A 72,089-nucleotide genomic window follows, 5' to 3' on the forward strand; every position below is an offset into this window, starting at 1 on the left:
TCTTCATTTGGAAAGTGAGGGGAAAGCATTGACTATTGGTCTCTCCCAGGCTGCTGCCAGTCATGTGATTGGCTTTGTGTGAGATGAAAGCTCCTTACTGTACCAATCAATGGCAGAGGAGAAGTGTACAGCCCTGGTATGATTATGCCCCTCCCCCGAGGAACACACCTTTTTATAATAAATTGTGGTTGTTCATTTTATTATTCATTAGTTATGTTTTAATTTCACAACTATTGACGCCACTTTAGGACCCCCCATAGCAGATATAATGCCACAGGGCAGCCTTCCTGTACAAAATCATGTATATAAATGCCTAGCAGGGGGCGTGTACGTTTGCCGCTGGCAAGCTGCTACCGCTGTGATTATTCACATCAGAAGCCGATCAGAGGGTGCTAAGCAGTGGATGTCTTCCAGCACCCACCAATCATCGGGCAGAGACACAGATCGGAGATCTGCCTATATGAACAAGGCAGAGCTCCCTTCTGACAGGTGGGAAGTGACGGATCGTGTGTCCCTGCAAAGCCAGGATTTAGATCCATCACTTCTCTTAGGAAACGCAGCACACAGAGTACACAGAACACATTGTTAGACACACAAGTAACCCTCAGATCCCCCTAGATGTGTAACCCTTCCCAGCCAGTGCCATTAGTACAGTGACAGTGTATAGTATGAGCCCTGATCACTGTATTGGTGTCACTGCTTCCCACAAACTGTCAAAAGTGGCAGTTAGTGTCAGATTGCCCGCAGTTCCGCTATAAGTCACTGACTGCCACCATACTAGTGTAAAAAAATACAATAAATACAAATTCCAGTATATACACCATTGTTTGCAGATGCTATAAGTTTTGCATGAACCAATCAATGTACAGTTATTGGGACTTTTTTTTAACCATAGATATGTAGCAGAATACATTTTGGACTAAATTTATGAATATATTAGATTTTTTAAATGTTTTTTTTTATTGGATACTTTTTTTTTAATGCTTTTGTTTATAGCGCAAACAATAAAAAACACAGTGGTGATCAAATGCCACCAAAAGAAAGCTCTATTTGTGGGAAAAAAATGACATAAATTCAATTTTTGTACAACATTGCATGACCGCGTAATTGTCAGCTAAAGTAATGCAGTGCCTTATCGCAAAAAATGGCCTGGCCAGGACGGGGGGTAAATCTTCTGGAGGACAAGGGGGTAATTCATGTAAAGATCTTAGAATTGTCCTGCTGTGATATTTATTATCATTTATGATGTGCTATGGATTCGGTGCCCTTCACCTGTACGACCCCCACATGGAGAAGACAAAGAACGAGGCAGGTCCACACATCACCTGATGATCCTGATGATTCTGATGATCCTGATGATCCTGATGATTCTGATGATCCTGGTTCCGCATCGACTGACTCCTGGACTTCTCTACCTGGAAATTGAAGCAGAAACATAAAGGATAGGTCCACCTTTTATAACATATTTCATGCTACACCCATATTCAGGGAGTAATATGTTGTGAAATCCCTGCCCCCGCTCCTTTCCATCCCCCATTAGCTGGTATGATACTATGATATTACTTTGCAGGAGGATTTTTTTTTTATTTTGAAAGCAGTCAACAAATACATTACAATGCATGGTTGAAAAATGTGTGAAGTGTAACTCTCACAAATCTACATGAGCTACTTTGGCGCCTTTGTGTCACCCTTAGGGCAGCTCTTTGAAATCAATGGGCTGCCATATACATGTAACAAATAACACGCACACCCGAAAACGGAGTGAATTCACACTCAATACACCGAGGGGCAACTGCAGATTCATTGTTTAAACAAATGTTAAAACTCCTAACTTGTTCCTCCCATCACATGAAACACTAAACCGCGATCAAGTCAGAAATAACTCTGCAATCAAACCCATGAAGCTTACAATGGGGAAGATTCACTAACACTGGAAACCAGAGTACACTTTAGTATGTACAATCAGCCCCACCCCTGAGGAATCTTTTACCTGATAATCGGAGTGATATCAGCAGTGACTGCAGAGTGGCACATGTCAACAGCAACACCATGAGCAGTGCAGGAACCAGACAACCACAGCGGGGTGCTCCATGGACCACATGCTTTCTTCTTGATGATGTGATGACCTCATGCTGAGAGCTGAACGTTTTAGGAATATCTCTGGACGATGCCGGGGCCACATTGTCATACTCAGAAGACTCCAGGACCACATGCTCATAAATGGGTGATGCAGGGACCACATTCAGAAAGCTGGATCCAGGGTCTGCACCCTCCCTATCAGATTCTGGAAAAACACAGAGTACATAAAGATGAAGGATGGTTGGAGGAAGAACGATGAACAGGAGAGACACTCCAGGAGATTAGAGTCTAGAAGTGTTGATGCCAATAAAATCATTAAATTAAGATCTGTAGGTGCAGGTGACAAGTTTCAGGAACTCAGAACTGCCCCATTCTTCAGGGATGTGTAGATTCGGACACGTCATTTGGTTTGAATGAGGGATTGGTAAGGACATGTTGATTAGGTAAATACAATTATGTTGAATAAATATGTTTGTATAAATAGTTGGGTGTGGCAGAGTAATTTTGTTGGCCGAGGATTTCTGGCATGAATGAGGGTGATTAATGAGGATATACTGTATGGGTTGTGTAAGGGTGGTCTGAGAGAGGCAATGTTTAGGTTGGGTGAGGATATTTGGGTTTGGTGAGAGTGTTGGGTAGGATGAACAGATTGGGGTTGAGGTAGTATGTTTATAATAGAGGAAGGTGTTTGGTCCGGGTAAAATGTTTGGGTTGGGTGATGGGTTAGGAATGAGCGAGGGGACTAGGTTGGCTGAGAGATTCGGCTTGGTAATGGTCTTTTGATTGATTGCAAGGGTAATGAGAAAGTTTGGGTTGGTGATGATGTGGGGGATGGATAGATCAGACGTGATTGGGATGAGTGAGGGTGGGGGGACGCTTAAGGATATTTGAGTTTGACATTCATTATCATTATCATCATTATCCTCTTCAGAGCATCTGCCCTGCCAAGGCCAGTTATAGATTGGGGCAGTTGCCGTTTGTTTCTGCTGTTGGTATACTGGTGAGGGGACACACTGGACACATTGGCTGCCATTGTGCTATATGCTGGGTGTCCAGTGCACCCCTGTGCCTTCAAGGAGAGGTGGGCTCCCTCCAGGCATACCTGCCCTCAGTCTATCCATTATTATATATGTGCTTCTACTATGGAGGCTCTCACAATTATAGAGTTAGGACTGCATAAAATACTGGGGTACCGTGAAGAGGTTCTGCAGCTTACACATGTATTTGCAAATGTGTGCAAACTAAACCCCTGTTTTTAATGCAATCTCTCAGACAGAACAATCCGGTTGGTTGCAGGCTGGTTGGTAAGTTGAGCTGGGATTTTTTTCTCTGTTTGTTGTTTGATATAAATACTGAAGGATGTTCCTGACACTCATTAGAACTGAAGATGATGGTTGGAGAAGCTGTGAAATGTCTTCATTATTACAGAACATGTCCAGCTGAATGGGTCTAACTAGTACTGGTGATGATCGGTGTTCTCACTCCCCATCTCCTCTGTCACCTTCCTTGGTCTATTCGTACTTTGACATCTACATCTCTCCAAACACTAATACCATGAATTGTATAATAATCTGCCTGAGGAAGAACAGAGCTGACTGTGTGTGTGCCAGTGATATGTTCAGGCAATGGCCACCAATAGAAGTGTCTTATGGACAGTTGGTGATATGGAGGGTGATGATCATGGTGAAGTGTTCTGGAAATGACCACCAATAGAAGCGTCCTATAGACAGTTGGTGATACAGAGGGTGATGATCATGGTGATGTATTCTGGAAATGACCACCAATAGAAGTGTCTTATGGACAGTTGTTGATCGGAGGGTGATGGTTATGGTGATATTTTCAGGCAATGACCACTGATAGAAGTGTTTTATGGACAGTTGGTGATAGGGAGGGTAATGTTCATGGTGATGTATTCTGACAATGACCACCAACAGAAAAGTCTAATGGATTGTTGGTGATATGGGGGGTGATGATCATGGTGATGTATTCTGGAAACGACCACCAATAGAAGTGTCTTATGGACAGTTGGTGATACAGAGGGTGATGATCATGATGATATAATCTGGCAATAACCACCAATATAAGAGTCTTATGGACAGTTGGTGATAAGGAGGGTGATGGCCATGGTGATGTATTCTGGCAATAACCACCAATAGAAGAGTCTTATTGACAGTTGGTGATATGGGGGGTGATGGTCATGATGAAGTTTTCTGACAATGATTACCGGTAGGAGAGTCTTATGGACAGTTGGTGATACGGAGGGGGATGGTCATGGTGATGGAGGGATGGATTCTGGTACATATCTGCACATTTATAAATAGCTCCTTAGCACTTCTACATTCTGTGACGGTTCGGAGATTAGATGTAATTGATAAAAAGACGCTGACAGTTGTGGCACAACAGAGAAATGAGATGGACAATCACTATTTGGAGGCACAACCACACAAAATTACATTTGTCTCTTTGGTCAGAAAAGAGACACAAAGATAATTGTAGACATTCCTACACTCACACTGCACAGGCAGACTGCTGATATGAGCCTCAGTTGCTTTATAAATGTTCTCAGTTTGTTCTCTCCCAACCCTCCCCAGGTTACCTGCTTTCTGAGCGCTCCTCCAGGCAGACTTGGTGTCCTCCTCCATGTTGTCTCTGCTCTCATATGATGTTCTGTGCTCTCTCCAGCTGGAGGGGAAGAGGTAATGAGACCTGAGAGCTCCTGTGTGGTCAGCCATGTACGGGGACAGAACAAGAGTGTGACGTCTATTAGAGATGATGGGGCTGATTTTCTAAATAAGGAAAGGAAATAAAGAAATACTGGAGGATCACATGAGAGTGCCAACACAACCCCCGCATCTCTCTAGCAGATGTACAGAGATGTCCAATGTGTACGGAGCGGTCCTAGTTTTCCGTTTGGGTAGAATATCCAAATAATGCTGCTTGCATTTCATGCATGAAGGTAAAAAACCTTCTCTGTGCAGCAGCCCCCCCAGCACCCCCTAATACTCACCTAAGCCCCCTCTCGATCCAGCAATGTGCACTGGATTCTCAGCTATCCCTCTCCTCAATCACAGCCAGCGAGCCAATGAGGAGAAAGAGAGGACGGGACCAAGCCATGGCTCTGTGTGTGAATGGACACATGTAGTAGAGGGTGCCCCCATAGAAAGCTGCTGGCTGTGGAGGCACCCAACAGGAGGGAGGAGCAAGTAGCGCCAGTGGGGGGACCTGAGATAAGGACACTCTCTTCCCTGACGAGCACCCAATCAGTGCTCATTACACTGCAAGGTCTCTTTCCTCCCTGCTAGTTCCCGGGTGCAGTGCTGGAGACAGGAGGGGGCGAGGAGCACATATTAAATATTAAAAGTTTAAGTTGCCATAAAACCCCTTTTGTTTTCAAAAGCCCCAGACATTCCTGAAAGCACCTCAGATTTAATTACGATTTTAGTTAAGAAAAAAATTATTTTTATCTGGACAAGTATATTGTCATGGGAGACAACTTGGGACACGGATTTAGTCCCTGGACAAGTAGTTTTTTTCAAAAATGTCCACACCCCTGAAGGACTAAATTCTATCTTATACAGTATATAGAAGGACATATATCATATAAAGAAGTGGATGGCAGTATATGGGAGTCATTATATAAACATTCCAGTATATGGAGGATACGTGGAAAAATACAAAAACGTGAAATGACTTGTTATGGGTTGTGGCACCCTGTGCTGACATGACAGGGCCATTTACACTGATTAGAGGAACCTGGACATGTATTCCACTGATTATGACCAGAAGGCACCTGGACCCTTGCTGAATGGTCTCTTGGCGTTGTCATCCTTCTAGTGCTGGCATTGGGGAGCATACACATGTAGGCAGGTGGAAGTGAGAGTTTCCCTTTATTTCTAGTCACCCCCCTTAGTAGGTGGGCTGGTAGCTATTGCCCGGCTATATTTATATTTAGTTGGAAGAGTTCAATTCTCTTTCTTTGGATGCCTGCAGCAGTAGAGAAAAATGCCTGGCCAGAGTGAGAGCGCCCCCCCAACCCTAGAACTTGGGTTAGAGTCCTATGGCCTGGGATGGACTCCCAATGGGACACTGAGTGGGTAGACCACAGCACCCCTCCTGCAATCCAGTGTATAGTGGGACTGTTTCTAATTCACATTTTTAACTTTACCCCAGGATATGGAACTGTTTATTGATGTCCTGCATCTAATACCATCTTTGAATAGTTAATGGAACACCCCCTGTATTCTGCCAATGTAGGGACTGTTACACATTTGTAGCACCCTCCTAGGTAGATAGGGGGAGCTAGAGTTCTAACTTTCAGTTAGAAGGGCTGAGTAGCAGTCCCGGTGTACTAGTCAGAGGGGTCAAATTTCAGTCAGGAACGAGGCTCTGCAGATCAGCTCTCTGGGAGGGAGACTTTGGAGAAAGTTCTAGAAGCAGTGGGAGGGAGTGAGGAGTGGCTGGTTTGCACTCTCAAGGGATCCTGGTCAATCCTCAACAGGAGGCTTGGCTTAATACCAAGACAGTCCCTAAGAGGAAATGAGCATGCTCAGCTAGAGGAGCAGGAGAGGAGAGAGTTTAGGTGAAATATGAAGAGTTTAGGCTGGAGAGCGGAACCCTGGGAGGGAACCCAATGGAGAGGAGCTCACCTCCAGGCAGGGATGTTGTAAAGGAGGAAAACTCAGCAGCTTGTTGACTCCAGAGAGAGGACCACCTGTGCAGCGGGGAAGGAGCCGGAGCCACCAACCCATCAGTTCACAGACAGAGGACTGAGTGAATAGACCTGCACCCCCTGGGCCAGACAGGGGAAGGTGCACTTCAGTGGGAAGCTGGTTAAGCTTACTGTTGTTCATTTAAAATGAGAGTCATTGGATCCCCTGACCAGGGATTCCTTCAGGCAGTCATATTAGGAGAATCTGGGGTCTGGGGTGGTACTACAGGAGATGCTGGCTAACTCTCCAAGAAGAACATTTTTGTCTAAAGATTTGTACATAGTTCCAGGACGTTGTCCTCAGTTACTAAACTCTTGGGCATCCCATACAGCCCTTACCCTATCCATGTTCAATTCCAAAAAAACAAAATCCCTAAAAAACAAGCTCAAGGACTGTTTGCTGTCTCCTGGATGCAAGTCTGAGTGAAGGAAATGCCTGTTGCCTGGCTGTGCAGGACTATAAAGGGAACCAAAACTTCAGCAACTCCTAAGGGGGTAGTGCTACAAATTTAAATACTTTTAAAAGTATTAAGCAATGGACCAACTTGTTTTGTTCTTGACTCAGTTGGGGACCAGTATCAGGGTCATGTACCATATGTAGTTACTGTCCTGCAGGGTGTGTGAAGAAGAACAAATTCAGTAGAGTGGGGTCCTGGTAATTGTGAAGTGTTTGATGCAACCTGGTCGGTCTCAGAGCTGTTGGTGGTTGGACAGGTGGTGGTCGGAGAAACAGAGCCAACCCCCTGGCAGTGAGAGATGGCCCCATCAGGTTGCACGCACCAGGTGACATGGGCCCTGAGTGTTTGAATGGACTTTGGAAGCTGTGTCCTGGACCATGAGAGTATCACAGGCCTGTGTAAATGTGAGCTCTAAGTGAGAAGGGGCTAAGTAGTGGCTACCAGGGGATGAGAAAAGGCTGTATGTGGCCTGTGGCATTAGCGCACCTCTAAAAGTGAGAGATTGGCAGAAGGAAAGTTCATGGGCCCGAGGCTCTGTGTTATGGGTGGCCCACTCTCCTGCATATGGCCCCCTCATGTGTATGGTATACAGGGTGGTCCCACCCACATACAGCTCTATGCTCAATCCCACCAGCATTTTCCGGGAGTCACGGCATCAAAAATCCTAAACTTAGAAGAAGACCTGATGAAGATATCACTGCTGGTGAGGGAGCTGGTGAACTCCACTGTCACAGTATAGCCTGTAGTTCCTGTCAGTGTAATTCTCACCTCCTTGCTGCAGTACTTCTTCTAGACCTGATGACTTTCCCATGTGCTGCCGGCTTCTGTACTCACCTATGGGCACCACCTGCTATTCTGTGGGTTTATATTTCCTTTCCCTTCTATCACTTCCTGGCCCACCTACCAATTTGTTTTCCTACATAAGACATGCTCAGTAGAGCCCGCACTACCTGAGCAATTCCCTGTTTTCCTTGGGATGCTAGTTTGCCTGACATTACTTGTATTCAGTGTCAGACTTCCCTTGTACCATTTCTAGCTTTGTGCACCATTATTGGTTGCCTTCTGCCTACCCTGACCTTGACTTGTTTCCTCGTTTTCCCTTCAGTCTCCTGCAGTTGTACTCTGCACATGCTGGGGGTCTCTGCATCCTTAGCTGGGCGTACCTGGGGGTTGCAACCTGGCTCCAGCTTGCTGCAGGTCCATCCCCACCATCAGGGGCCCTGGTGAAGAAGCAGGCTGGGCCTTAGACTCGAGTTGACGTTCTACAAAGGCTCACAACCACAGAAACCTGACAGCCACATCTCTGGAATGGAGGGGAGTATAGTTCCACTTCAACAACCCACTGTAATGTTTTGATTCCCCTGAGTGTATATAAGGAAAGCTGAATTCTCTGTTGACGGCATGAAGGCCGCTATTTAAAAAGGGAGACGGGTATTGAATTTTGGGGGGACCCCACACAGTTATTTTTGTGTGGGCTTCTCCTTGACATCCATACATATTGGCATTAAAATGGAAATTATTTCAAGAATCTTTTCCCCTGGTATTTGGTTTCAAATTCAAGTTTGCAATTTTCAGATTTTTTGGCCGTGTTCACCAAACCTGCCCTCAAACTGTATCCAGGCAGATACACCCATCACTATTCCCCTCTCCTCCCCTCCTATTGCCTCTCTACTCCCCATTCCTTTCCTCCTTCCCCCATATCCCTCCCCTCTGTGTCATGGCCTACCCATACTTTCCCCATCTTATCCCTTTCCCTAATTTTTCCTTCATTACTCTTTGGTCTTCACACCTCCCCTCTCCTATTCCCTCCCCCATTCCTCTCTTATCTCCACCCCCTTCCTCTGGAGACACACAGAATATATATAATTCTCCTATATTTTACCATTAAACTATCACCTTTGCAGTCTGACCAGAGATGTAAAATTTATGAAAATTTTGAACCATGTTAAAAAGAAACACATTATTTTCCAGAAAAAAAAGTTAAAATGTTTGGAAAAATTGAAGAAAAAAATTCAGTGTGGAGTAGTTTTATAAATTGAAAGACATTTTGTCACACTGGGAAGTTGAAATGTGATGGATATAAAAGTACGGCTTCTTCAGTGAATAAACTAAACTTGCTTTTTAAAATTTGTGATGATCCAGAAGCAGCATGTCAGGGCTCCGGGTATGACCAGAGGTGTGTGGACTGACACAGGGAAACGCAGGCTTCAGGTATAGAGTAAGCAAGACAATTTATTAAAGACTAAACAACACAAACGCAGTGAAAGGTAAACATAACACAGTGCAAACAACCCAACCTCCAACAGATAACCATATATACAAATCAAACGTAGTCGGGCAGGTCGCGTCGGTAGCAAACGGGCAAACAGGGTACCAGGAGGGAGCGGAAGAGTGGTCAGGAATAGCCGAGGTCAGGACAGGCAGAGTTCGTTCAGAGTCAGGTCAAAGCAGAGTCAGGATCAAGCAGAGTCAGGATCAGGCAGGAAGCAGACAGGATGCAGGTACAGGGGCTCATGGGAAACATACACCAAGGCCCTGACTGCAGGCCTGGCCATTCCTTAAATACACCTCCTGCAATCAGCTTCAGGTGATGGCTTGATTGCAGGAGTGAGCTTCTGGCTGCTGAGAGCACCCACTAGCCAGCCCTGGTACTGCAGCCCACACGGCAGGTGAGTCCCACCACCAGTTGTGAATCCATTCCTGACACAGCAGAAATAGTGTTTCTGGAAGGATTTGTCTGAAGGGAAAAGCTCCTCCCACTTTCATTATGATTCTCATCATTTCATTCTATCAAGTATTTCTAATGTCTTCTGGCATGCCGGGATGTGTTTTGTCATCCTTGTAGCATTTGGAAAAGAACATTTCTTCTCACAAAATTTTCACATTGCAGCTTTGCTCTCAGCAGACACTGCACTGTGGAAATGTTTCCAAACTCTAGATGTTGGTGTCACCATTTTACTGAGAGGAGGAAAGGAAAAAAAAGCAACTTACTGAGCAGACGATAGGGAGCCATTATGCAGTGATGGTGGAGAACATTAATAGGAATCATTTAAAGGTTAAAAAGATAAACACATTTGTCAGATGAATGTACCCTCCTACCTGTCAATGAAGGCCTGAAAGGAGGACAGAAACTATCATCTACTCTTTCCCAACAATCACCCAACTGTGGGAGATACAAGACGGTGCCCATGAGAAAACTAAACTGGAGCTTTTCCTCTGCAGTGCCCACTAGTGGCAGAAATGCACATTTATCTTGTTTTAGAACTGTATAGAGAAGTACAGTGTTACTTGGATTGTATTCCAGGACTTGTGTGTCTTCAGCTGAGAGAACTTTCAAAATTTGAAACCTTTACATAAACTCTCAGAAATATTTTATTAAGGTCTTTATGTAGTTTGAATATCATGTCAGAGATATATTATTAATCATTGTAAAATAATATATTTCACACTCCTTTTTTTCCAGGAAAACAAAACTGGGATTTGGAAAAAAAAAGAAAAAAAAGCTTTTTTCTCCCAACTTTTCCATCTTTTCAATGCCTTCCCATCTGTAAGTCTGACATGTTCTTAGTGTGCAACCAGGCTTTGGCTTTTGCATGGGGTATGAGTTATTACACCTTTCAGAATGTTGAAGACTGAAATACATACATTTGTCTCTGAGGTTAGGGGAGACTTTACTCCTTGTTTGTGCTAATCTGGGATGTAGACACACCATCTGGTGTCCAGTGGGGAACACACAGGATCTAAATGACCCCCATAAGGAGGATATACAGAATACACATTTGGCCTCCCTTTGACACTTTATTACAGTCTGTCATAGCAGGTTTGCTACTATTTGTAACATTTTTATGAATACATGATTCAGGCATATTCAGTCTTGGTTGGATTACAACACAATCCATCCATTCTTCTCACTTTCCCTTCTCTAACCTCCTGTCCTTTCCTTCCCTGAACTCTTCTTTCCTCTCCTTTCCTTTCTTCAATCCTTATTTCACTTCTCCTTCTCTAACCTCCTCTCTTGAACAGAGGCGTATTTACCAGAAGGCAAACAAGGCATTTGCCAAGGGTGGCATTTTTTAGGGGAGAAGCATTGCCCCCTGGAAGAAAGGACATATGCAGCGTGGGGACCAGGTCGGATCTGAGAGAGGCTACTGGCTACTTGATGGTGTATGAAGAGCCCGACTGTCATTCACAGGGATGTCCAGAGCTGTAAAGGTCTCTCTGCTGCGTAACCTACTATGAACACTCTTTGCCCAGAAGAGACATCTGAGGACGGTGCAAGAAAAGTCTCCTCATCCTTTAATGTCACAAGACACAGTACATCAGTACACACATATTGGTACCAAACGTTTTATTATCTGAGAAATACAGAAATCAACACAAAACAGAAAATACAACTATGACTCCATCTGTACTTTATATACAATTCAGGATTATTGTACAGAGAACAAAACATTCACACAATGCCTTTCCCACAGATAAAGTTCAGTTCAGTATAACAGATCTCCAGTGTCAGACGTGATCCCAGCTTGGCACAGCTTCCAATCCCTTCGGTGATATTTCTAGATAGGAGATGAATGGTAGAGAATGTACACAGTGATTGAGGATGAGCAGTAAGAAGATGGAGGTACAGAGGAGACCATGGAGTAAAACACGTACAGAGACCTCTACATATGTAGTTGGGTTGGTGCACACACCGGCTGTCACACTCCAGTGTCTGGTGATGAGGAACCATAGAGGACACTGCATAGATATAACACGTCCAGTCCTATATAAGTGAATGGGGTCAAGGGGGGTATCAGAGGGGTCACTCGGGCCCATGAGGGACCCACTGAGAGAAGGGAGAGAGTGAGAATTGTCTTAGAATCTATAAGAGATTGGTCAGCATGGGGTGTCAGAGAAGATCTGTCATAGCCGTGGGCTGCTGATTAATGACACCACTTATTTGTACTTATTCATAGAATTCTCAATGGCTGTCAGAGTTCTGTAGAGGGAAATGAACTGTCCTGTCACCCATTCAGAGTGTGAGCCAATCATTGTGGAGGCAGAGAACCCCAACCCTGTGATACTTACTCTAGGCTTCCATCTGTCCATTTTCCTGTCCACACTCCACCTTGGATGTTATAATGGGATATTCCAACCCAGAACTCCTTTCCTGTGATGGTCACCAGTCTCTGGAGAACACAATACACAGCAGATTATTCCCATCATCTACCTGGATGTCTCCTAAGTAGTACCAGCTTCTCCCCACCCCCCATCCCATCGGTGACCCCGACACTGACCTGTATAGTCTTCTCCTTCACAAGGGCAAGTTTGGAATCACGTTCTGCACAGTATTTGATGCTCTCTGAATGGGATTTCTTCTTCTCAGAGAAGAAATAACACATATTATTGGTGGGGATCCAAAGATCTGGACATCTAGGAGACCGTCCTGTAATATAGAATAATAGAGACAGTCAGTAATGATGGAGAGACAGCCGGACACAGGAGAGACCGTCCTGTAATATGGAATAATAGAGACAGTCAGTAATGATGAAGAGACAGCCGGACACAGGAGAGACCATCCCATAATATGGAATAATAGAGACAGTCAGTAATGATGGAGAGACAGCCGGACACAGGAGAGACAGTCCTGTAATATGGAATAATAGAGACAGTCAGTAATGATGGAGAGACAGCCGGACACAGGAGAGACCGTCCTGTAATATGGAATAATAGAGACAGTCAGTAATGATGGAGAGACAGCCGGACACAGGAGAGACCGTCCTGTAATATGGAATAATAGAGACAGTCAGTAATGATGGAGAGACAGCCGGACACAGGAGAGACAGTCCTGTAATATGGAATAATAGAGACAGTCAGTAATGATGGAGAGACAGCCGGACACAGGAGAGACCATCCTGTAATATGGAATAATAGAGACAGTCAGTAATGATGAAGAGACATCCGGACACAGGAGAGACCGTCCTGTAATATGGAATAATAGAGACAGTCAGTAATGATGGAGAGACAGCCGGACACAGGAGAGACCGTCCTGTAATATGGAATAATAGAGACAGTCAGTAATGATGGAGAGACAGCCGGACACAGGAGAGACCATCCCGTAATATGGAATAATAGAGACAGTCAGTAATGATGAAGAGACATCCGGACACAGGAGAGACCGTCCTGTAATATGGAATAATAGAGACAGTCAGTAATGATGGAGAGACAGCCGGACACAGGAGAGACAGTCCTGTAATATGGAATAATAGAGACAGTCAGTAATGATGAAGAGACATCCGGACACAGGAGAGACCGTCCTGTAATATGGAATAATAGAGACAGTCAGTAATGATGGAGAGACAGCCGGACACAGGAGAGACAGTCCTGTAATATGGAATAATAGAGACAGTCAGTAATGATGAAGAGACATCCGGACACAGGAGAGACCGTCCTGTAATATGGAATAATAGAGACAGTCAGTAATGATGGAGAGACAGCCGGACACAGGAGAGACCGTCCTGTAATATGGAATAATAGAGACAGTCAGTAATGATGGAGAGACAGCCGGACACAGGAGAGACCATCCCGTAATATGGAATAATAGAGACAGTCAGTAATGATGAAGAGACATCCGGACACAGGAGAGACCGTCCTGTAATATGGAATAATAGAGACAGTCAGTAATGATGGAGAGACAGCCGGACACAGGAGAGACAGTCCTGTAATATGGAATAATAGAGACAGTCAGTAATGATGAAGAGACATCCGGACACAGGAGAGACCGTCCTGTAATATGGAATAATAGAGACAGTCAGTAATGATGGAGAGACAGCCGGACACAGGAGAGACCGTCCTGTAATATGGAATAATAGAGACAGTCAGTAATGATGGAGAGACAGCCGGACACAGGAGAGACCATCCCGTAATATGGAATAATAGAGACAGTCAGTAATGATGAAGAGACATCCGGACACAGGAGAGACCGTCCTGTAATATGGAATAATAGAGACAGTCAGTAATGATGGAGAGACAGCCGGACACAGGAGAGACAGTCCTGTAATATGGAATAATAGAGACAGTCAGTAATGATGAAGAGACATCCGGACACAGGAGAGACCGTCCTGTAATATGGAATAATAGAGACAGTCAGTAATGATGGAGAGACAGCCGGACACAGGAGAGACAGTCCTGTAATATGGAATAATAGAGACAGTCAGTAATGATGAAGAGACATCCGGACACAGGAGAGACCGTCCTGTAATATGGAATAATAGAGACAGTCAGTAATGATGGAGAGACAGCCGGACACAGGAGAGACCGTCCTGTAATATGGAATAATAGAGACAGTCAGTAATGATGGAGAGACAGCCGGACACAGGAGAGACCATCCCGTAATATGGAATAATAGAGACAGTCAGTAATGATGAAGAGACATCCGGACACAGGAGAGACCGTCCTGTAATATGGAATAATAGAGACAGTCAGTAATGATGGAGAGACAGCCGGACACAGGAGAGACAGTCCTGTAATATGGAATAATAGAGACAGTCAGTAATGATGAAGAGACATCCGGACACAGGAGAGACCGTCCTGTAATATGGAATAATAGAGACAGTCAGTAATGATGGAGAGACAGCCGGACACAGGAGAGACCATCCCGTAATATGGAATAATAGAGACAGTCAGTAATGATGAAGAGACATCCGGACACAGGAGAGACCGTCCTGTAATATGGAATAATAGAGACAGTCAGTAATGATGGAGAGACAGCCGGACACAGGAGAGACAGTCCTGTAATATGGAATAATAGAGACAGTCAGTAATGATGAAGAGACATCCGGACACAGGAGAGACCGTCCTGTAATATGGAATAATAGAGACAGTCAGTAATGATGGAGAGACAGCCGGACACAGGAGAATCCAGCTGTCAGAAGCACACATTGAGAAGACAAGGAAAGGACTCATGTCTGCACATTACCTGATTGCCCATTTGATTCTGATGTTCCTGATTCTTTACTGTCTGATTTCAGGCCATTTCCTTCTGGAAATTGAAGCAGAGACTTAATCCAACCCATCTCCATGCTGAATTACACATTGACACAGAGGGGTCCAGCATCCCAGCTACAGTCTCCTGGCATTGGACTGCTCAGCACTTCTATAATATGCATTTCCTTATACACAGAGACATTGTCAGTACTCACTTGTGGCCACCACAGATATGACGGTAATCAGAATGAGACAGACGGTGATCAGCACACCAACCAGAAGCTTCACATGTCTTCCATCCCAAACTGAAAAAGATAATTGTTATTAGTATTATTAACCACTTGCCTACCGGGCACTTATACCCCCTTCTTTACCAGGCCAATTTTCAGCTTTCAGCGCTGCCGCACTTTGATTGACAATTGCGCGGTCATGCAACATAGTACCCATATAAAATTTTGATCATTTGTTTCTCACAAATAGAGCTTTCTTTTGGTGGTATTTAATCGCCGCTGGGAGCTTTACTTTTTGCGCTATAAATAAAAAAGTGCAAAAAATTAAAAAAAAAAAAAAGTTTCTTTGTTTCTATTATAAAATTTTTCAAACAGGTATTTTTTCTCCTTCACTGATGTGCGTTGATGAGGCAGCACTGATGGGCACTGATAGGCGGCACTGATGGGCACTGATAGGCAGCACTAAAGGGCACTGATAAGCAGTACTAATGAGGCGGCACGGATAGGCGGCACTGATAGACAGCACTAATGAGGTGTCACGGATAGGCGGCACTAATATGCAGCACTGATAGGCGGCACTGATAGGTGACACTGATGACGGGTACTGATAGACGGCACTGACTGGCATCACTGCTGGGCACTGACTGGCGGCACTGACTGGCACAACCCCTGGGCACTGACTGGTGGCACTGACTGGCAGCACTGCTGGGCTGCACTGGTGGGTGGGCACAGGTGGGTGGCACTGGTGGACACAGGTGGGTGGGCACAGGTGGGTGGCACTGCTGGGCACAGGTAGGTGGCACTTTTGGGCACAGGTGTGTGACACTGCAGAGTGGCACAGGTGGGTGCACTGCTGGGCACAGGTGGGTGCACTGCTGGGCGGAGCTAGTGGGCGCACTGCTGGGCACAGGTGGGCGGAACTTGCGGGTGGCACTGCTGGGCACCGATCATCAGGGCACTGATCATCAGTGCCCTGATGATCGGTGCCGATCCCCGCTCTGACAACTGCCGATTCTCGGCAGTACTTTCCTCACGATCTGACAGCGTGAGGAAAGTGCAGCCGAGAACCGGCATTGCATTTCCCGGTGATCAGCGTGTCATTGGACACTGCTGATCACGTGGTAAAAGGCCGCTGTGATTGGCCTTTTACCACATCACGTGATCAGCTGTGTCCGTAGGGGCGCGCAGGAGAGCGCGTTCTGGGAGGACGTCATATGACGTCCACTCAGAACTGGCCGGCTGCAGTGAAGCCGTCATTCGGCTATCTGCGGTCGGCTACTAGTTAATCAAGACTTATAGAGAACCAACAAGTCACAGAATAGAAGGAATACAAGTCAAGATGAGGGTTAGGAGGATCCTGCTCCTGAGATCTTACCATCTAAAAGGGAGGGGCTAGTGATACAAAATGATAATAGCAGTGTGGAGATGAGATGATGAAGAGAGTAAACATTCACAACCCTATCCATTCCAAAAACCCCAATTCATTCCAAAAACTTGATCCAATTCAAAGACCCAAACCATTTCAAGAACCCAATCCATTAAAAAAAACGCAATCCATTCAAAAAACCCAACTCATTCCAAAAACTGAATCCATTCCATAAACTCAATCCATTCCCAAAACCCAATCCAATTCAAAATATCAATCCAATTCAAAATATCAATCCAATTCAAAAACCCAATCCATTCCAACAACTCATCAAAATCAAAAATTCAGTTATTCCAAAAACTAAATCCAATCCAAAGACCCAATTCAAACCCAATCTAATCCAAAAATTCAATCCATTCCAAAAACTCAATCCAATTAAAAAAACCCAAACCATTCCAAAAATCCAATCCTTTCCAAAAACTTGATCCATTGCAAAAACTTAATCTAATTCAAAAACCCAAACCACTCCAAAAACTCAACCCATTCCAAGACCCCAAACCATTCCAAATCCCAATCCATTCTAAAAACTCAATCCATTCCAAAAACCCATACTATTCAAAAACCCAATTCAATATAAACCTCAATTCAATTCCAAAAACCCAATCCAGTCAAAAAAAGCAATCCACTCCAAAAATCCAATCCAAATCAAAAACTCAATCCAGTAAAAAAAATCCTTTCCAAAAACTCAATATATTCCAAACAATTAATCCAATTCAAATACCCAAACCATTCCAAAAACCCAATCCATTCAAAAAATGCAATACATTCCAAAAATCCAATCCATACCAAAAATTACATCCAATTCAAAAACTCAATCCAATTAAAAGAATCCATTCCCAAAGCTCAATCCAATCTAAAGACACAAATCATTCCAAAAACCCAATCCAGTTCTAAACTCCAGTTAATTCCCAAATCCCAATCTAATCCAAATGCCCAATCCATTCCACAAACTCCATCCAATCCAAAAACTTAATCCAATTCAAAAACCCAAGCCATTCCAGAAACTTAATCCATTTCAAAACCAAATCCATTCACATAAGCCAATTCAAAAACAGAACCTTGTGTAGGGAATGTCTCTCTGGTCAAATATGTCAGTTTTCCTCTTGTGTGGGGAATGTCTCTTTGGTCAGATAGGTCAGTTGTCACCTTGTGTGGGGAATGTCTCTTTGGTCAGATAGGTCAGTTGTCACCTTGTGTGGGGAATGTAACTTTGGTCAGATAGGTCAGTTGTCACCTTGTGTGGGGAATGTCTCTTTGGTCAGATAGGTCAGTTGTCACCTTGTGTGGGAACTGCCAGTTGCCATCTTGTGTGGGGAATGTCTCTTTGGTCAGATAGGCCAGTTGTCACCTTGTGTGGGGAATGTCAGTTGTCCTTTTGTGTGGGGAATGTGTCTTTGGTCAGATAGGTCAGTTGTCACCTTGTGTGGGGAATGTAACTTTGGTCAGATAGGTCAGTTGTCACCTTGTGTGGGGAATGTCTCTCTGGTCTGATATGTCATTTGTCACCTTGTGTGGGTGAAGGTCTCTTTGGTCTGATATGCCAGTTGTTGCATTGTGTGGTGGAGGTCTCTCCGGTCCATATAGAGGAGGTCTCTCTATCTTCTATGTCTGTAGACTTACCTTGTGTAAATAAAAGTTTCTTTGCTTTGATATGTCCATTTCCTGTAGACTCGCGGAGCATCTGAACATCTTCATATGCTTGGGAAAGAGAGAAGACATATACAGTGCGGTGAATAGGGGACATTATATATAATGCTATCGAAATCCTCATCCTTAAGGAGAAGACCCCTGTATACTAAGCAACTGTAGGGATCTCTGTATACAGTACTCTCATATTCCATTGTAGTCTTCTGTTGGGGGGTTATGAGAAGTGGCCCTCCCCAAGCAGGGTATGGTGCTAAACCTGTATGCAAATAATAGAATCAGAACCTTCACTAAGTGGAAGATTGGGTTTGATAATAAAGTTGGCACTGCCTCCACCCAGGACAGGGCCTCCACCCAGGACAGGGCCTCCACCCAGGACAGGGCCTCCACCTAAGACAGGGCCTCCACCTACGACAGAACCTCCACCCAGGACAGGGCCTCCACCCAGGACAGGGCCTCCACCCATGAAAGGGCCTCCACACATGACAGGGCCTCCACACATGACAGGGCCTCCACTTATGACAGGGCCTCCACCCAGGACAGGGCCTCCACCCAGGACAGGGCCTCTACCTACGACAGAGTCAGTTCATACTAACTTGGAATAAACCTGTTTTAGGAAAGAAAAGGCAAATTCCCAGGGCTGTACGTACTATGAGGCACTCATGAGACTATAATATATATATAAAGGTGCAGCACTAATAAAATTAATAACCAAGTAAAATCAATGATTCAATAAGAGCAAATAATTCAATAAGAGCAATTAATAATAAAAATATATAAAAGGTTCCACTGTATATTCAATAAATAAGATAAAAGGTGACTCTGGTGCTCTGGTAACTCTGGACCCGGTAACAGTGCAATAGTGGTGAAGGTAATGCGCACTCACCGGACGCGCATGTAAAATGCGCCTTATATAATTAATCCAGATGTCATAAGATAAGGAAGGGTGAGGAACTGGAAGGTCTTCCCTCTAAGGGACGGTGGGTCATCAAACAGGATACTATGGGATTGATACAGGTGGTCCTCGTCCTCAAGGGCTCCCCTTTTCAAAAACCTGATGTTGCTCCCTGGGTATGTGGATATCCACTATAGGTATGGTGATCTGTCCTGAAGCAATGGGTCTGCGAATTTAGAGAGCTCCTCTGCTGCCACTTCCACCAATGTCTCCTCTCCACTTCCTCCTGAAGCAGCGCCAAGCAAACTGGACAGGACAGTGTGAGTACTTCTACATTCTCTGGGCCAGAGAAGGGAGAAGGCAGTGAGGTGCCATACCTAACTAGTTCTCTTAACTGCAGATCTTGGAATCCCTTGCCCAGGGACACCCTAAGTACAGCCGGGTAAAAGAAGGATTCATCTGGGGTCTGAGGAGGTACACCAAAGGGGACTTAGTGCTCCTTAAAGAGACAATTGCTGATTTTTGTCCACGTTTTGTACAGTGTTGTTGCTAAGAAGTTTGTCCTCAGGTTTTACAGTTCCTTGGGCATCCCATGTACCCCTGGACCCCGTCCAAGTTGTCACCCCTCAATAAAAACATCAAAAACAAGCTCAAGGAACGTTTCACTGACTCAGTAAGTAAATGTGGAAAATGCGCGTTACCTGGCTGTGCAGCGCTTAGGGGGACTAAAAAAAGGGGGTTAGCCCTACCCATGATATGACATCACACAACATATTTAATACACGGGCTCTGAAGGTCATCCCTACGCTGACAACATTCATCTCATTGGCTGATTCTCTTCCAAAAATGTATGATTTGTTACTATGTGTCATAATTTAGACTTTGCTCCAACTGTACAATGGATGTGAATAACAGGTCCATCATTTTAGGTGATGACATCATTCTTACCGTGTGTGGTCTTGGTGGTGGTTGTGTTCTCCTTCTGTGCTGACTTCTTGGGTTTATTGATGGCCGTGTACAGTAAACTGATATCTTTTGCCTGTGGAGAGACTAAGATCATGTGACACATAAATCCCCTACACAGGCTATGACATCACGCCGTTATACTGAGCCAGGATCACGTGACATATAAATCCCCCACACAGGCTATGACATCACACCCTATACTGAGCAGGGATCACGTGACACATAAATCCCCCACACAGGCTATGACATCACACCCTCATACTGAGCCGGGATCACGTGACACATAAATCCCCCACACAGGCTATGACATCACACCCTCATACTGAGCCGGGATCACGTGACACATAAATCCCCCACACAGGCTATGACATCACACCCTATACTGAGCCGGGATCACGTGACATATAAATCCCCCACACAGGCTATGACATCACACCCTGTACTGAGCCGGGATCACGTGACATATAAATCCCCCACACAGGCTATGACATCACACCCTTATACTGAGGCGGGATCACGTGACATATAAATCCCCCACACAGGCTATGACATCACACCCTATACTGAGCCGGGATCACGTGACATACAAATCCCCCACACAGGCTATGACATCACACCCTGTACTGAGCCGGGATCACGTGACATATAAATCCCCCACACAGGCTATGACATCACACCCTTATACTGAGGCGGGATCACGTGACATATAAATCCCCCACACAGGCTATGACATCACACCCTATACTGAGCCGGGATCACGTGACATATAAATCCCCCACACAGGTTATGACATCACACCCTGTACTGAGCCGGGATCACGTGACATATAAATCCCCCACACAGGCTATGACATCACACCCTGATACTGAGCCGGGATCACGTGACATATAAATCCCCCACACAGGCTATGACATCACACCCTTATACTGAGCCGGGATCACGTGACATATAAATCCCCCACACATTCTATGACATCACACCCTTATACTGAGCCGGGATCACGTGACATATAAATCCCCCACACAGGCTATGACATCACACCCTGATACTGAGCCGGGATCACGTGACATATAAATCCCCCACACAGGCTATGACATCACACCCTTATACTGAGCCGGGATCACGTGACATAAATCCCCTACACAGGCTATGACATCACACCCTATACTGAGCCGGGATCACGTGACATAAATCCCCCACACAGGCTATGACATCACGCCGTTACACTAAGCCGGGATCACGTGACATATAAATCCCCCACACAGGCTATGACATCACACCCTATACTGAGCCGGGATCACGTGACATATAAATCCTCCACACAGGCTATGACATCACACCCTCATACTGAGCCAAGATCACGTGACATATAAATCCTCCACACAGGCTATGACATCAAACCCTATACTGAGCCGGGATCACGTGACACATAAATCCCCCACACAAGCTATGACATCACACCCCCATACTGAGCCGGGATCACGTGACATATAAATCCTCCGCACAGGCTATGACATCACACCCTCATACTAAGCAAGGATCACGTGACACATAAATCCCCCACACAGGCTATGACATCACACCCTCATACTAAGCCAGGATCACGTGACACATAAATCCCCCACACAGGCTATGACATCACACCCCCATACTGAGCCGGGATCACGTGACACATAAATCCCCCACACAGGCTATGACATCACACCCCCATAATGAGCCGGGATCACATGACACATAAATCCCCCACACAGGCTATGACATCACACCCTTATACTGAGCGGGGATCACATGACACAAATCCCCCACACAGGCTATGACATCACACCCTTATACTGAGCTGCTGCCTCAATAAACCTGTTTTAGGAAAGAAAAGGCAAATTCCCAGGGCTGTACGTACTATGAGGCACTCATGAGACTATAATATATATATAAAGGTGCAGCACTAATAAAATTAATAACCAAGTAAAATCAATGATTCAATAAGAGCAAATAATTCAATAAGAGCAATTAATAATAAAAATATATAAAAGGTTCCACTGTATATTCAATAAATAAGATAAAAGGTGACTCTGGTGCTCTGGTAACTCTGGACCCGGTAACAGTGCAATAGTGGTGAAGGTAATGCGCACTCACCGGACGCGCATGTAAAATGCGCCTTATATAATTAATCCAGATGTCATAAGATAAGGAAGGGTGAGGAACTGGAAGGTCTTCCCTCTAAGGGACGGTGGGTCATCAAACAGGATACTATGGGATTGATACAGGTGGTCCTCGTCCTCAAGGGCTCCCCTTTTCAAAAACCTGATGTTGCTCCCTGGGTATGTGGATATCCACTATAGGTATGGTGATCTGTCCTGAAGCAATGGGTCTGCGAATTTAGAGAGCTCCTCTGCTGCCACTTCCACCAATGTCTCCTCTCCACTTCCTCCTGAAGCAGCGCCAAGCAAACTGGACAGGACAGTGTGAGTACTTCTACATTCTCTGGGCCAGAGAAGGGAGAAGGCAGTGAGGTGCCATACCTAACTAGTTCTCTTAACTGCAGATCTTGGAATCCCTTGCCCAGGGACACCCTAAGTACAGCCGGGTAAAAGAAGGATTCATCTGGGGTCTGAGGAGGTACACCAAAGGGGACTTAGTGCTCCTTAAAGAGACAATTGCTGATTTTTGTCCACGTTTTGTACAGTGTTGTTGCTAAGAAGTTTGTCCTCAGGTTTTACAGTTCCTTGGGCATCCCATGTACCCCTGGACCCCGTCCAAGTTGTCACCCCTCAATAAAAACATCAAAAACAAGCTCAAGGAACGTTTCACTGACTCAGTAAGTAAATGTGGAAAATGCGCGTTACCTGGCTGTGCAGCGCTTAGGGGGACTAAAAAAAGGGGGTTAGCCCTACCCATGATATGACATCACACAACATATTTAATACACGGGCTCTGAAGGTCATCCCTACGCTGACAACATTCATCTCATTGGCTGATTCTCTTCCAAAAATGTATGATTTGTTACTATGTGTCATAATTTAGACTTTGCTCCAACTGTACAATGGATGTGAATAACAGGTCCATCATTTTAGGTGATGACATCATTCTTACCGTGTGTGGTCTTGGTGGTGGTTGTGTTCTCCTTCTGTGCTGACTTCTTGGGTTTATTGATGGCCGTGTACAGTAAACTGATATCTTTTGCCTGTGGAGAGACTAAGATCATGTGACACATAAATCCCCTACACAGGCTATGACATCACGCCGTTATACTGAGCCAGGATCACGTGACATATAAATCCCCCACACAGGCTATGACATCACACCCTATACTGAGCAGGGATCACGTGACACATAAATCCCCCACACAGGCTATGACATCACACCCTCATACTGAGCCGGGATCACGTGACACATAAATCCCCCACACAGGCTATGACATCACACCCTCATACTGAGCCGGGATCACGTGACACATAAATCCCCCACACAGGCTATGACATCACACCCTATACTGAGCCGGGATCACGTGACATATAAATCCCCCACACAGGCTATGACATCACACCCTGTACTGAGCCGGGATCACGTGACATATAAATCCCCCACACAGGCTATGACATCACACCCTTATACTGAGGCGGGATCACGTGACATATAAATCCCCCACACAGGCTATGACATCACACCCTATACTGAGCCGGGATCACGTGACATACAAATCCCCCACACAGGCTATGACATCACACCCTGTACTGAGCCGGGATCACGTGACATATAAATCCCCCACACAGGCTATGACATCACACCCTTATACTGAGGCGGGATCACGTGACATATAAATCCCCCACACAGGCTATGACATCACACCCTATACTGAGCCGGGATCACGTGACATATAAATCCCCCACACAGGTTATGACATCACACCCTGTACTGAGCCGGGATCACGTGACATATAAATCCCCCACACAGGCTATGACATCACACCCTGATACTGAGCCGGGATCACGTGACATATAAATCCCCCACACAGGCTATGACATCACACCCTTATACTGAGCCGGGATCACGTGACATATAAATCCCCCACACATTCTATGACATCACACCCTTATACTGAGCCGGGATCACGTGACATATAAATCCCCCACACAGGCTATGACATCACACCCTGATACTGAGCCGGGATCACGTGACATATAAATCCCCCACACAGGCTATGACATCACACCCTTATACTGAGCCGGGATCACGTGACATAAATCCCCTACACAGGCTATGACATCACACCCTATACTGAGCCGGGATCACGTGACATAAATCCCCCACACAGGCTATGACATCACGCCGTTACACTAAGCCGGGATCACGTGACATATAAATCCCCCACACAGGCTATGACATCACACCCTATACTGAGCCGGGATCACGTGACATATAAATCCTCCACACAGGCTATGACATCACACCCTCATACTGAGCCAAGATCACGTGACATATAAATCCTCCACACAGGCTATGACATCAAACCCTATACTGAGCCGGGATCACGTGACACATAAATCCCCCACACAAGCTATGACATCACACCCCCATACTGAGCCGGGATCACGTGACATATAAATCCTCCGCACAGGCTATGACATCACACCCTCATACTAAGCAAGGATCACGTGACACATAAATCCCCCACACAGGCTATGACATCACACCCTCATACTAAGCCAGGATCACGTGACACATAAATCCCCCACACAGGCTATGACATCACACCCCCATACTGAGCCGGGATCACGTGACACATAAATCCCCCACACAGGCTATGACATCACACCCCCATAATGAGCCGGGATCACATGACACATAAATCCCCCACACAGGCTATGACATCACACCCTTATACTGAGCGGGGATCACATGACACAAATCCCCCACACAGGCTATGACATCACACCCTTATACTGAGCTGCCTGCTCAGGCCCCAGAACTTCCCTTTTTAGCCCCCAAACACTGCTATCCATGTGTGATTTGTATCCATATTGCCATCCTTTCCTTAGGAAGGGAAGAGGAAGCGCAGATCCTTTATGATGTACAAATGTATCTCTATGGTAACATCATCCGGATATGACGGAATAGATCGAATAGATCGAATAGAATAGACAGAAGAGATCTCTGGGATATATAGATTAAGGTACAGCATAGGAAAGAGGTGGAGCCTGATATGGGAAATCCATTTTTTTTGGTTTTGTAAAATTTGGATATCTGCTTGGAAGCGTGATCTATATACCACGGACCTGCAGACACAACCATCTGAACTGAGGAAAAGCTACGTCACCGGAGCAGAATAGAGGGACTCCTAATCTACCATCAATCTGCATTCTTTTGGACATCCGGCGCTCCTTCTTACCTGTTATTCCAAGTCTATGTGTGGAAACGGTCTTAAGGCCGAACCAGAAAGGCAGCAGCCCAATCCCTAAGAGGGTATACCACCAGTACCCACCATTAGGCACAACCGACTGGAGGGACATCTCCCTACCCACACACTCAACCAGCGACTGTTCCAGCCAGTCCAGTGCTGTCTTCAGCACAAACAGAATAGAATAGAATTGAATAAAACAGAATATAAAAGAATAGCATATAAAAGAATGACATAAAGGAATAGAATAAAATAGAATAGAAAATGTAATAATAAAATAGAACAATGGTTATTCATAGAATAGTACTTCGCATGGTTGCCTCCTGTGCTCTGCCTTATGTTCTGTCTATAACCTGATTGATGCTTTGTGTACTTTTTTCCTGTAATGTGTTTGCACCTTTCAATAAACTTTGATGGAGAAAAAAAAATAAAATAGAACAAAATAGAAAAAATAGAATAGCTTACAACAGAATAGAATATAAAAGAATAGAATAGAATACAAAAAATAGAATAGCTTAGAATAGAAAATAAAAGAATAGAATAGAACATAGAATAGAATAGCTTAAAATAGAATAGAATTGAAAATAGAATAGAAAATAATAGAATAGAAGAACAACATAATAGCTTAGAACAGAATAGAAAATAAAAGAACAGAATAGAAAAAATAGAATAGCACAGAATAGAATATAAAAGAATAGAATAGAAAAAATAGATTTTTAAATATAATAGAATATAAAAGAATAGAATAGAAAATAAAAGAATATAATAGAAGAAAATAGAATAGCTTAACATAGAAAATCATAGAACAAATATAGCCACTTCGGAAAGTTCGAATTTCAAATGTCAATATATACGAAACAAATCCCAAAAACAAAACAAATGTTTCTTTTATGCACACCTTCATCTTCCAGTGAGGACACCTGTCCTGGTGACAAATGTCTGAGGAATTCTCTCACTTTGTAGAGATGTCCTCTCACTTCCTGTTGTGTATGTCAGACAGGAAATGAGGGGACATTTTCCCAAAGATGGCAATGATAGAGGCTCCAATCCTCCAGTCTCTACAAAGAAGGAATGCTTTGCCTGGCGTGCCACCAGAAGAAGGTGAATGTTGTGCGGTTGGAGGTGTTCAGCCCTCAACCTTCATTTGATGGTACTATTTCTCATTCTATGGAAGCTCTACCTTCCTCCATCTTCACAGGTTTCTTGTTCTTGTCTGCTTCCTTCTTCTGTTTGTTCACCAAGGCGTATGTGACTGAGGGGACATCTGGCTGTGGAGAGACTGAGATACCAACACACAATGAGGAACCATTGGAGATATCACACACACAGCGATCGTATAACCCAAACCGGCACAAAATAGCTCAAATGTTGAACATCTCCTTTCTGTTGGGTCATTGGAAATTACAGCTCCAAAGGTTCAGCTACCTCAACAACCACCAAGTGATGAACCCCAAAGTGTCTCCACCCAACAGTGCCCATTTCCTCCATCTCTACCAGTGCCCAACAGTCGGGGCAGCAGCTGGCTTAGTTGTTAGCAGTATCTGCCTGGAAGGTCGTTTATTGGCCTGGCTGATGAAATTTGAAATGTAGGGTTAAGAGTAGACAATGTGACGAAGAAATGGATCAGAAGGCCATTATGTTGTTTTTACAAAATGTTAGATTTCCCTGATCCTCTGACCCCAGGGTGCCCGGCCTGATCTCGGCCCAGAGAGATAATACAATAAGATATATGCCCATTTGATTTCCATCCTAAATTTGGCACCACCAGCTTATGCCTCCCGCTGGGCAGCTGACATTGACACCCTGCTAGAGCCTGAGAACTGGTCCAAATTCTGGAAATCTACAAAATCATCTACAGTTACTATAATACATTAGCACCAGAAATGAATTATAAAGGCGTATTCCCCTCCCCCCTAAAGCATGCGCACATCACCCCCATACTCAAAAAGCCCTCCCTGGACCCCACTGACCCAAACAACCTCAGACCCATCTCCCTGCTGCCACTCACCTCCAAGCTCCTTGAGCGCTTAGTCTACGATCGCCTAAGCGCCCACCTAACTGACAACAACCTCCTTGATCCACTACAGTCCGGCTTCCGTCCCCTACACTCCACTGAAACCGCCCTACTCAAATCACCAACGACCTGCTAACCGCCAAAGCCAAGGGCGACTACTTTGTCCTCCTTCTCCTGGACCTCTCCGCGGCCTTTGACACAGTTGACCACCCCCTCCTCCTTAATAAACTGCACTCCCTTGGCATCAGAGACACTGCTCTCTCCTGGTTCTCCTCTTACCTATCCCGACGCTCCTTCAGCGTTTCCTACAACGGTGCCACCTCCCCTTCCCTTCCCCTCTCTGTTGGGGTCCCCCAGGGCTCTGTCCTTGGACCCCTTCTCTTCTCCATCTATACCTCCTCCCTTGGAAAACTCATACAATTCCATGGCTTCAACTACCACCTCTATGCTGATGACACTCAAATTTACCTCTCCACCCCTCACCTCACCCCCACAGTCTCCGCCCGCATCACTCACCTCCTAAACAACATCTCAGACTGGATGTCGCTCCATTTCCTCAAGATTAACCTTTCCAAAACCGAGCTCCTCGTCTTTCCCCCTGCCCCCCCCCATCCTATCCATCACTACCAACAACACCACCATCAATCCCGCCTCGCAAGCCAAAGTCTTTGGCGTCATTCTTGACTCAAATCTCTCCTTCCAACCTCATGTCAAATCACTTACAAACACATGCAGGCTCCACCTCCGCAACATCGCCAAGATACGCTCCTTCGTTACCCCAGACTCCACTAAACTACTCGTACACTCCCTGATTATCTCACGCCTTGACTACTGTAACTCCCTCCTCACCGGCCTACCCCAGTGCAAGCTCTCCCCGCTTCAGACCATCCTGAACTCAGCGGATAGACTCATCCACCTCACCAGCCGCTCCACCTCTGCCACCCCTCTCTGCCTCTCCCTCCACTGGTGTCACCCCCCTCTGCCAATCCCTCCACTGGCTCCCTATTGCCCAACGCATCGAATTCAAACTTCTAACTCTGACCTACAAAGCCATTCACAACACTGCCCCTACCTACCTCACCAACCTGATCCCCAAGTACCACCCTACCCGTACCCTTCGCTCCTCACAGGACCTCCTTCTATCCTGCTCCCTGGTCTCCTCCTTCTTACGCACGATTGCAATACTTCTCCAGGTCCTCCCCCATCCTCTGGAACTCACTACCCCAATCCATCAGACTGTCACCTTCCCTCCTCACCTTCAGGCGCTCCCTGAAAACCCACCTCTTCAGGGAAGCCTACCCCACCCTCACCTAACAGCCGCTCTCCTTCATTCCTCCTACCACTCCATCCCCCACAGCCACTTCCTCCTGTACCACTACCCCCTCCCTCCTAGATTGTAAGCTTGAAACAGTAGGGCCCTCTTACCCCTCGTACGTTGTTTGTTATTGTTGTTGTATTGTGCCATGTATTGTCCCCCCTATTGTACAGCGCTGAGCAAACCCTTTGGCGCTATATAAACTCCATGTAATAATAATAATAAAGTATTAAGCAGATGGTACTTAGTTCCAGCCAGAATACCTAAAATATTGCCTTCATACCCTTCAAACTGTTTTAGGGGTCGCCCTGACGAAGGAGCCCATATGCATACACTGTATAGTAGGCCTGTCCAGAAGTCTCCTTATTTTGGACTGAAGTATTTGGTAGGCTTTCGTTCCTATTGGACACCCAAATTCCACCTGATCCGGCCACAGCACTACTCAGCAATCATCCCCAAGATCTGAAGTCTGCACAATTCAAACTCCTCCCACTGCTACTAATCGGACCATTGCTAGATCTTGGAAAAAATCCACCTTGTGCATCCTTGAGGTGAAATATAGAGTAACTCAATGCATGAGACACAGCAACATTGAGGCTACATTGCTGGATCTTGTCCCAAAACACCTGAAATTCTGGCAACCATGGGTAGACCATTACCTGCCATCCAACTTTGATCAATCCTTGGTGGAACCCTAGCTGCTCCAAGAGGAGTCTGCATGCTTTTCTTGCCTGTTGAGGTGTTGTTTGCCTGTGAGAGACTCCAAACATTCACTTCCCATTCTACCCATTCTCTTATTTTTCTCTTCCTTCTCCCAGCTTTCCTCTTCTTCTACATTTTAATTTTCCTGTTGCATTTGCCTTTTGCAATAAGATATGTTATCATTCACTCTGAGTAGGGCACCTTGGAGCTTTGGGTGCCTCACCTTGCCTGTATGACAGGGAGCTGACAGGGAACTCAGGAGTGTCTTAATAGCTATCATTTGCTCTGAGATATTGCTTATACAGTAAAACCATTTAATCGGTGCTAATACAAAGCACTGACACTGTACTAAAGGCGCTGGACAGGAAGGGGTTAGCATCCGGGGCAATCAAAGGGTTAACTGTGTGCTGTGTTACTAGGGAGACATGCTGTGCAGAGAGATACAAAGCAGCATGTCCTTGCTGATGGGATAGACCTATGTTATTTACACATAGGTCTCTCCCCTGTCGGCTTTCCCTGACAATCTCCGGGGAGTTTCTGGCCGGGACCCAGTGATTGACATCCCCAGCCGCCAATGGTGGTGCAGGTAGGGTGACACATGCGCGTGCATTCCCTATCCAGAAATTAAAATCACGTATGTATACATGATTTTGAGCAGCCCTGACACCCTGTAACAGTATTTTTGCTATAGGGCGGTGGGCAAGCGGTTAAACATCTCCACAACTTTATCCCTGACCTGTCTGGTGTGTTCTTTGGCCTTCATGGTGCTTTTTTTTTTTTACTAATGTTCTCTAACAAATCTCTGAGGGCTTCACAGAACATCTGGATTTATACTGAGATCACATGACACATAGGGGGACTCTATTTACTAATTAGGTGACTTCTGAAGGCAATTGGTTCCACTAGATTTTAGTTAGGGGGATCAGAGTAAAAGGGGTTGAATACAAATGCACACCATGGTTTTCACAGATTTATTTATAAAATATGTTGAAAACCATTTCTCATTTTGCTTCCACTTTACAATTATGTGCCACTTTGTGTCGGTCCATCACATCCAATCCCAATAAATGCATTGTAACATGTCAACATGGGGGGATACATTGTAACATGACAACATGGGGGGATACATTGTAACATGACAACATGGGGGGATACATTGTAACATGACAACATGGGGGATACATTGTAACATGACAACATGGGGGGATACATTGTAACATCACAACATGGGGGGGGATACATTGTAACATGACAACATGGGGGATACATTGTAACATGACAACATGGGGGGAATATATTGTAACCTGACAACATGGGGCACATTTCATGGCAACAAAATGTAACAAAATTGCCCTTTTTTGGAAGCTCTGTTACAATCTGTACGCTGATGGTTTCTACAATAAAATATTTGAAGAGGAAAATTTCCACCAGGAGCTCTATCTGCACACCATTAGGTATTCTATCCATACTGGGGTGAGAAAAATCTACGGATGAATTTGTTGGCTTTCACACTATTTCATTTTCTTTGACTTTGGTTTAAAGTGGAGAAGATTTTTTGATTACTTCCTGTGATGTCTTTGTGGAGATCTCACTTGTGACGGGACAGGAAGGCACCAAGAGCCATAGGCGTATAGTCAGACATTTCCCCCCTTCGCTGCTCTACTAAAAATGGGTTTTGTTGTTGTCCATGTCCCCAGTGGGAGGTTTTTCAATCAATTCCTGTCCTTACAGGGAGTCAGAAAAAATGTCCCCAGCAAAAACAGAGAAGACTATAAAAGTTGGGCTCTCTGACTCCTTCCCAACCAAAAAAATAGTAATCTGGATGAAGTTGGGCATCTCAGCCTTTATAACTACACCACCAGAAGCCTTCCAGAGAACAGAATAGAAACCTCTGATGACAGGAATATACAGCACAACCAGCTACTCAGGTACATTGCAGCCAAAATCTTTTATAGAGGCGTAACTAGAACCTCCAGGAACCTGGTGCAAGAAAAATGCACTTTCCTCCAGTCCCAGATGCTTTCTATTGGTCCCAGAACTCTTTCCTACAATTCCAGGGCCCTTTCCTCCAGTCCTGGGCCCTTTCTATTGGTCTCAGGGCTCTTTCCTCCAGCCTCAGGGCCCTTTCCTCCAGTCCCAGGGCTCTTTCCTCCAGTCCCAGGGCTCTTTCCTCCAATCCTGAGCCCTTTCTGTTGGTCCCAGGGCTCTTTCCTCCAGTCCCAGGGTCCTTTCCTCCTGTCCCAGGCCCTTTATATTGGTTCCAGGGCCCTTTCCTCTGGACCTGGGGCCCTTCTCTCCTAGCCTGGGGTCTTTCCCACTGATCCCAGGGCCCTTAACACTCATAAAGTTGCACAACAAGTCAAAACACATTCATCTAATTGGTGCATTCGAAATCAATGCGGCTCAAAAAAACATTCCTGCACTATTTTTCTGTGACTTTAGTGCAATTCGAGCGCCATAGACTGCAAAGCTATATCACAAAAGTCACAAGGAAATTGCAAGCAAGTCACATGACTTTGAGGTCACGGCAGTGTGAACCGAGCCTTATCCTAGGTGCCCACATATGTGGTGCAGGAAATGCAGTATTTCTGTGCGTTTCTCGCACCGCATTGCAATGGCGCTGTGTTTGCAAACCACTGTGGGAGTCCATACAAGGTTAACCACACCCCAGATGGATAGAAATGTAGTGCGGTTTGCCTACACTGGGATTGCACCTGATCACATCTGATCACATAGTACAAAATGAACAAACAATCCAAAAAAGGCTCCAAAAACGGTACCTGTGAAATGGTGCGATTTGAGCCTATTCAAAATGAATGGTCTCAAATTGCACCACACTGAAACGCGGGTGAATTGCACAGAAATGTCATGCAGTTCCTGTGCAATTCACATGCGGGTTATAGTGTGAACCAGGCTTACGGTCCCACAGCGAGACCCCTTCTGCCGTCTTGGGTCAACCCCCCATGGTGGCAGAATGCCAAGGCCCAGTGTGACCTTTGTGACCTTGGTAGTTCCATCATTGCTTTATTACCATATTACAACCCATTTCTGTCTTAGTCATTGGGCCATTAGGGCCATAAATAGTCTGCCTATAGCAGAGGTGGAGTGATAGCTCATGGGGCCCCCTACTGCCCCTGGGCCCTCGGGCAGTGCCCGAGTGCTCGAATGGTCAGTCCGCCCCTGGCCTGTAGTATAAAGACCTTCACTTCTCATTCTTTGCATACATCACATCAAAGCAAAGAGCTGGAGCAGAGAACACAACACATCTCAGATCTTCTCCTCTTGGACCTTTGCTTTGATATTGTGGTTGAACAGACTGGAGGGGTGAGTTTTATACTACAGACAGACACACTTCTCGTTATTGATAGATTTTTCTCTGGGGTCTTGGATAAAGAATATCAGTGTTGGTGTGGTGAGGAATTCCAGAACCCAGGTAAGTCTTTGTTGTCTGGAGAACATCAATCCATGAGTCAGGAGACTAATGCAGCTAACGCTCATTCCTGTGCAGCTAATGCACATGTACCAGCACACAGACGAGCTCAGGATAATATCCAGCGTGCACTGAGATGTAGGTGCATTTGTGCATCGGTGGGATCGTCCTCCCAACATTGGCACCAAGCTGCCTATTTAAAGGAGATCCTGCTGAGTTCTAATGGCTGGAAGCTCCTCAGCTCCCGTGTTGCTGCTTTTGCTGACTGACCTTCTGTTCCTGACCTTGCTCTGTGGAATCTGGATTATGACCTTGACTTGCATCTGACTATTCTCTGCCTGATCTCCTGGTACTGACCTTGCCTTGCTACTGGACTTTGCTCTGCCTGCTTCCCTGGTACCAACCACGCCCTGCTTACTGACCATGCTGCTGTCTCACCGTGTATGACCCTGCCTCACCTTGACTACATCCCTGTCTGTGGCATTCACCTGCAATCTAGCTACTGGCACCCATGCTTCTTTGAGCCTTATACTTCTGTCATCACAAGGGAAGCCGTCTCGTCAATTCGGCCTCCAACCAAGGCATGTGGCACCATGAGCAAGAATAAAACCAAGCATTCATGATACCGACCCCAGCCTGCTTACTGACCACACTGCTGTCTCACCATGTAGGACCCTGGCTCACCTTGACTTACTCCCTGGCCATGGCATTCACCTGCAATAAAGCGACCAGAACCCGCGCTTCTCTGTGCCTTGTACCTCTGTCACCACATTCCAGGGCACTCGGACCAGAGCCGTAAGAGAAACCCTTTCGTTAACTAGGCATCCAACCAAGGTACATGACACCATGAGCAAGAATAAAGCCCAGCATACTTGATATCAACCCCAGCCTGCTTACTGACCACACTGCTGTCTCACCATGTATGACCCTGGCATCGGTGTTGGAGGGTCCAGGAACCAGTACTTTCAAAAGGATGTCATCCAAGAGACCCGGTACCAGGACAGGTTCATCCAGCGCCCAGGACAAGGATGCAAAACTGTGACTCCCTCCCCCACTGCTAATGCCTGGCGTAGACCTGCACCTATTTGTTGTCTTAATAATATGTGCAGGGTGTGTTTGTGACATCAGTAGCTATTACAGCAAACCTTAACCACTTCATGTCCGGACACTTCCCCCCCTTCCAGTCCGGACACTTTCCCCCCCTTCCAGTCCGGACACTTTCCCCCCCTTCCAGTCCGGACACTTTCCCCCCCTTCCAGTCCGGACACTTCCCCCCTTCCAGTCCGGACACTTCCCCCCCTTCCAGTCCGGACACTTCCCCCCCTTCCAGTCCGGATACTCCCCCCCCCTTCCTGCCCAGGCCAATTTTCAGCTTTCAGTGCTATCACACTTTGAATGACAATTGCGCGGTCATGCAACACTGTACCCATATGAATTTTTTAGCATTTGTTTGAGACAGATAAAGCTTTATTTTGGTGGTATTTATTCACCGCTGGGATTTTAATTTTTTTTTGCTATATAAATGAAAAAGTCCAAAATTTTTTAAAAAAATTGTTTTTCTTATAAAATTTTGCAAATAAATAATCTTTCATCATAAATCTTGACCAAAATGTATTCTGTTATATTTTTAGTAAAAAAAAAAAAGCCAAATTAGTTTATAACCAAAAATTATAATTTTTAAACATTTTATTTTAATTTTTAGATTATTATTTGTTTTTTTTTGTTTTTTTTTTTACATACTGTCACCCTAGCAGTACAGTGTCACCATGGTGACCCTGTACTACTTGTGGGGGGTGATGAAGATTTTTTTTTTTTTTACAGTGATTGCTTTTACACCCATATAGGATGTAAAAGCAATAATTTCTCTTTCTCTCTGTCTGCATTCTTGCAGTCATTGAGAAATACTGAGTGAGCTGTGATTGGTCACAGCTTGTCACATGGTACAAGGCTGTTGTGAGTGGCCCTGTACCATGTGACCTCTGTGATCATTCACAGATTTCACACGTAGTAAGCAATGATGTCACAAGTGACATCTTGCTTACTACTTTGCATGTGATCACTGATTTGCCAATCAGTGATCACATGATCGGGACCTCTTATCGGTCACATGATCGGGACCTCCCATTCGACGATTAGTGTTTCACTCTGTCCGGAGGACACAGCGGGCACTGGATCACCAGCACCGGATCCCAGGGCACCTTGGGATCTGGATCCCAGGGAGCGCGCACAGCTAGAAAAGGCGGGTGCTGTTTATGAACGGCAACCCGCCCCTGGAGTGCCACTGCCCTGCCGTTTATAAACAGCAGGTGGACGGCAAGTGGTTAATCCCACTGCCACTGATCTGGATCATGCGTGTGGTGAGGGTGTCCCCTCTACTGCTGCACCCAGGGCAGTTTCCACAACTGCCCACCCCTTGTCCAGGCCCTGAAGAGACATCTATAATTTGCTCTCTTTAGTTTTCATTTCAATCCAGTTTTCAGCAGTTAAAGAACCTGAAGATGGGTACACAAATTAGCAGACCCAGGAGAGTTGGAGGTTTTATAAATCCAGATAATTTGTGTTTTTCCAGCTTTGACTTGGCGCAGTATGACACCCCTGTACCAAGGATGGGAAAACTCTGTTGAAGAACTATCAAACATCAATGCCTGTAGGTCAGATAATTATTGAGCTACTAAATTGAACAGTTCCCAGATAGAAGTGTGTAACCACATGTGCGTGAGAGCTCACAAAGACCAGAGTTCCTCTAAGTCCCTCTTCTTGAGGAACCTGACAACATATACAGTGCTCCATAGCCTTATACATCTGCTGATATTATGTGTTGCATCTGACATATTCTACAAGAATGCTTAGGGAATGAGTGAACCAGCATCACGTAGAGAACAAAAGAATGGAGGCTTCACCTTGTTGGGTCAGGTTCGATTTTGTGTTAGATTTTGTCTTCTTCTTTCCTTCTGACTTGTTCTTCACAGCTGCATATGTGGTCACGTCTTCGTTCTGTGCAAAGCCTGAAAGGATACAGAAGACGGGAACTAATTTCATATTTACAGATCATTCACTCATCTCCCCCCACCTAGAAACTAAACTACACGATGTCAGCAGCCATTAGGAGGTAACAAGTCTTATTTCATAGACTCACCTGCTCATTGGATTCTCAGCTGCAGCAGGAAGGATCCTCCAACCATAGTATATATTTATTACATGTAGCTCCATCCTCATCAGGCTGTTAGGTAAATTTAGTTTTTGGGCTCCTTCAAAAATCAAGGAAACAGAGATTGTTTGGCCTGGTCTGTTCAGGGTTTCACAGGCTGGGAATTTGATTGCTTCATTCTGCTTCTAGAAGATGCTTCTAGAGCTTAGGGAGGGAGAATTAAAAAAAACCCATCCTGAATATTGATCAGAGCCTAGCCAATGCCTGGGGAGGTATGCCCAAATGGTGGTTGGGAAGCTGATAAATTATTATTATACAGTATTTATATAGCGCCAAAGGGTTTGCTCAGCGCTGTACAATAGCGGGGGGGACAGAACATGAGACAAGACAGTAACAGTACATGAGGGGATCGAGGGCCCTGCTCTTTTGAGCTTACAATCTAGGAGGGAGGGGATAGTGGTACATGAGGAGATGGCTGGGGGGGATGGAGTGGTGGTGTCAGAGCCTGGAATCGAACCTGGGCCTTCTGCAGTGAGAGACAGTGTTTCTTCTCACTGAGCCACCTGGAATGCTGGACAGCTCCCTTGACAATTCGTTGGATGATCCTGCCTTTGCCCTGTTTTGTCTTGAACCTTGAACTCCTTGCTCCTCCCATGAACTTCCTATAAAAGCCATGTCTCTGCACTTCCTGGTTGCCAGATTATTGTGCCTTACCAGCCAATATCCCGCTTACTGTTCCTGCTGCTGTCTTCATCTACGTTACCGACCTTTGGCTTGCTACTGACTACGATTCTGCCTCATCCTATCTACTACCATTGGTGACCGACCCTCGGCTTGTGACTGACTCCGCTTCTGTTTGATCCCTGAACTGTTTGATCCGCTTTTGGTTTCCAGCCTACGCATTCACACGCAGCCAAATCCATCTCCACCATTAGGAGCTCTGGGGAAGACCGGTGGATGCTTTAGACCCCGCACCTCAGGTGAGCCTGCGTCATTCCCAGGGTGGGCCGCTGGTGTACCAATCCTGCTGGTTTCAGGTAAGCCTTACAACTGCTGTAGCAACTGGTCTCTGAACCTGACCCAGATCGTGACAGGTGGGAGGAGTAGAGGAGGTTAGTTGTTAGGTAAGATCGGGTGTTAGGTGAGGTTGGGGTAGGCTTCCCTGAAGAGGAGAGTTTTCAGGGTGCGCCTGAAGGTGAAAAGGGTAGGTGACAGTCTGATGGATTGGGGTAGGGAGTTCCAGAGGATGGGGGAAGTCCTGGAGAAGTCCTGCAATCGGGCATGGGAGGAGGAGACCAGGGAGCTAGAGAGTAGGAGGTCTTGTGAGGAGTGGAGTGCACGGGTAGGGTAGTATTTGGGTATCAGGTCAGTTATGTAGTTTGGGGCGGCGTTGTGAATGGCTTTGTAGGTTAGAGTTAGCAGTTTGAATTTGATGCGTTGGGCAATCGGGAGCCAGTGAAGGGATTGGCAGAGGGGGGGAGGCAGATGTGGAGAGGTTGGTGAGGTGGATGAGTCTAGCCACTGAGTTTAGGATCTACTGGAGTGGGGATAGCGTTCGTTTGGGTAGGCCAGTGAGAAGGGAATTGCAATTCCAGGCGTGAGGTGATGAGGGAGTGTACGAGTTGGGAGTGGGAGAGGGAGTGTAAATAGTCTGGAGCCCTGAAAAGATTGTCTTTCCACAGTAAAGGGAATTTCCAGCTTCAGGGGGCTATTTTCCTAGAGGTAGCCTATGGACTGGGTTGCAGTTCTGTAAGGTCTCAGTAGGTGCAGGGCTGGGACATGGAAGTGACTGCAGGACTTCATCAAGGTCTCTGGTCTGGAGAAGGACTGCCTCATTCACTGGATTGTGTCCGGAGGAGGCTGTAAAGTGGCAGCTATCTTGGAGACTTGTGAGTAAAGACCCTAAACTGATCCCTGTGACTGTGTAGTGTTCTGGAGATTGCACTGGGTACCAGCAGTTGTGCATTAGTGCAAAGCAACCAGATGCCCAAGAGACGTGCCCCATGGCCTTCAGCTGTGAGAGAATAGACTGTTCATTGTTCATGTTTGCTTGATAAGATCATCCTCTAAATTATGTTTGTTCTTTGTTTAGGAATATCCCATGCCCTAATCCCCCTCCTATTACAGGTTCTGCAAGCAATAAACTACACATAGACAACCCCTAGACTGTTTATTGGAGCCAGAGTGCATGTTGCTTGGGTGACTGGTGTCCTCTGCACTGGGAAAGAACCAGATATTATCTGCTGCCCCCAGGGGGGTAGAGCTGCGTACGCATCATACTGTTTGTATTAAGTATATTTTACAATTTAAAATGACTCAAAATAATATTCAAGTGACTGTGGTGACCATGAATGCCGAGAGCTCTGGATCTGGTTGACCGGGTGATGGAGATTCACTGTGTGTTGTGACTCAAGAGAAGTGTTGTCCATGCGTCTGTTACCCTAACACTACAATGTCTATCTTTCCCAGCAACTATTCATTGTTCCTTTGCCTTAATGAGCTCTGCACTTGTTCTTCATTAATCAGATATACCCCTCAGCATCCCTATCTAGTGTCCCTTGCCTTGTTGACCTTGTATCCTCACTGCCTGCCTGGTTCATGGCCTTCCTCTGATTATACGCTATTGGCTGACTTGTTGCTTAGTCATGTTTTTTTCACCATTTCACCCACCCTCCCCCCCCCGGTGTCTGGAAGATCCTTCCTCACTCATTGGTGTCCTTGGCTCTGCTCAGCTATGACTATTTAAAAGTTCTACATCTTGAGAGTGTCAGACTTCATTACTGTTATAAGCTCTGAAGAAAGTTGGGCATTTTAAGGGTTCTGAGGGTTCTGCCCTCTCTATGCATTTCCAAGATTGAATGTGTTTGTTATAGCATAAAATTAATTCCTCCAATTGATTTTGGTCACCATCCCATATCATGAACATATCATCGATGTACCTGTGTATCAGTCTCGTGGGGGAAGGGTGCTGACTGGGCCACGAGCAAGACAATCAACAAAAGTTTAAAATTATGTGGTTTTGGATCCATATTATAAATGTAATGGTTCTGATGGGTAATTGAGGCTGAGTAATTACAGTTTTGGTGCAGAAATTTATAATGGAAAGAGATTAAATATTTGTAACTGAATTGAATGCACTTTACTATTACTATTTACTTTTGATGCTTTAGTGGATGAAATAATAAAACATATAAGAATGTTAACAGTTTATGTCACTGTGATCATATGAGTAACTAAAACTCATGAAAAGTTTCCAGTATTGGGGAGTCAAACAAAAACAAGAAATATATCCTCACTATGTCTGGTGATATGAGGCAGCTCACACCAGGGTCCTGACATAGCTGATTGAGATACGCCTATCGGCAAAACACGTTGACGTCACACATCAGTGATGACACGTATGGCCACGATCCCATGGTAGATCCCAGCCTATGATGGAAGGCCAAGACTACGGCCTGTGGAAACAGTTAGCAGCTCTAATGAAGGACATAATGGCAATTACAACAGGCAGTGGCAGAGAAGACCCACGAGATGATATTTCAATCATCGGTTTGGCAGATATCACGGTAGGAAATACTCTTCTGACGAGAGGGTAAGCACAAGTACGATGGATGACACATAGTGAACCAGTGAGCAAGAAAGCCTTTTACATTCACCAAAAGACCATTCTTTATCCTGCTGGTATTCCGGGGCTGGAGGCTTGTGTCGAACTGCCTATACTTACTACCATATATATTGCCGCTGACGCTCTGTGTGGACGTATTATCTGTGCTGCTTTGCCTGTGTCATTAGCTGACTTTTAGTTTCCCAATATAAACCTGCTCTTGATAATCGTCTCCATGTGCACAAGACCATCTGATTGCCAGTCAGGCAACAAGGCATTGATGACCTGTCCTTGAATGGGATTTGTAGAACTTCGTGTTAAGATTGGACAAGCCACGCTGTGGATCCATACTGCCAGTCTCCATACCGTTCAGTTCAGCTGCACTAATTACATCCACAGCCATACCGGGCTGCGTAATGACTTGTTATGACTCTTGGATATGTATCAACATCTTTACCCTCCATTATTATTATTATAATTATACAGTATTTATAAAGCGCCAATAGTTCACTCAGCGCTGTACATTACAGAGGGGGACAGAACATGTGACAGAACAATACCAATACAATGCAAAACATGAGGGGATCAAGGGCCCTGCTCCTTGGAGCTTACAATCTAGGAGGGAGGGGATGGTGGCACAGGAGGAGAAAGCTGTGGGGGATGGAGTGGTAGGAAGAGTGGAGGAGGTCGGCAAGTTAGCAGGGGGTGGGGTAGGCTTCCCTGAAGAGATGGGTTTTCAGGGTGCGCCTAAAGGAGAGGAGAGTAGGTGACAATCTGATGGGTTGGGGCAGGGAGTTCCAGAGGATGAGTGACACCCTGGAGAAGTCCTGGAGGCGGGCATGGGAGGAGGAGACCAGGGAACTAGAGAGAGAAGGAGGTCTTGTGAGGAGCGGAGTGTGCGTGCTGGGCGGTACTTGGATATTAGGTCAGTGATGTAGTTCGGGGCAGTATGGTGCCCATAAGGATCTGAGTGATAGCTAGATAGATGACTAGTGTTATAGTCGCTATTTGGACTCTTACACTTTCTGGTTTATGGCCATACTGTGACTTCTGATTTTACTATTTGGGGGACAAACAACGTTGTCTGGGGTGAGGTGATGGATATGTGAGTTTAGACTGTTGATCTTGATTTCTAATCATATTTATGTGATTGTGCATTCAATAAATGTCATAATTTTGTGATATACTGCACTAGTCCTTTAAATAACCGCTTTTTGGTGGACATTATGTCTACATATCCTCTTTATACAAGGCAGTATAACAAACCTATGCCAATGTATCCAAATTAAAAGAGTGCAGTACCAGTAAAATAAAACCCCTTGCTAATGTCCTATTGGACGAAACATGTTTGAGAGGAGCTTTCAGTGCTGATGTTACTGCGCATTCCTGGGTTGGCAGCGGCTATACATGTGTTTTTATCCATTCCTTTTAATAAATGTTACACTGTTAAAGATGTGTCTGCTTCTGGTGAGCCTTATCTTGTCATAGCACGTTTCTACCAAGAAGTACCTGTGGATGCAACTATTAGGCAACTACGTCTACACACTGGGTTTTTGATATGACATTTGGGCACTTATGCTGTCAGGCTCCGCCCAACGGGATCTCTAGTGGTCCACAGCACAGGGTTTCCCAGGACGCGGAGTCTAAGTCCCAGTCTGCCTCTTCACCAGGGCCCCTGATGGTGGGGATGGACTTGGTGCAAGACTGAGACCAGGTCGCGCCCCTGGGCACCCCCGGCGGTGGTAGAGGGGTCCCGCTGGGGGTATGTGCCCGGGATGAGCCTGCTGCGAAGGGGACGACAGGTCCGATCCGAGCGGATGGATGGGGTGGCAGATTCTGATCCGAGCGGGAAGGACGGATGCCAGATCCCGATCCGAGCGGGATGGATGGGTGACAGCTAGGAGCGAGCAAGGTCAGACGAGCCGGGTCGGTATCGTGCGGGCAGCGTGGTACAGGGGGAGTAAGCAGAGAATGGTCGGGGTCACAAGCCAGGATCAGCAGGTAGCGGGCAGCGCGGTACAGGGGGTCAGGCAGGAGGATGGTCAGGGACGAGCCGGGGTCAGAGCAGGAGAATGGTCAGGGACGAGCCGGGGTCAGAGCAGGAGAGGGTCAGCATAAGTCAGAACAGGCAGAGTTTGGCAACTAGGAAGCGTACTTACAGAATCAGGAACAAGACCTTGCGGCAACCTGGAGATGCACAGGGCAGCTTTAAATAGAGCGCCCTGCTCTCCCATTGGTGCGGCCGCGATCGCTACTGCGCATGCGCGGCCGCCGCCGCGATTGTCGGCCGGGACAGATCGGCCGTCTGCGCATGCGCGCACCGCCGAGGACCCGGGATCCCTGACATTGCCCCCCCCCCCTACGGGCAACCTCCGGATGCCCAACCGACCCCTACCGAATGGCTGGTTCTGAAAAAATTCCCGCACAAGTCTTGGGGCGTGCACATTTTGGGCCGGCTCCCATGAATTTTCCTCCGCCCCATATCCTTTCCATTTAACCAGAAACTGAGTTCGGCCTCCCCTCTTCCTACAATCTAAGATAGCTTCAACTTCAAACTCCTCCTCCCCATCCACGTCTACTGCCTCCGGTGGTTTGGACCTTCGATCCGGGAAGGGATCTGGAGTTGCTGGTTTCAACAGGGACACGTGGAAGACCGGATGAACCTTCATAGACTCGGGCAGTGCAAGCTCGTATGCCACCTCGTTGATCTTACGTTTCACACGAAAGGGCCCCAAGAATTTGGGAGCCAGTTTCTTCGAAGGGCATGGCATTTTCAAATTTGCGGTGGACAACCAAACCTGGTCCTCTGGCTGCAAACTCAATTCCCCCCTTCTCTTCTTATCAAATGCCCTCTTATTGTCACCCTGGGCCTTTGCCATTGCTTCCTGCAATACCTTACTATTGGTTGACAAAAAGTTCAACATATCCTGCGTGGCCGGGACTGCGACCTCCGGGATCAGATCTGGCAGGAATACAGGGTGGAACCCGTAGTTTGCGAAAAACGGGGACTGTCCAGTAGCCGAGTGACTCGCATTGTTATATGCGAATTCCGCAAGTGGCAGGAGAGTAAACCAGTCATCTTGGAGGAAGGTGGTATAGCACCTGAGGTACTGCTCTAGGGTCTGGTTTGTACGCTCCGTCTGGCCATTGGTCTGTGGGTGGTAAGCAGAGGAGAATGACAGCTTAATTCCCAGGGTATCACATAAAGCTTTCCAGAACCTAGATGTAAACTGAACCCCTCTGTCAGATACAATATCCCTGGGAATTCCGTGGAGTCTTACCACTTCTTTAATAAATACACGTGCTGTCTCAAGGGCCGTAGGTGTGTCCTTTAGAGGTACAAAATGGGCCATCTTGGACAGGCGGTCTACAATCACGAAGATTGCTGTGTGGTCCTGAGAGGGTGGAAGTTCCACAATAAAGTCAATGGAAATCATTGTCCATGGTCTGTCGGGTATTGGTAATGGACGCAAGAGACCCCAAGCCTTATTCCTAGTAGGCTTGTTCCTCTGACAAACAGGACAGGTTTTTACGTAAGTTTCGCACTCTCTGGCCATATCAGGCCACCAGAAGGTAACAGCTCCAAGGTCTTACGTACCCCAAAGTGCCCGGCCAGTGGGTGATCATGGCAGTATCCCAATACCAATGTACGGGCTTCCTCAGGGACCACAATCTGATCCTCCTTCCAGAGGAGTCCCTCCCTATTTAGTAAGGGGACACCGGGTGGGCCTTGCATACCTACGGATGCGGTCTGCAATTGAGAATGAAGCTCTGATTGGAGAGCTAGGAAATTCCCTGGGGTCAGGATGGTGTCCGGCTTGGGACTCTCTTCGGGGTCCCCAAACATGCGGGAGAGCGCATCAGGTTTCGTATTCTTAGACCCTGGCCTATAAGTTATATGGAAAAAGAACCGTGAAAAGAACAGTGCCCACCTGGCCTGACGTGGCCTCAGACGTTTAGCTGTTCTCAAATACTCTAGGTTCTTGTGATCCGTGAAAATCAATATCGGGTGTACCGTCCCCTCTAACAGGTATCTCCATTCCTCTAGTGCCACCTTGATCGCCAAGAGTTCCCGATCCCCGATATCGTAATTCCTTTCAGCAGGAGTTAGTTTCCTGGAGAAGAAAGCCACCGGGTGCACAAGCTCTTTGATGCCCTTCCTCTGGGACAGGATTGCCCCGACCGCATTCTCGGATGCGTCTACCTCCAAGATATATGGCAAGGACGAATCGGGGTGGCTCAAAATAGGAGCTGCCGTAAACAACTCTTTTAAAGCTTCGAAAGCCCTCTGTGCCTCAGGCGTCCACTGGAAGCGGACCCCCTGCCTGGTCAGCTGGGTGATAGGGGATACTAGGCCCGAAAAGTTCTTAATGAACTTTCTATAAAAGTTCGCAAAGCCAATAAAGCGTTGGACCGCTTTCTTATCGGTGGGGGCTGGCCAGTCTAAGATGGCCGAAACCTTTTGGGGATCCATGGCTATTCCCGTGGGCGAGATGGTTAGGCCCAGAAATGAAATACTCCTCTGTTCAAAACAGCACTTGTCTGCCTTGGCATACAAGCTGTGTTGGCGGAGCCGTTCTAACACGCGCTTCACATGACCCCTATGGTCCTCCAAGGTTGGGGAAAAGATAAGGATATCGTCTAGGTATACAATGACGAAGACATCCAGATAGTCCCTGAACACATCGTTTATGAAATGCTGGAAGGTGTCTGGGGCGTTGCATAGGCCGAAGGGCATAACCAAATATTCATAGTGTCCGAATCTGGTACGGAATGCTGTCTTCCACTCGTCCCCCTCTCTGATACGGACTAAATTATAGGCACCTCTCAAGTCTAATTTAGTGAAGACAGATGCTGACTTCAACCTCTGAAAAAGTTCGGGGACTAGTGGTAGCGGGTAACGGTTCTTCACCGTGACTTTATTCAAGTCCCGGTAATCTACGCAGGGCCGGAGGGACTTGTCCTTTTTTTCCACAAAGAAAATGCCCGCCCCAGCTGGCGACGTGGAGGGTCTAATAAACCCCTTATGGAGGTTTTCATCGATATATTCTCTCAGTACCCCTAACTCCCGCTCGGATAAGGGGAATATCCGCCCAAATGGAATCTCCGACCCTGGGAGGAGATCGATTGGGCAGTCATAACCTCGGTGCGGGGGGAGAGTGTCCGCCCCCCGCTTGCTAAACACATCCAAAAAATTATGGTAGGCCGAAGGAATGACTTGCGCCAGTTCCACATCTGTCTCTAGACACAACAAGGTCTCCGGAATCGGGGAGGTCTTAGGGAGGCAATGCTGCTGGCAGTACGTGGAGAGGAACTGGATAGAACCCGTCTTCCAGTCCACCTGGGGATTATGGGCTCGTAACCACGGGAGCCCCAAAATAATTGGAAATAATGGGGACGCTATGGCGTCTAACCGAAGGATTTCTTCATGATGGGTCGATATAGTGGTACGGATAGGTGGGGTTTCTTGGTCCACCACCCCTGACTTAATACGGGATCCATCTGCCAGGAAAACATTCAATCCCACCTCCTTTGCTTGTAGGGGGATTCGTTGCTGAACTGCAAAGTCCAAATCTATGAAGCAACTACACGCCCCAGAATCCACAATTGCTGTGGTCACCACCGTTCTCCCTGGCAGCTGAAGTGACACAGGTACCGCTAGATAACTAGTGTTGCCCACACTGGTAGAATTGATTGTAGAAAAAACAGCGGAACACTTACCCCCCTTGGCTGGACAGGTACGTACCACATGGCCTGCTCCCCCACAGTATAGACAGAGATGGTTGGTAAGACGCCTCTGGCGTTCCTCAGGTGTAAGTGTCAGCCGTGTCCTTCCCGGTGGCCCGGTCTTGGGTGTATCCATAGCATCCTGGTTCTGGCTTGCCGGCTGGAACTGGGTTGAAGCCTGAGGGGGTGTTTCAGTTGGTCCTCGTCCTTGGTTGCACTTTTCCTGCCTGCGCTCCCGCAACCGGCGGTCAATTCGAATAGTCAATGCTATTAGGGCCTCCAAAGTACTAGGTATGTCTATTCGGGCCAATTCGTCCTTCAGTGATTCAGCTAACCCAATGCGGAACTGGTGGTGCAAAGCCGCCTCGTTCCATTGGCTGTCACTATGCCAACGCCTGAATTCGGCGGCATAGTCCTCCACTGTCTGGTGACCCTGCCTGAGTGTATATAGGGCCCTCTCGGCCGTTGCGGTGCGCAGCGGGTCGTCATACAAGAGGGCCATAGCCTCACAAAATACTGTCATTGACCTCAACAGCGGGTCTTGATTCTCTAGGAGCCGGTGGGCCCAGTCTTGGGGTCCACCCCGTAGTAGGGCAATGATGAACCCTACCTTCACTGATTCGGAGGAAAAGGTCTGAGGCTGGAGGTCAAAGTATAGCTGACAGGAGCTACGAAAGGCCCTGAATCTACTTCGGTCTCCAGAAAAACGTTCTGGTGTGGGGACACGGGGTTCAGGTGCGGGTAACAACCCTAGTGTCTCCCTAGTGGGTTCCCCAGACCCCCCGGTAGATGTAGCTATGGTCTGCATGCGATTGTCCAATCTAGTATAACCCTCCTGTAGACCCCTAATTCCCAATGTAAGGGTCTCCATCTGTCGGCAGATGTCATCCAGAGGGGACGTTCCCCTTCCAGGCTCAGTCATGGCCGCAAGGTACTGTCAGGCTCCGCCCAACGGGATCTCTAGTGGTCCACAGCACGGGGTTTCCCAGGACGCGGAGTCTAAGTCCCAGTCTGCCTCTTCACCAGGGCCCCTGATGGTGGGGATGGACTTGGTGCAAGACTGAGACCAGGTCGCGCCCCTGGGCACCCCCGGCGGTGGTAGAGGGGTCCCGCTGGGGGTATGTGCCCGGGATGAGCCTGCTGCGAAGGGGACGACAGGTCCGATCCGAGCGGATGGATGGGGTGGCAGATTCTGATCCGAGCGGGAAGGACGGATGCCAGATCCCGATCCGAGCGGGATGGATGGGTGACAGCTAGGAGCGAGCAAGGTCAGACGAGCCGGGTCGGTATCGTGCGGGCAGCGTGGTACAGGGGGAGTAAGCGGAGAATGGTCGGGGTCACAAGCCAGGATCAGCAGGTAGCGGGCAGCGCGGTACAGGGGGTCAGGCAGGAGGATGGTCAGGGACGAGCCGGGGTCAGAGCAGGAGAATGGTCAGGGACGAGCCGGGGTCAGAGCAGGAGAGGGTCAGCATAAGTCAGAACAGGCAGAGTTTGGCAACTAGGAAGCGTACTTACAGAATCAGGAACAAGACCTTGCGGCAACCTGGAGATGCACAGGGCAGCTTTAAATAGAGCGCCCTGCTCTCCCATTGGTGCGGCCGCGATCGCTACTGCGCATGCGCGGCCGCCGCCGCGATCGTCGGCCGGGACAGATCGGCCGTCTGCGCATGCGCGCACCGCCGAGGACCCGGGATCCCTGACATATGCTGTTGTAATGGCAGATAGTTCTGGTGAGTTTTGAATTCACAGGGAGGTGGTGGTGGACCTCTTTCTTTATATGAAGAAGAATCACATTTGGTGGAGGATTGAAATGTTCACATTTCTTTGCTTGAACTTTGTTATGTAGACTGTTTTTTTTCATTTTATGTTTAAAAAAGATTTTTGCATAACTATTTTTTGGATCACATTCTTGTATATGTAAACTTATTTTACTGGCGCTGTACTCTTTTAATTTGTTTCCAGTATTGGTGTTTGGCCAGTCTGTGTTTAGGTACTCGGGTTTTGTTGTATTGATGCATCAGAGTATAATAGCTGAATGGGTAACCATGACCACAATGAGATATAGATCAACAAAGTGGAAGGATGATCATAGATGGGTCAAGGGACAGAAGTCATGAGATCAGAACCAGACAAACAGAAATAAGGAGCAGCATGACTTCACAGTGGGCAGACAAGCTGCAGTGAATCAGGAAAGCATGGACACGCTGGATGGGTTAACTCAACTAAAATGAGGTATAGATGGACCAGGTAGAAGGATGATCATAGATGGGTCCGGGGACAGAATTCAGGAAGTCTGAACCAGACAAAAAGAGAAGTGAGGGGCACCATGACTTCAGTGGTCAGGGCAAGCCGCAGTGATCCAGAAAACCAAGGACAAGCCGTAATGGCTAGATAAAAATTGATGATCAGTGGATAAACTGACAGCACCCCAGAAGCAGCAAACTAACTGCCAGCTCCAGAGGCTTTGTAGGGAGGGATAAAGTCTTCAATCCTGGGTCCTGATTTTGAGAACACCCAGCACTCTGATTGGGCAGTGCTTTTATTAGAGGCATGACTATGGTTCATGACTTCGCCATGGTGGACAGAGGAGGTCTCTGCCCGGGAGTCAGGAGGGCTCCACACAGGAGACAGATGGGGGGGCCAGTATAGCTGGGAGCTACATAGTGGGTGCATTGAGTTTGTGAGAGAAGATTGGAGAAGACAAGGGCCTGGGTATTGAGGCCAGAGCCGTGGTGCTGCAAGTGCAATCCAAGAGGCTGAAGAACATTTGTTTTTGTGGCAGAGACATGCTGAGAAACCCCTGCGAGGGAGACCACGTGTGCTGAACTGGAACTTTGTGTTAATGAAAGTGGGCCAGTAAAGAAAACTGTAAGATCAAAGGAGAAGAGACACTCCAGTTCTGTGGACTGCACTCATAGTGAGGATTTTCAGTATTGAAGGCAGAGCCGTCTTAATAGCATGGGCCCCTGAGAAAATAATGCACTGGGGCCCCAACCAGGCTGCCCCAATTTACACACCTAATATCAAGAATGAAAGTATAAATGGTTGAAAGATTTGAACATATACTTATTGGTACTTTTAATAAAAACTATTTTAAACAATAAGAAAATATGCCATAAATCAGAGACTAATCACAGCAAAAGGGCGCAGTACGGGGGGAGGCAGAAGAGCATAGTAGGAGGGGGGGAATCAGGACGGCACAGTACTGGGATCAGAGGGGCAAAGTACGGGGGGGGAGGGGGAAATCAGGACGGCACAGTACTGAGATCAGGCGGGCAAAGTATGGGGAGGAGGAAGAAGAGCTCAGTACGGGGGGGGGAATCAGGAGGACACAACACTGGGATCAGAGGGGTGCAGTACAAGGGGGGGGGGGGGGGGGGAATCAGGAGGGCACAATACTGGGATCAGGCGGGCAAACTATGGGGAGGAGGAAGAAGAGCACAGTGCGGGGGGGAATCAGGAGGGCACAATACTGGGATCAGGTGGGCAAAGTATGGGGAGGAGGAAGAAGAGCATAGTACGAGAGGGGGAATCAAGATGGTACAGTACTGGGATCAGAGGGATGCAGTATAAAGGGGGAATCAGGAGGGCACAATACTAGGATCAGGGGGGCAAAGTACGGGGAGGAGGAAGAAGAGCACAGTGCGGGGGGGAATCAGGAGGGCACAATACTGGGATCAGGGGGGCACAGTACGGGGAGGATGCAGAAGAGCCCAGTACGAGGGGGGGAATCAGGAGGGCACAATACTGGGATCAGGGGGGCACAGTACGGGGAGGATGCAGAAAAGCACAGTACGAGGGGGGGAATCAGGAGGCCACAATACTGAGATCAGGGGCACGGTACGGGGAGGAGGCGGAAGAGCACAGTACAAGGTGGGAATCAGGAGGCCACAATACTGAGATCAGGGGGGCACAGTACGGGGAGGAGGCGGAAGAGCACAGTACAAGGGGGGAATCAGGAGGCTACAATACTGGGATCAGGGGGGCACAGTACGGGGAGGATGCAGAAGAGGACAGTATGAGGGGGGGGGGGGGAATCAGGAGGGCACAATACTAAGATCAGGGGGGCACAGTAGGGGGAGGATGCAGAAGAGCACAGTACGAAGGGGGAATCAGGAGGGCATAATACTGGGATTAGGGGGGCACAGTACGGGGAGGAGGAAGAAGAGCACAGTACGAGGGGGGGAATCAGGAGGGCACAATACTGAGATCAGGGGGGCACAGTACGGGGAGGAGGTAGAAGAGCACAGAATTGAATTGCTAGTTCAATTTTGTTCTCAGCTCCTTTACCCATTTCTCTAAGAGCGGAGGAGGATCAGATCCCTTCATATCAATAAGGATCTTATAGATCCTGGAGATAACATGTTTTTGAACTGTATTTAAACTTAACATTTTTTCAAATGGATACACATCATCCAGCATCCTAAGTGGTTGTGGGAGAACTGCAACAAAATGTTCTAGTTGATAGTATCGCCATTAATATAATGTGAAAAATATTTTTTTCCTTTTAAATCTTGAAAAGTGTGTAATTTCCCCTTTTCTACTATACCCTTTAAACTTGTATTTCTGTCTTTAATCCATTTCCCCAAAATATTATCTTTCCTGGTGGAAAATACTCCGTTCCCACCAGAGGTATTAATATTGAGTTATATTTCCAACCCATTTGCCTGTGCAATGCATCCCATACTCTTAATACTTTCCGTGTCAAAGTGCTATTGTCTCCATCTAATATACGAAACCTATGTGCAGGAGCGGACTGACAACTCATGGGGCCCCCGGGCAATAGGGGATCATGGGGCTCTTGTGTCCTCGCCCACACTCAAACCACACCCAAAAAAGCCTATGAAAGGTAGCAGGGGCATCTCATGGGGCCCCCTACTGACCCCGGGCCCTCGGGCAGTGCCTGAGTACCCAAATGGTCAGTTGGCCCCTGCTTATGTGGTATCCAAATAATCTTCTCTAATTGTGCCTTACTTAAAATACCTTCCATGTTTACCCAACATTTCCCTTGTGAATTATGTGTCCAATCTACAATTTGTGATAATGTCACCGAGTGATAGTATTTTCTATAATTAGGCAGGTTTAACCCCCTTTTCCCCTTTTTATTACACAAGACCTCGTATTTAATTCTTGGTTTCTTATTTGCCCATATAAACCTGAGTATCATTTTTTTATTATCCCAAAGAAAGACCTTGGTATATGCCCTTGGAACGTGTGAAACTTATACAAGATTTTTGGTACTATAACCATCTTTACCAAATTTATAGGACCTATCCAGGAGGCCCTTCCCTTTGAACGTCTCCCCAACTCATCCTTTATTTCATTTATTAGTGGGATATAATTTGCCTGGTATAGGTTCTTTATTGATGATGTTAAATGTATTCCCAAATGACTTAATTCCCTTTCCCTCCATGAGAATGGGAATTCTTTTTGTAGGACCTGCTTCTCTACCTTTGAAAGGTTAATATTCAAGATCTCCAACTTTGAGGGGTTTATTTTCAGATTTGATAACTCTCCATATTGGCAGGGACATATTTACCACAAGGCATTTGCCTAGGGCAGTGGTGGGCAACCTTTTTTTCAACTGAGCCAAATCTCGCCAAAACCACGATTGAAATTTATTTTGAGAGCCACATTTTTAAAACTGAAAATACATAGGATAGTACACTGTTATTAGTTTCAATAAGTTTTTATAGTAATTCATCCCCCTATAGTAATTCATCCCCCATATAGTATTTCATCCCCCACAGTACTATTCCCCCCCCAAGTAGTAAGCCAAGTCCCCCCTGTGTCAATTCACTTACCTTTGCTCCGCGCGTTCCTCTCGCCGTGTTCCCGCGCCGTTCCGGTCTTCAGGGCGGACTGTGAGAGGAGAGGAGTTCCTGCCGCCCGAGAGGAGGTAGGGGAGCGGGCGCCCGGCACACAAGAGCCGCATTAAAGCGTGTAAAGAGCCGCATGTGGCTCGCGAGCCGCGGCTTGCCAACCACTGGCCTAGGGCAACATCTTTTTAGGGGGGCATTAGTGCCCCCCCCCGGAAGAAGGGGCAAATCCAGCATGGGGACCAGGAGGGATCTGAGAGAGGCTGTGGGCTGATTGATGGTGTATGCAGAGCCTGATAGTCCTTCCTGGAGATAGCCAGAACTGTGGAGGTGAGTATCTTTCTCTCTGTTGCCGGGGGGTGTGTGTGTTAGTGGAAGGCTCTCTGGTGTTGGTCAGTTTCATGCTGTCTCCGTGGGGGAGGCGCGTTCTGGTGTTGGTCGGTGTCAGGCTCTCTCCGCAGGGTGGCCATGGTCTGGTGTTGGTTGGTGTCAGGCTCTCTCCGTGCGCCGGGGGGGGTTGGTAGTGCAGTCTGGTGTTGATTGGTGTCAGGCTCCCTCCATGGGGGGGGGAAAGGGGAGTGAGGTCTGGTGTTGGCCAGTGTCAGGTTCTCTCCGTGGGGGGTAAGGTGGGTGCATTCTGGTGTTGGTCGGTGTCAGGATCTCTCCGTGGGGGGTGCATTCTGGTGTTGGTCGGTGTCAGGATCTCTCCGTGGGGGGTGCATTCTGGTGTTGGTCGGTGTCAGGCTCTCTCCGCCTAGGGCAGCACAAAATCTAAATACACCGCTGCATATTGGTTTAGCAGTCTCGCTAAATTTGGTAGCGATAATCTGGGGTTCTCCATATAGAGCAGATCATCTGCATGAGCTGCTACTTTATGTTCCACTTCACCTATCTTAATTTCTGTTACATCTACACTCTTGCCATCGCTAGTAAGGGTTCCAGAGATATTACAAACCGCAAAGGAGAGAGTGGACATCCCTGTCTTGTATGTCGGGCCCTCAGGCCACCCTCATGAAGTCTGTTTCTGATTGTTTGGTCAGAGACATTCACACCAGTGGCCTGCTGGAGGTCATTTTGTAGGGCTCTGGCAGGGCTCATCCTGTTCCTCCATGCACAAAGGAGCAGATACCGGTCCTGCTGATGGGTTAAGGACCTTCTACAGCCCTGTCCAGCCCTCCTAGAGGAACTGCCTGTCCCCTGGAATCTCCTCCATGCTCTTGAGACTGTGCTGGGAGACTCAACGTCTGGCAATGGCAGGTATTGATGTGCCATCCTGGAGGAGTTGGACTGCCTGTGCAACCTCTGTAGGGTCCAGGTATGGCCTCATACTACCAGTAGTGACACTGACCCGAGCCAAATGCAAAACGAGTGAAAAACAGTCAGAAAATATGAGCAGGGAAAAATGTCAGTGGCCTCCACCTGTAAAATTATTCCTGTTTTGGGGGTCATCTCATTGTTGCCCATCTAGTGTACCTGTTATTCCTTTCATTAACACAAAAGCAGCTGAAACTGATGAACACAGTTCTGTATCTAAGATATCATGTATCTATATATAATGTACTGTATCTAAGATATCATGTATCTATATATAATGTACTGTATCTAAGATATCATGTATCTATATATAATGTGCTGTATCTAAGATATCATGTATCTATATATAATGTGCTGTATCTAAGATATCCTGTATCTATATATAATGTGCTGTATCTAAGATATAATGTATTGTATCTAAGATATCATGTATCTATATATAATGTACTGTATCTAAGATATCATGTATCTATATATAATGTGCTGTATCTAAGATATCATGTATCTATATATAATGTGCTGTATCTAAGATATCATGTATCTATATATACTGTATTGTATCTATATATAATGTACTGTGTCCTACATATAATGTATCTATATATCATGTGCTGTGTCCTACATATCATGTATCTATATATAATGTATTGTATCTACATATCATGTATCTATATATAATGTATTGTATCTACATATCATGTATCTATATATAATGTATTGTATCTACATATCATGTATCTATATATAATGTACTGTGTCCTACATATCATGTATCTATATATAATGTATTGTATCTACATATCATGTATCTATATATAATGTATTGTATCTACATATCATGTATCTATATATAATGTACTGTGTCCTACATATCATGTATCTATATATCATGTGCTGTGTCCTACATATCATGTATCTAAGATATCATGTATGTAATATACAATGTCTATGTATCTGAAACTTTTCTCATCAACAAAGGGAAAGAAAACAAACTGTTGAAGATAATAAGTAAATCTGAAGCTGGAAGAGAAATGATGACGACGTGTGATCTCAGTTATTACCATTTACAGAACGCTGGTCTATACACCCCAGATCATTTGTTAAGGTGTCAGGAATTTTGAAAGGAAGCAGATAACTGACAAGAGAACACAATCTCACTCTACCAACAAACCCCATTGTATTCACTCCCAAAGGTCCCATGGACATCAGAGGACACCTTCCTGAATGACAGCTCAGACAGTATTTATTGCAGACTGTAGATACTTCCATCCTGGCTGATGGACATTTGGCTTGATATCATTGTCTGATCTATTGTCTTATATACATCAGATGGTGAACCAAATGTTAATTTCTGATCTTTTTTCATCTACTATGGAGCTCTTTCCTCATAATGTTGGAGGTCATATAGACCACATGGTACTTCCTACTGGAAATTGTCTGCTGATCACCGATGAACTGATCAATATCTGTGTAGGTGATCAATTAATTGACACAGAATAGAATTAAAAGCAGCTCAGATGTCTCACCTTCCTGCCCTGACACCGAACTCTGTTCTCCTTCCTATGTGGAGTGGTCAGGGTTCTGTAGTCCAGGAAAGTTCTGGTAGATAGAACCCCCTCCCCCCTTCCCCAATATCCTTCTTACCTGATGAGATTCGGGAGTTGTGTTTATTGGTGAAGGTCATCTCAGAGTAGGTGATGGTGTCCCCCATGTTTGCTGTGTGTGATCAGCTCTGGTCTCTGCTGAGAAGTGAGACTGTAGAGGGGAAGTGACCCTAGTATAAGGAAGTGATGGGTGAGCTCTGTACAATGCTGGGTGTCCCAGTGATGGGGACTCCCCGTGATGAGGTCTGCCATTGATGGGGCCTCCCCGTGATGGGGTCTGCCATTGATGGGGCCTCCCAGTAATGGGGCCTGTGCTAGTCTCAACTCTAACCCCCTGCCACATCTACAGATCACACTCCTCCATTCTGTGCCAGTCTCAGGTAGTATCATCTTTTACTCCATCTACAATAACAATGGAAGCAGGACATTGTTCATTTTAATTAGCAAAAGTGTTTATTAGGACATGTGTATGCTCTGTGTGCCCACCATCTGTGCCTACTCTCTGTGTTCACTCCTGTGCCAAGCTATGTGCCTGCTATGCATGCTATTCTATTCCTGCTCTCTGCCGATACTCTGTGCTCAAATCCCAATACTAGTCCAGGCATTTATCTATCAGGTGCTAAAGGGGTGTAACCACATCTTACCACTAGAAATTGTGTGATCTCACTGTGCCCTCTCTTTGTCCTTATCATTGTGTCCACTAACCGTGTCCTCTCTATGTCCTTATCATTGTGCCCGCTCACTGTGCCCGCTCTATGTCCTTATCATTGTGCCCGCTCACTGTGCCCGCTCTATGTCCTTATCATTGTGTCCGCTCACTGTGCCCGCTCTGTGTGCTTATCATTGTGCCCGCTCTGTGTGCTTATCATTGTGCCCGCTCACTGTGCCCGCTCTGTGTGCTTATCATTGTGCCCGCTCACTGTGCCCGCTCTGTGTGCTTATCATTGTGCCCGCTCACTGTGCCCGCTCTGTGTGCTTATCATTGTGTCCACTAACCGTGCCCTCTATGTGTGCTTATCATTGTGCCCACTAACCGTGCCCTCTCTATGTCCTTATCATTGTGCCTGCTCACTGTGCCCGCTCTGTGTGCTTATCATTGTGTCCACTAACCGTGCCCGCTCTGTGTGCTTATCATTGTGCCCGCTCACTGTGCCCGCTCTGTGTGCTTATCATTGTGCCCGCTCACTGTGCCCGCTCACTGTGCTTATCATTGTGTCCACTAACCATGCCCTCTATGTGTGCTTATCATTGTGTCTGCTCACTGTGCCCTCTATGTGTGCTTATCATTGTGTCCACTAACCGTGCCCTCTGTGTGCTTATCATTGTGTCCGCTCACTGTGCCCTCTCTGTGTGCTTATCATTGTGCCCGCTCACTGTGCCCGCTCTGTGTGCTTATCATTGTGCCCGCTCACTGTGCCCTCTCTATGTGTCTCTCATTGTGCCCCCACTCTGTGTGTCTCATTGTTCCCCTTCACTGTGCCCTTTTTCTGTGCCTCTCCTTGTGTCCCCTCACTGTGCCCTCTCTCTGTGCCTCTCCTTGTGCCCTCTCTGTGCCTCTCATTGGGTCCCCTCACTGTGCCCTCTCTCTGTGCGTCTCATTGTTCCCCTTCACTGTGCCCTTTTTCTGTGCCTCTCATTGTGCCCTCTCTGTGCCTCTCATTGTGCCCCTTCACTGTGCCTCTTATTGCCCCCTCATTGTTCCCTCTCTCTGTGCCTCTCATTGTGCCCCCTCACTGTGCCTCTTATTGCCCCCTCATTGTTCCCTCTCTCTGTTCCTCTCATTGTGCCCCTCTCTGTTCCCTCTCTCTGTGCCTATCATTGTGCCCTCTCTATTTGTCTCTCATTGTGCCCCCACTCTGTGCATCTCACTGTTCCCCTTCACTGTGACCTTTTTCTGTGCCTCTCATTGTGCCCCCTCACTGTGCCTCTTATTGCCCCCTCATTGTTCCCTCTCTCTGTACCCTCTCTCTGTGCCCCTCATTGCCCACTCTCTGTACCCTCTCTCTGTGCCTCTCATTGTGCCCCTCACTGTGCCCTGTATTGATGTGTGGGGGTATGTGGGAGGAACACCCACAATGGCCAGTGAGGACACATTGCCCGACACACCTGGATATATTGAAAAGCATTCTGATGGTGCAAGGCCTGGACACGGGAAAGATAGTTGGAAAAAGGACGCAGGGTGCACACATGTGCAATGTGTGGGACTCTGGAGTATTGATTTTGAACATAGAAAACTGTTTTTTTACAGCTTTCTCCAGATTTTGATATTCCAGGATTAGGCTCTATATGTACATTTCAAAGTGCCTTGAGAAGGAAGAAATCTCCAACCCAGTGTCCGGGGTCTGTTGAAGACCAGCAGGGTGTGTGTCCAGGTGCACACAAGCCTTATAAAGAAGGACTGATAACAGCTCAGGGCTTCAGCCAGGGGGGAGGTGGGCTCCCATTATGAAGACAGGGCTCCACTCGAGAGCCAGGGAGTATTGCTGTGTTCCGACAAAAGGGCCTCATCTTAGGAGACACCTAGCAGCCAGTATTGCTGTGTGCATCGAAGAGCCAATAGTCTGAGGGGCCCATTACTAAGAGCAATGGTACTGCTGAACTGAGAGCCAGGTGGCTTGGTATTGTTATCTGTATGTACTGTGTGCATCTGAAACCCCTGTGTGGGCATGTCTGTGGACATTTCTTCAATCTGTTTTAATAAAAGTGGTCTACCAGGCCCTTACAAATACAGTTTGGATGAATTTTGCTAAAAAGTGCATCTACCACTGAGCTAACCTCCCACATGTCACAGCAGCTGAACCTTCCACCCACCAAAAAGATCTTATTTCTGTGTCTGCTTTCACAGGGTGGAGAAGGGGTGTCTTTCATGCTGGTCTCCAGCACACACAGTTAAAATGTTTACTGCAAATATTTATAATTTGCAATTCTGTCCATCCCATCCTGATATATACACAGCTCTACTAGACTGCAGAGTCAGATCAGTGACCTGCCTTTCCTCTACTGCAGTGGTCTCCAAACTGCAGCCCATGGGCTGGATGTGGCCTTTAGCTTGCTTTTATCCATGCCTTGGGGCACCATTCCATACCTTGACACCAATCATAGAGCATCATTCCATCCACTAACACTAATGATGGAGCACCATTCCATTCACTGACCCCAATTATGGAGCATCATTCCGCCCACTGACCCCAATGATGGAGCACCATTCCGTCCAATGACTCCAATGATGGAGCACCATTCCGTCCAATGACTCCAATGATGGAGCACCATTCCGTCCACTGACCCCAATGATGGAGCACCATTCCGTCCACTGACCCCAATGATGGAGCACCATTCCGTCCACTGACCCCAATGATGGAGCACCATTCCGTCCAATGACCCCAATGATGGAGCACCATTCCGTCCACTGACCCCAATGATGGAGCACCATTCCGTCCACTGACCCCAATGATGGAGCACCATTCCGCCCACTGACCCCAATGATGGAGCACCATTCCGCCCACTGACCCCAATGATGGAGCACCATTCCGCCCACTGACCCCAATGATGGAGCACCATTCCGCCCACTGACCCCAATGATGGAGCACCATTCCGCCCACTGACCCCAATGATGGAGCACCATTCCGCCCACTGACCCCAATGATGGAGCACCATTCCGCCCACTGACCCCAATGATGGAGCACCATTCCGCCCACTGACCCCAATGATGGAGCACCATTCCGTCCAATGACCCCAATGATGGAGCACCATTCCGTCCACTGACCCCAATGATGGAGCACCATTCCGCCCACTGACCCCAATGATGGAGCACCATTCCGCCCACTGACCCCAATGATGGAGCATCATTCCGCCCACTGACCCCAATGATGGAGCACCATTCCGTCCAATGACCCCAATGATGGAGCACTATTCCATCCACTGGCACTATTGGTGGGGCACTATTCCTCTTACTAATACAATGGGTCACTATTCCTCTTATTAAAATCAATGATGGGGCTTTTCTAGGGTTGTCCAGGGTATTTTCTACTTCCACTGGCCAGAGTTTGGCTCCCCTAAAACCTGAAGGACAGTAAACTGGCCCTTTGTTTTAGGAGGTTTGGAAACCCCTGCTTTACTGCAGTTAATCACCACATGTGTTTGCAGGACAACCAGTTTGCTTCAAGTACAGTCCCTCCCTCTCCCAGTCTGAGCTCTGCTGTATAGGAGGGTATAGGAAACTGGCATGACAAATTTAAATGGTTGCATTTGAAATACATGGAATGATTTTTCATGAATACAATTATGTCAATGGATTTACTGATGTTTTTAGTATCTGCCTTGAGTCCATGGAGGGTAAGGAGAACATGGTGACTTCTGCACCATCCTGGAATATGATTGGACATTGTGTTCATCAGTAATTTGATCTAAGTAGTGAAAGCGAAATTAACTGTTATTTAAAAAAAAAAAAAAAAATGAACTAACATGTCTATACTTACCTACAAGGTGCAATGGTTTTGCACAGAGCAGCCTGGATCCTCCTCTTCTCGGTTCCCCCGCAGGCTCTCCTGGCTCCTCCTTTCTGTCGGGTTTCCCCACAGCAAGCAGCTTGCTATGGGGGCACCCGCTGCTCCCTGTGTCCATTCACAGCCAATGAGGCCCATTCCCCATTTCCTCATTGGCTGACTGGCTGTGATTGCCAATGACAAGATTGCCAGTCTTGTCTTGCTGTCTCAGCCAATGAGGCAGAGACCTGGGACAGCCGAGGTTGTCATTCACATCGCTGGATCACGATGGGGCTCAGGTAAGTATTAAAGAGGCTGGGGGGGGGGGGGGCCTGCTGCACACAGAAGGTTTTTTACCTTCATGCATAGAAACTTCAGCCTTTACAACCACTTTAAGGACCAGATGGGAGTCATAAGAGAATACTAGGATCCAGTAGGATCCCGGGATTGATCCGTCTTACCTGATGGAATAAATTGGCCCCATGATGGAAATAGAGGGGGAGGGGAGAGGGTCTGTTTTGTCTAGTCTGGAATTTGTGGAAATTGATCATATGTCTCCCAGTAACTGTAAATCTGAAAATAGGTCGAGGAAAGGGAGGGGAAGGTGGATTCTGAAAGATATTTCAGTGAAAACAGGTACTGAGATATTGTATTTCCTCTTCCACTATTACTAGGAGGAAACCTCCACTGTACAGGCTGGATCATGACACCGACACCCTTCATCCAACATTATGTAACTTGTGTAACAGGAGAAGATTCTGACACTGTGAGAAGATAGAAAAATGTGATACAGGATTCTCATTTAGGGTGAATGTGACCTTCCAGACTTGTGTTTCTGGGCAGAGAAAGCTGCGGATTTGGCTTTCTCTGGATTTTGCAGCTCTGGATCAAATCATTCAATCCTGTGTCCAGGTTGCCTGCAATCTGGAGCACACAGGTGTATGGTGTCATTATATACTCAGGTCTGAGACTAGCTCAGGGCTCCCAGTTGGGGACCACTCCCAGAGGGGGAGATGAAGGTCTTATTGACGACCCAGCCAGAAGCCAAGAGTCAGAGGTTTAAGTTCCAGGAGTCAGGTTGTATCGGGGTGTCAGGAGAACCCCATCTGTAAGATTTGAGTGGATAGGATAAAGATTTGATTAGTAGAAATATGGAATCGTCGCCATAACAGGTTGAATGGATAGGATATGATCAATAGGCTGAAAGCTGGGCTTCTAGGATGTGACACATATTGTGTTGATGTGACATGAAGGTACAGACTGGAGTAGATTAAATGTACACACGCCCTTTCATTGTAAAGGTGGGTGTTCAGGAACAGTCTGGTCATTAAGGATGTATATTGAGCCCCTGGGCAGTAGGGAAATGAATGGTCATCCATGGATCTGGGATACAGATGTGTATGTATACACAATTACTCAATAGGCCTTACAGACTCAATCATCAATTAGCATTAATTAGTCTAAAGCCCCGCCTCCTGGAGGTGACACCTTTTGTGTGTCAATCAGGTTATCAATTTCTGGGGAAACAGGTTTGGAGCCTAGGACAGCAGACAGATTGTCTGCCTGGTGTGGAAAGCTCTATTGGTATAATTCACATCAAAGAAGTATGTTTCATCTCTCATAAAAGCTAAAATATTAGTTGCAGAGATATGAACAGACTCCCTTCTTGTAGGCCATTCTGTACGCTGCATTTGCATATGAAAATCATAGTTGTGGCTTGGGGGAAAAAGCCAGGAAAACGCAGGAAACGGTTAGATGACGCGGGGGTGCGACAGTCTGATGGTGTTTGGTACTGTCGCGATTGGGCTGATGCGCTGGTGTCAGAAATCCAATCCCCGACTTGGTGTTCAGGCCAGTCTTTGCCCAATTGAACTTTGGCAGGTCCACGCATGGTACCTCTTGTGGGCAGGTCAGGACCACCTCTCCCAGGGTCAATTGGCCGAAGACTAATGTCCCGCCCATGTCCTAATCCCAATAAATTGAGTACACAGACATTTGGACATTTGTAATTCATACGGAGCTGGTGCGATCGACCAATGGATTGCTAAGTTTCTGGCTTGCTCCAGTCACAGGGTAAAGTTTTATTGTCTTTTTATTCCCTTTTATTTTATAGTAATTAGTCATTTGTGTGTCTTCTTAGATCTTTTGTATTTTCTGTAACTTTTTATATTTTATACATATTTTATGCCCCCGCCCACTTTGGGAAATAAAATCTTAAAATCAATTATTGAACTTCTGTGTATTTAAGCACGTGCTCATATCTTCGGAGAGACTAGATCGGGGAGACTAGATCGGGGAGACTAGATCGGGGAGACTAGATCAGGGAGACTAGATCGGAGAGACTAGATTGTATTGTATTTTAGTGCCTTTAAAACGCTCGGTTAAGCTCATTGCCAATCTGTATGCAATTGCTCTGTGTCAGGGCTCCGGGAATGACCAGAGGTGTGTGTGTGGGGTGTCTCAACAGACCATTCTGCGGGTAAACTGCTGGGTGGTGGCAGGCTACCTTTTGTGGTGTGGGGGGGGGGGGGGGGTGGACAGTGGAAGGGTTATCAACACCGGGGTTCAAGCTAGGATAGCTGGAGGAACCTTTAGAAGGGTGTTTGATTACTAAGCTGGTCCTCAACTCTAATCAGGGCACCAGGTTGTATGTAAGATCGTATCTGCCAGTGTGTGGTCGATCAGCTGGACTGGAGTGGAGTCTCCATCTGGTGGTGGCCAGAGGTAGTGCGGGCTGTGAAAGTGTGTCACGGCTGATCTTATATACGGTTTTATATATTCAAGTTAAATCCCCTTTATTCCCCCTCTTTACGACCCTGTCGCGGCCGCACATGCGCGTCTCGGTTAGCTAGTCGCTGTGGGCGTGGCGTGTGGTGGACACGTGATGGGGTGATCGTTGACAGATCCTTGACACCATCTATAGGTCAGAGGTGGGCCTTACAACAGGGTGCTGTGTCTAAAGGCTAGAGAGCCAAGTATCCAGGAAAGGTCCTGCAATTGAAGTTGAGCGAGCTTATGAACCAAGTGGCTCAGCATTTCACAGCTCATGGATTCCTGATAAAGTTGGAGAAGATCCCCTACGTGGGAAAACCATTTGTTTGTGAACTTTTGCTTTTTTTTAAATAAAAGTGGGATACCAAGCCCTTAAAAATAGTTTCTGTCTGCCATGGACCCACTAAAATTATTATTATACAGGATTTATATAGCGCAACAGTTTGCGCAGTGCTTTACAATACATCTGGTGGAGGTGATTCAAGTACAGTTCTTAGGTGGAGGTGGGGTAGGCTTCCCTGAAGAAGTGAGTTTTCAGAGATCGCCTAAAGGCAGACAGGGTGGGGGCTGACCGGACATGTTCTGGTAGGGAGTTCCAGAGGATGGGAGAGGCTCTGGAGAAGTCCTGGAGGCGAGCGTGGGAGGAGGTGATAAGGGAGCTAGAGAGGAGGATATCATGGGAGGAGTGGAGTGGGCGATTTGGGCGATATCTGCAGATGAGGTCGGTGATGTAGCTAGGGGCAGTGTTGTGGATGGCTTTGTAAGCCGTTGTTAGTATTTTATATGTTGGGTTAGTGGAAGCCAGTGAAGGGATTGGCAGAGGGGGGTGGAGGACACTGAGTGGAGGCCAGTGGAGGGATTAACAGAGGGGTGGAGGACACTGAATGGAGGCCAGTGCAGGGATTGGCAGAGAGGGATGGAGGACACTGAATGGAGGCCAGTGGAGGGATTGGCAGAGAGGGGTGGAGGACACTGAATGGAGGCCAGTGCAGGGATTGGCAGAGAGGGGCAGCAGTCGCTGATCGGTTGGTAAGGTGTATGAGTCTAGCAGCAGCATTCATAATAGACTAAAGGGGGGATAGCCTGTGTAATGGAAGACCAGTGAGGAGGGAGTTGCAGTAATCGAGGCAGGATATAACCAAGGCGTTGATACGTTGTTTTGTGGTGTCATTGGTCAGGAAGGGGCGGATTTTGGAAATGTTCCGGACGTTGAGGCAGCAGGATTTAGCCAGTGAGTGGATGTGGGGCCCAAAGGAGAGGTGAGAGTATAGGATTACGCCTAGCACCCTGGCATGAGGGGAAGGACCAATGGTTGTGCTGTTGATCTTCATGGTAAAGTCATGAGTGGGGGATCGGAGGGGAGGTAATATTACAAGCTCAGTTTTTGAAAGATTGAGTTTAAGGTAGTGATGTGACATCCATGCTGATATGTCGCTTTGTAGATTTGTGATACGTGAGGAGATTGAGGGGGTGAGCTGGGGAGTAGAGAGATAGATCTGGGTGTCATCAGCATAGAGGTGGTATTGGAAGCCATGGGAGGTTATCAGTTGACCCAGGGAGGAGGTATAGAGAGAGAAAAGGAGGGGCCCAAAAACAGAACCTTGGGGTACCCCAACAGAAAGAGGGAGCGGAGGAGGAGGAGTTGTATGTGACACTGAAAGTGCGCTGAAAAAGGTAAGAGGAAAACCAGGAGAGAGCAGAGTCACGAAGGCCAATAGAGTGGAGTTTACTGAGGAGGAACGGGTGGTCGACTGTTTCAAAGGCAGCGGAAAGGTCAAAGAGTATGGAGTAATGGCCATTGGTTTTAGCAGTTAGTAGATCATTAGTAAGTTTTAGTAGGGCAGTTTATGTGGAATGTTGTTGTCAGAGCCTGGGTTCAAAGCTGGGCCTTCTGCGGTGAGAGGCAATGTTTCTTCTTGCTGAGCCACCTGGAATGCTGGACAGCTCCCTTGACAATTGTTTGGATGATCCTGCCTTGGCCCTGTTTGTCTTGAACCTTGAACCCCTTGCTCCTCCCATGAACTTTCTGATAAAAGCCATGTCTCTGCATTTCCTCTTTGCCAGATTATTGTGCTCTCCAGCAAATATCCAGCTTGTCTCTCCTGCTGCTGTCTATACCTTCGCTACCGACCTTTGGCTTGTTCCTGGACTATGATTTTGCCTCATTCTCATCTATTACCGTTGGTGACCAACCCTTGGCTTGTTGACTGACTCCGCTTCTGCTTGATCCTTAACTTGTTCGATCTGCTACTGGTTTTCAGCTTGCTCATTCCCCGGTGGGGTGATCCTGAGATCTGCGACCTGGTACCAACACGCAGCCAAATCCATCTCCAGCATTAGGAGCTCTGGTGAAAACCGGTTGGTGCTTAGACCCCGCACCTCAAGTGATCCTGTGTCCTTTCCCAGGGTGACTTGCCTGTGTACCTATCCTGCTGGTTTCAGGTAAGCCTTAACACTGCTATAGCAACTGGTCTCTGAACCTGACCCAGACCGTGACAGTTGTGGGCAGAAGCCAGACTGTCGGGGATCAAGAAGGTTTTGTCGGTGAGGTAGCAGTTCATACGGTTGTGAACAAGGCGCTCAAGAAGCTTGGAGGCAAGCGGGAGCAGGGAGATGGGTTTTAAGTTATTCAAACAGGTGGGGTCCAGCAAGGGTTTTTTTTTTTTTTTGAAGATGGGGGTAACCAGTGCATGTTTGAGTGGGGAGGGAAAGGTGCCCATGGAGAGTGAGAGGTTGAAGATGTGGGTTAGAGAGTTTAGGATAGAGCAGGAAGGAGGCTGCAACAGTTGTGAGGGAACAGGGTCCAGGAGATAGTTGGTGAAGTGGGCCTTGGAAAGGAGTTTGGTAACTTCCTTGGTGGTATTAGGGTCAAAGGAGGAGAGTGTTGAGTTTGGTGTTGGGCCTGATATGTTGGTTAGAGGAGGAAGCTTGGCACTGGAGACCTCATCACGAATTGTGTCGATCTTCTTCTTGAAGTGACTGGCAATCTCCTGTGCAGTAAGTAAGTTGGTGAGTGGAGGCAGTGGGAGGTGGAGTAAGGAATTAAGGGTAGAGAAAGGGGCGGACTGACAACTCATGGGGCCCCTGGGCAATAGGGGATCATGGGACCCCTGTGTCCTTGCCCAAATTAAAAAACGCCTATGAAAGGTACCAGGGGTATCTCATGGGGCCCTCTACTTACCTCGGGCAGTGCCAGAGTTTCCAAATGGTCAGTCTGCCCCTGGGTAGAGAAGAGTTGACGAGGATTGGATGAGAGGGTCTTGATGAGAGTGTTATAGTAGGTTTGCTTAGCAGCGTGGAGGCTGGAGTTGTATTTGAGAAGAGTGGATTTGTAGAGGGTAAAGTCTTTCAGGGATTTAGTTTTACGCCATGCTCGCTCAAGAGTGCGGCTGCGTCTCTTGAGACTTCTGGTGTCATCTGTTTGCCAGGGTTGTGACAGGCGAGGCCTGGGTCTGCATGTAGAAAGATAAGCAAGAGCGTCCAGGGAAGATGATAGATAGTTGTTGTAGGCAGATGTGGCCAGCTCTGGGCAGGACAGGGGTGCAATTTCATCATAGAGGCACTCAGTAGCAGAGTGGAGAAGGTCAGGGCTGAGGGGATGAAGGTTTCTACAGATGACGGTTTGCTGGTTGGAGGCATGGGAGGTAGGAGGCAGGGAGAGTGTGAAGTTGATAAAGTTGTGATCAGAGAGAAGAAAAGGGGTGTTAGAGAGATTACAGGGAGTGCATAGGTGGGTGAATACAAGGTCAAGGGTGTTGCCATTGGAGTGGGTGCTGAATTGTGAAATAGGAAGTTAGGTTGAGTAGTTGAGAGGTGGCGGGGGTGTGAACATTGACTGGGAAGTTAATGTTACCGAGGATGATGGCAGGCACCTCAGAGGAGAGAAAATTTGGTAGCCATGCTGAAAAGTCATCGAGAAAGCGTGAAACTGGACCCGGGGGCCAGTAGATGACTGCGATCCTCAGACAAAAATTGGAGAAAAGAGGAAAATACAGTGCACTTCAAAAGAGCGGAGGGACAGAGATGGAGGGGCAGGAAGAACCTGGAAAGTGCTTTGTGGGGAAATAAGTCTGACTCCGCCCCCTTTTTGTCCACTGGGTCTGGGCAAGTGAGTCCAGAGGAGGCCGCCATGGGAGAGTGCAGCTGAGGAGACAGAGTCAGAATCCTGGAGCCAGGTTTCAGTAATGGCAAGAAGGTTGAGGGAGTGGAAGAGGTCATTGATAGTAGAGGGTTTGTTGGAGGCTGAGTGGGCATTCCAGAGGGCACATAGGAGGGAGGGGTTGGTGCATGGAAGCAGGGGGATTGAGATGAGAGAGTGTGGGTTGCGGCTCTGGCCAGACAGCGGAGGCTGCTGCTTCTGTGGGTTGGAGTTTGACGGTGGAGGGCCAGGGTTTGGGGCAATGTCTCCAGAAGTTAGTAGTAATAGGAGGGTGAGGGAGGTGAGGTGGGAGCGAGATTTATGAGGGCAGATGCTGCAGTGCTTTTGCAGCGGTGACATTATGTGGACCAAGAGAGAGCAGGAGATAAGTGCAGTGATATTGAGAGGGCAGGAGATAAGTGCAGTGATATTGAGAGGGCAGGAGATACGTGCAGTGATATTGAGAGGGCAGGAGATAAGTGCAGTGATATTGAGAGGGCAGGAGATAAGTGCAGTGATATTGAGAGGGCAGGAGATACGTGCAGTGATATGGAGAGGGCAGGAGATACGTGCAGTGATATGGAGAGGGCAGGAGATACGTGCAGTGATATGGAGAGGGCAGGAGATAAGTGCAGTGATATGGAGAGGGCAGGAGATAAGTGCAGTGATATGGAGAGGGCAGGAGATAAGTGCAGTGATATGGAGAGGGCAGGAGATAAGTGCAGTGATATGGAGAGGGCAGGAGATAAGTGCAGTGATATGGAGAGGGCAGGAGATAAGTGCAGTGATATGGAGAGGGCAGGAGATAAGTGCAGTGATATGGAGAGGGCAGGAGATAAGTGCAGTGATATGGAGAGGGCAGGAGATAAGTGCAGTGATATGGAGAGGGCAGGAGATAAGTGCAGTGATATGTACAGGTTGTGGTGTGGGGGGAGGGGTAAACCAGAGAGGGTTTGAGAAGAGAGGGCATTATAGCAATAAAGAGGGTTAGCAGGAGCATGCTGGAGAGAGGAGAGATAACAAAGGAAGGCCGAGGTAAAGAGGTAAGAGAGGGAAGAGCACATGTAATCTACTTGGGGTGGAGCACTATTGTTTGTACTTGCCTTAGTCAAAGTGCCGTGTATAAAGTGTCATGTACTTGGCACCCTAATGCGTACTTTGTGCAAGGAATGCCAGCCGTCCCATGGACTGTACTGAATTTATACTTGGATGGACGGGGTGGGGAGGTTAGGCAAGCAATCCTTCAGTCAAGAGCTAATAAATGACACATGGGGGATGCAGGAGCAGACTGACAACTCATGGGGCCCCCAGGCAATAGGGGATCATGGGGCCCCTGTGTCTTTGCCCAAACTCAAAAAAGCCTATGAAAAAGGTACCAGGGGCATCTCATGGGGCCCCCTACTGACCCCGGGCCCTTGGGCAGTGCCCAAGTTTCCAAATGGTCAGTCCGCCCCTGGGGGAATGTGTTCTGCCCTTAACAAATTGCAAGCAGGATGGACACAAGATAAGGCGCGGTGTTTGATCTCAGCCAAGGCGCTGTGAGGCTCAGGTCACTTCATACAGGAAGTATACACAATAGTTACGAGGAAAACCGAAAAAATCGAACAAAGCAGATCATTTCAGGCATGCAAAGAAAATAACGCTTCTACCATGCCACACCTGCAATCGACCTTCTGGGGGAAAGAAAGGGACTACCAGGAAAATGGCCAGCATGAGGGGAATCTACTGACAGTCCAGTCATGGCCATGACCTGGCACACTGGAAGGTTGATTTAATAAATCAGTAAGAATGGTAAAATGCAGTAACTCATAGCAACCAATCCAGCATCAGCTCTCATCAGTGAGGAATAGAGTAAAAGATGATTATGCATTGGCTGGGATCCTGGATTGATGGTATTTGATTAAATGGACCCCAAGGTGACTTCTTTTTCTGTTTTTGGTGTGTAGAATTTGGGTATCTTTATTTCTTTGTTGCAGGTGGTTATGGTCTTGAAGGTCACTCGGTTCCCAGGGGAGCACACTATCCCATAATCCACCCTCTCTCCCCAGGGGAGCACACTATCCCATGATCCACCCCCTCTCCCCAGAGGAGCACACTATCCCATGATCCACCCCCTCTCCCCAGGGGAGCACATTGTTCCATAATCCACCCCCTCTCCCCAGGGGAGCACATTGTTCCATAATCCACCCCCTCTCCCCAGGGGAGCACATTGTTCCATAATCCACCCCCTCTCCCCAGGGGAGCACATTGTTCCATAATCCACCCCCTCTCCCCAGGGGAGCACATTGTTCCATAATCCACCCCCTCTCCCCAGGGGAGCACATTGTTCCATAATCCACCCCCTCTCCCCAGGGGAGCACATTGTTCCATAATCCACCCCCTCTCCCCAGGGGAGCACATTGTTCCATAATCCACCCCCTCTCCCCAGGGGAGCACATTGTTCCATAATCCACCCCCTCTCCCCAGGGGAGCACATTGTTCCATAATCTACCTCACTCCCCAAGGGAGCACAAGATCCCATGATCCACCCCCTCTCCCCAGGAGAGCACACTGTTCCATAATTCCCCCCCTCCACAGGGGAGCACATTTTTCAGCACTCCACCCTCTCTCCAGAGGAGCACACTATCCCATGATCCACCCTCTCCCCCCCAGAGGAGCACGCTATCCCATGATCCACCCTCTCCCCCCCAGAGGAGCACGCTATCCCATGATCCACCCTCTCCCCCCCAGAGGAGCACGCTATCCCATGATCCACCCTCTCCCCCCCAGAGGAGCACGCTATCCCATGATCCACCCTCTCCCCCCCAGAGGAGCACGCTATCCCATGATCCACCCTCTCCCCCCCAGAGGAGCACGCTATCCCATGATCCACCCTCTCCCCCCCAGAGGAGCACGCTATCCCATGATCCACCCTCTCCCCCCCAGAGGAGCACGCTATCCCATGATCCACCCTCTCCCCCCCAGAGGAGCACACTATCCCATGATCCACCCTCTCTTCCCCCCCCCCCCCCCCCCCCCAGAGGAGCACACTATCCCATGATCCACCCTCTCTCTCCAGGGGATCGCACTCTACAGCACCTCACTCTCTCTCCAGGGGAGCGCACTCTATAGCACCTCACACTCTCTCTCGGGGGGGGGGGGGCACTCTACAGCACCTCACTCTCTCTCCAGGGGAGCGCACTCTACAGCACCTCACACTCTCTCTCGGGGGGGGCACTCTACAGCACCTCACACTCTCTCTCGGGGGGGGCACTCTACAGCATCTCACACTCTCTCTCGGGGGGGGCACTCTACAGCATCTCACCCTCTCTCCAGGGGAGCGCACTCTACAGCACCTCACCCTCTCTCCAGGGGAGCTCACTCTACAGCATCTCACCCTCTCTCCAGGGGAGCGCACTCTACAGCATCTCACCCTCTCTCCAGGGGAGCGCACTCTACAGCATCTCACCCTCTCTCCAGGGGAGCGCACTCTACAGCATCTCACCCTCTCTCCAGGGGAGCGCACTCTACAGCATCTCACCCTCTCTCCAGGGGAGCGCACTCTACAGCATCTCACCCTCTCTCCAGGGGAGCGCACTCTACAGCATCTCACCCTCTCTCCAGGGGAGCGCACTCTACAGCATCTCACCCTCTCTCCAGGGGAGCGCACTCTACAGCATCTCACACTCTCTCCCGGGGGAGCGCACTCTACAGCACCTCACACTCTCTCTCGGGGGGGGGGGCACTCTACAGCATCTCACCCTCTCTCCAGGGGAGCGCACTCTACAGCATCTCACCCTCTCTCCAGGGGAGCGCACTCTACAGCACCTCACCTTCTCTCCAGGGGAGCGCACTCTACAGCACCTCACCCTCTCTCCAGGGGAGCGCACTCTACAGCACCTCACCCTCTCTCCAGGGGAGCGCACTCTACAGCATCTCACCCTCTCTCCAGGGGAGCGCACTCTACAGCATCTCACCCTCTCTCCAGGGGAGCGCACTCTACAGCATCTCACCCTCTCTCCAGGGGAGCGCACTCTACAGCACCTCACCTTCTCTCCAGGGGAGCGCACTCTACAGCACCTCACCTTCTCTCCAGGGGAGCGCACTCTACAGCACCTCACCTTCTCTCCAGGGGAGCGCACTCTCCAACACTCCATTGTTTGCCTGAGTGAGCAAACCCAATTATGCCATCCATTCCTCAGGGAAGCACACATTCCAGCATTACCCAGTATGACCGTCAAGTATGCAAGCACTAGGACAATGGAAATAAAGTAGGACACCTAGGAATAAAGGAAACTGTAGAAATTATACTCTGTGTATATATACTGTATATTTTTTTTGTTGGGGGGGGCAGGGTGGTTTTTTATTCTTATTTAATCAGGATTAACTATTAGAAATGTTTCCTTTTTTATCAGTTAGGTAAATATATTGCTTATCAATGTTATATATTCCTCTATCTAGCCAGTAGGTGGCGGTCAACTCATGTTTATGTTTTGTTCTGTGTTCATCTTTTGTTGTAAAAAAGTGAAAGTGTGTACAGAGATCAGTAGCTCAAGGTGAAATTTTGTTATATAACATTTAGATTGCATGGAATATGCAAAAGTCCAAACCTTTCCAAACAGGAAGCTGACTACCTTATTGTGACAAGTAAATGTGGACTGACACCCGGCGTGTGACACCCAGGAAGTTTAGGCAGCCGGCGGCATGAATGTATTGAAGGTTTATTTCATATGATTTATGAATGAATAGTGACAGTAGGTGCATACATGTATATGGCCTCATTCAGTGATCATATAATAAAATGTCTAAACACAACACAAATCCCCGCAGAGGCGGAAATACGAGGATCCCCGCAGAGGCGGAAATACGAGGATCCCCGCAGAGGCGGAATACGAGGATCCCCGCAGAGGCGGAATACGAGGATCCCCCGCAGAGGCGGAATACGAGAATAGCCACAAAGGCGGAATACGAGGATCCCCGCAGAGGGGGAATACGAGAATCCCCGCAGAGGGGGAATACAAGGATCCCCGCAGAGGGGGAATACGAGGATCCCCGCAGAGGGGGAATACGAGGATCCCCCGGCAGAGGGGGAATACGAGGATCCCCCGGCAGAGGGGGAATACGAGGATCCCCCGGCAGAGGGGGAATACGAGGATCCCCCGGCAGAGGGGGAATACGAGGATCCCCCGGCAGAGGGGGAATACGAGGATCCCCCGGCAGAGGCGGAATACGAGGATCCCCCGGCAGAGGCGGAATACGAGGATCCCCCGGCAGAGGCGGAATACGAGGATCCCCCGGCAGAGGCGGAATACGAGGATCCCCCGGCAGAGGCGGAATACGAGGATCCCCCGGCAGAGGCGGAATACGAGGATCCCCGCAGAGGGGGAATACGAGGATCCCCGCAGAGGCAGAATACGCGGCGTGTGATCCTATCACAGGGATGTATTTTTACAAATGTTAAATAGGTTGAAGTTACAGGAAAGAAACTGAACTAGAAAATGGAAATAAACAGAGTATAGAAATACATATAGTGAACTCGGTGTAGTTATTCCCCCTGAGGACATCACAGAGGACAAGGTGGCGCTCTTTATGTCTGGAGGAAAAGAAATGTCATCTCCAAACACGGAAAGGTTTCTTCACAGTAAGAGCTGTGAGAATGTGGAATAGACTCCCTCCAGAGTTGGTTGTGGCCAGCTCAGTGGATTGCTGTAGGAAAGTCCTGGATCCTTTCTTGGATACACAGAATATAACTGGATATAACATTTATAGGGAAAGTTGATCCAGGGAATATCCGATTGCCTCGCGGGGGATCAGGAAGGAATTTTTCCCTGCAGGAGCAGATTGGATTGTACTTTGCTGTTTTTTGCCTTCCTCTGGGTCAGTTGTGGGTGTAGGATTAATTTTTTTTTTTTTTTTTTATGGTTGAACTGGATGGAATTTTGTCTTTTTTTCATCCAGACTAACTATGTAACGGTTTGTGACGTGTTCATGTTGGTACATAACAACCATCATGCTTTGATCACACTCCTGCGTACGTGGGTGTGTACCGGCATTGCTGCACATTTGATACATGTTGGCCTGCCTGTTTATTTCAATGGGCGGTCCTACATGGGACAAATACCACTTTCTAGGCCAGCAAACATGGAGATTGCCAAACAAATGGCACGGGGGACGGGGCACTGCCCTCAGGAATATTTACCAAAGAAATAAAACATATATTTTGCAGGAAGCAGCAATTTTAGTATTGCTTCAAAGTCAATATTAAAAATCCAA

The 72,089-nt window shown here is 47.4% G+C and overlaps 1 protein-coding gene and 2 long non-coding RNA genes across 3 annotated transcripts; all 3 read right to left on the reverse strand.

The window, feature by feature from the left end:
* Positions 1-11,578: 11,578 nt before the first annotated feature.
* LOC149449564 (uncharacterized) lies at positions 11,579-12,419 on the reverse strand. The gene is made up of 2 exons (XR_016315391.1): positions 12,316-12,419; positions 11,579-11,804 (listed from the first exon to the last, which is right to left on the reverse strand). It is a non-coding gene; the product is annotated as an uncharacterized LOC149449564 (long non-coding RNA).
* A 30-nt stretch (positions 12,420-12,449) lies between these two features.
* LOC149449565 (uncharacterized) lies at positions 12,450-20,468 on the reverse strand. Its single transcript, XM_089693064.1, has 5 exons — positions 20,357-20,468; positions 18,490-18,567; positions 15,429-15,518; positions 15,206-15,268; positions 12,450-12,673 (listed from the first exon to the last, which is right to left on the reverse strand). The coding sequence occupies exons 1-5, from the start codon at positions 20,466-20,468 to the stop codon at positions 12,450-12,452; spliced, it is 567 nt and encodes a 188-aa protein (XP_089549190.1).
* Positions 20,469-26,929: 6,461 nt separating this feature from the next.
* On the reverse strand, positions 26,930-54,580 carry LOC149449566 (uncharacterized). Its single transcript, XR_016315393.1, has 3 exons — positions 54,487-54,580; positions 36,131-36,235; positions 26,930-27,048 (listed from the first exon to the last, which is right to left on the reverse strand). It is a non-coding gene; the product is annotated as an uncharacterized LOC149449566 (long non-coding RNA).
* Between the last annotated feature and the right edge of the window lie 17,509 nt (positions 54,581-72,089).

The sequence above is a fragment of the Staurois parvus genome, unplaced genomic scaffold (genome assembly GCF_062004578.1).
Source record: "Staurois parvus isolate SC_StPar_1 unplaced genomic scaffold, SC_StPar_1.0 ptg000612l, whole genome shotgun sequence".
In the NCBI taxonomy this organism is placed as follows: Eukaryota; Metazoa; Chordata; class Amphibia; order Anura; family Ranidae; genus Staurois; species Staurois parvus.

Coding starts and splice junctions, on each gene's coding strand:
- LOC149449565 (XM_089693064.1), bottom strand. CDS start 20,468: ATGATCTTAGTCTCTCCACAGGCAAAAGATATCAGTTTACTGTACACG. Junction 18,568..20,356: donor CACCACCAAGACCACACACG/GTAAGAATGATG, acceptor CTCTTTCCCAAG/CATATGAAGATGTTCAGATG. Junction 12,674..15,205: donor AGAATCAAATGGGCAATCAG/GTAATGTGCAGA, acceptor TCTATATTACAG/GACGGTCTCCTAGATGTCCA.